Raw genomic sequence first — 72,089 nt, forward strand, 5'->3', positions numbered from 1 at the left:
ACTGACAATATGATGAGTCCATTCGTAAATCACTTTATCCGTTGCTTCTTCCACTTTAGCTATGAGATAAAATCCTGTGTTTAACAACTTAGTGTCATGCTCGGCATGGCATAAGCAGGGACATGTTTTAGGCACATAAAAACTTGGAAAATCACAAACCTGCAGCCCAAAGCCAGTATGCAGAATGTGTGTACATGTTTTGCCTTCTCACCTGATCCAAATAAATGGTATTGCATTTCAACTTCTCATGGATTTTGCAAATACATTCGATCAATAACATACAAATATACCCTTTCTGCTAAACTGTGACTAACATGAGCCAAGTGTGATATGCTAAACTGTGACTAACATGAATGACTTCCTCTTGTTTTTCCTCTTCATCCTTACTGCTCTTTTTCTTCCATTTCCCTATGCTCTGCAAACATCGATTTATGTGTTATAAACTCAAATCTGCCATAGTTATCTTTTTTGCAACTCAACTCGATTTAGAAAGAAACTCACATTCTTTTTTAAAAACAAATGTTTCTTCTGCAGATTTTAGTGTTCTAATTTCTCAATCTCTGTGCTGGTTGGTTGTGTATGTTTTAAGTGTTTTAGTCAAGTAAATTATTGAGGGTTTTCCATGTGGAAAGTGTCAAAAACTGGGTCAGGTGCATGCATGAAACAAATCCATGCAGAATGATGCCCTAAAAGCAAGTGTACACATGCAATTAATTAAGAGCCTGGTTCTGCAATATTAATAATACAGACTAATGACTTCCTCTTGTTTTTCCTCTTCATCCTTACTGCTTTTTTTCTTCCATTTCCCTATGCTCTGTAAATTATTGAGCTGCTTGTTGACAGCTCCAGTACTTTCCTCTTCTTGCTTTCCTGGAAAACGTCATTTCTGTATCTTCAGGTATGAAGGCTTGGCAATTCATTTTGGCATTTGAGGTGTGAAAGATTCTTGTCTGTCTGATTTTTTTTTTTAAAGATAGCACTAGAAATTGCTCTTAGTTAAACATGGGGCTAAGTCTCCAAGTTTCTCAGGGACCTTTCACAATATGTGCCACAAGCAATATCTATGCCGCGTGTGCGGGAAGACAATTGCGATCGCATTTTTCATTGCGCGATCTTGATCTGTAATAATAGCATTCGGCGCTTTTCCATCCATGCAATCAAGCCAAGTTTTAAATAACCAAATAAACGATTCTGTATCCTCACTTGAAATAAGGCCTGCACCCAAAAGGATTGACTGTCCATGATGGTTTACACCCACAAAAGGTGCAAATGGCATTCCATACCTATTTGTCAAGTATGTGGTATCGAATGTTACCACATCTCCAAAATAGTTGTATGCCCCTCTACTACGGGCGTCTGCCCAAAACACACTTTTCAGTCTATCATCATCATCTAATTCCATGAGGCTGAAAAAACCATCATTCTTGTTTTGCATCCTTCTAAAATACTCAAACAGCGCTTGAGCGCCACCTTTACCAAGACGCAGGTGTCGTGCCTTGTCAATATAATTACGACAATCTTTTTTTCCAAATGGTACGTTCTCATACCCACCCGCTTCAGTCACAAGAGCATGGAAACTCTTATTCATCTGTATGCCAGCCTCATCATTAGTATCCAACACCCTCCTAACAGACTCGTTAACTTCTCTGTTGCATCTGAAAAACCTGGCTTTTCTTGGACTGAGTCCATGATTGTGTGTGTTAAATACGGATGTAACACACAGCTTCCCATCCTTTAACATGACATTCATCCTTACCTTGCAGTCTGTCTTGCTTGTTGGCCGAGGCTTGGAGACGTTTGACGACCTATTTCGTGCCTTGCCACCCCGAGCACATCCCACAGTGACATATTTCACAGTCTCATCTTTCTCTCTTTTACTCATTTGTGTCATTATCGGAAAACCACATTGCTTTCCGTATTGTTTATAGTAATTCATTAACTCATCCTCCGACTCGAAGTGCATCCCTGGCTTTGGCTCCTCAGTGATATCATCCCCATCAGTGCCAGCCTCTTTGGTATCAACCGTATTACCCAAAGAGGCAGTAGATTGCGCTTCAACCTCTATCGAGTCTAATGTGGCCTCACTAATTTCTTCAACAGAGTTACTTTGCTGCACTTTATTTTCCTGTAAAATAGAAGAAAAAAGTATTATATGTAAAAATATGTTATGGATATATATACAAAACAGACAGTGCATGTGGAGAATCTAAGACATCACCTCACTGCCACATGGATATGGGTTGGTAGAAGTTGGAGGAATAAATGTTGGTAAAGCCGAACAAGAGCTAGCAGCGACACTAGCGCTGGTTTGTACACTAGAACTGACAGCTACACTAGAGCTGACACTACTTGCGGAGCTAGACATGGGAGCGGAAGTAGAGATCCATGGGTGTTGCTATAGTTTTCGGAAAAAAAAATGTAAACATAAATAGTTAGACCAATATTCAAGTCTAACATTAACTACAATAAATACTCTAAAAAATTATCACCTGGTTGCTCCATTGATATGGGTAGGCAGTTGGAGGAGGTCCCATCATTGGTATGGAGGAACTATACAAGGCAGCAGTGCTTGACGCGGGAGCGGAACTACTTAAGATAGCAGTACTTGACGCGGTAGCTGAGGTAGTGTTCCATTGGTGTTGCTGCAGTTTTCCATAAAAAAATTAAAGATAAATAATTAGACGAAATATTCAAGTTCAGAAAATTAAAGCACACTGACTGCAATAAATATTCCAAGACATTATCACCTGGTTGCTCCATGGATATGGATAGGCAGTTGGAGGAGGTCCCATCATTGGTATGGCGGCACTTGACGTGGCAGCTACAGTAGAGCTCCATGGGTCTTGCTGCAGTTCTCCCAAAGATAATTAAAAATAAATAATTAGACCAAATATAAAAGTTCATAACGTAAAACCCATAAACTACTTTACCATCCAAAGATTACCTGGTTGCTCCATGGATATGGACTGGCACTTGAAAGAGGCACAAAAGGTGGTAACCACGCATGAGGCACTGGACCGTAGTAACCTGTCATGTAATTTGGATGTAGTGGTCTTGATATGTCCTAACATATAGCAACATAATGTTAATCAACCCAAGTGGACAATGACTACAAATAAAATAAACACATGACAACTGTTGAAAGATGTTTACAATACCTGCGTTGATGTATTGGTGATAGGAGTTGTTATGCGGGATGCATCTTCTATTTCTTTCTCCATTTACCTCAACAATGAAACCAAGTGGGTCTTACTTTCAGTTCCTGTTTTACAAGTTCTATCACTATGAATGTTGTATTAATTATGGAGATCAGTACTATCAAGTTTGATTAAAAAAAGAGATATATTTAATAGCAAGACAGTGCGTATCAATAGCCCCAGTGGCTTTCTTCTTTAATATGAATATCAAATCTTACAATACCTTATTCCTGTAAATGATTAAAAAAATGAAAAAGAAAAAAGGTCGACTAGCACTACGGTATGAGTTGATCGAATATGTCAAATAAATCTGAATATTTGATATGAGTTGATCGACACCACTCATTTCTACTCACCTCAAATTCATACATGATGTCAAACTGGACTATGGAAAAAATGCATGCATAATTGCACTTCCAAGTATCAAATATCCCTATTTAGGTCATTAATTTTCAACATTAATCATTCACGTAGTGTACAAACAATGTGGCCAAAACTGCTACAGGAATTGCCTCAGACGACAAACGACAAACGACAAACGCCTACCCTTCTTCTCTTATGGACCCAAAATCACACTAAACGCAGCAACTTGTACACATGCACATTCTACAAAACTGCTTCAACAACCGACAGATAGCAAAATAAGATGAAATCTCAGCAAAACAAGATGAAATCTCAAGAAAACAAGATGAAATCTCAGCAAAACAAGATGAAATCTCAACAAAACAATAACAATAAAAATTCGAACCAAGATGAAAAAAAAAAAAAGGGTTCTTACTTTGACAATGAAATCTCAGCTTGTTCTATTCGAAATCTCCCACTTGTTCTGTTTGAAATTTATGGCTTCGAAAATGAGAAATTTTCAGTTCTGCCGCCCGCTTGACCTCTTCGAACTCTTCCTTTTGTTTCTGTTCTCCCGCCCGCTTTCTTCTGTCATGTTTTGTCTTTTTTTTTTTAATTAATTAATTAATTGTTGACGTGGCAAAAAGTGGAGTCCACGCGCAGGCCTGTAGCAGGACTCTTAAAAATAATTTTACCCGATTTCCGATGGAAAAAAGAAAAAAGAAAAAAGAAAGAAGAAAAAAAGTAAAAAGTGGCAAGTGCCGAGGGCCGCTGCTCGAAGCCTCGAAGGCGTTGCCCGCCATCTTCAATCGTCCGAGTGTATTTGCACATAAATAAAAAATATAAAAAATCTCTGGAGGGTACTTTAAAAACCCTAAACCAAGTTCTTTGTTCGTGAGTGTCACCTGGGTAACGATCTCAGCCGGGGATAGCTTAAGATGAAGGTGGTGGCATTGGTAAGCGGCGGCAAGGACAGCTGTTACGCCATGATCAAGTGTATGCAGTACAGTCACCAGGTTTATTTTCTTTCTTTCCTTTCTCGTCTGTTTGGTTCCCGAGAAAACCCCTGGAAAACAAACCAAAACATGATAAAAAGAAATTTGATGTTCGAGTCCTATATATGTTGTTACTTGTCCCATGGGGCTTGATTCCACGAAATATCGATTGGAGTTTGTAGGTTGTTAGTTATCCAAACAAAGGATTAATAATTGATTGGTTTTTGTAGGTTGTTGCATTGGCGAATTTGTTGCCGGCTGATGATTCAGTGGACGAGCTTGATAGCTACATGTACCAAACTGTTAGTCTCTCTTCATCTCTAGTTATCGTGGTGGATGACTAATTAAAAAAAAAAAAAAATAGTGTTGTGGATGCCAATGCTTTGAAAACTATGTTTAGAAGTAAGCTTTGGGCCCACGGAAAACTCTCGGAAAACTCTTGCATTACAACAGTAATACATGTATTTGTATGCCACACATGATTGTTTATCCCCTTTGCTGTGAGGGTTTTTATTTATATAATTCCTGTAATAGGTTAAAAAAAACTATTTTTTTTGCAGATGAAATGTGTATTTCTTCATTATTACTTGAATTTTATTTACCCATAAAGAAAATGTGCATAAACGTTTCTTCTTACTTTGGTTTGTTTACTGTTTTGTTGGGACTGTTGAATGCTTTCATCAGGTTGGGCACCAAATAGTTGTCACCTATGCAGAATGCATGGGACTACCATTGTTCAGACGACGAATACAAGGATCTACAAGGCAAGCCTTTTAAGTGGGAATTCTTCGGTAAAATCAATTATCTGATATCAGGGAACTTAAAAACAATCTCTTCTTATCACAAAACTAAGAAAGTGATATTAACTTGTAATTCCAAAAGTGCTAGAGTTCAATGATGGAACCACATGTAGAGTAAGGGAGGGCATCAAAGCCTGGGAGGTTTGAAAAACATCTTCACATGTGTCCTTTTTGGAAGAGAGCTTCAAAGAAGTTTATGGTGCCCCAATCCTATTTTCTATTTTCTTTTTATATATACCTAAAAATGAATTTCTATTTAAATATAAAACCTTTCCTTTTCAAGAAGCCACTCATTCAAATTCAATCAATGTCACAATGCTACTGCCTACTGGTGATTAGTTATTATACCAATTTTCCTATTTTTATTTTTCCTCCCATGTAATTACTGTGACCGACATGGGACCTTATATCGTCTTAAACCAAACATTGAAAAGAACAAAACAAGTTAAGCTTCCTCTATACTGTTTCTGTCTCTTTAAGGCTTCTTATCGCATAACATTGGGATAGTAGTGCTCCAATCTAAACACTTCATCAAGCTACAAAGGTTATTCTGTTTTGTTTATATCCTTATATGGTTTAATTTACATATATTATTTTCCTTTGGTGAAATTATAGATAGCAAAATATTTCATTTACAAAAAAGTTTGGAAATACTTACCTCACTATAAATATAATTTTACAAACGACACATTTGAATGAAACAAACAGAATTGTTTTTTTTATATTGCCTTTAGATTACTTATCTAAGCAAAATTAGGCCTTTAGATTACTTATCTAAGCAAAATAAGGCCTTTAGATTACTTATCTAAGCAAAATAATGCCTTCAGATCAGCATGAGAGGTGGTTCAAATTTAAAAAGAAAAAGGTGAGTTCAAAATTTGAAAAACCTTGAGGGGCAGCTCAGCTGGTCCGGCCTTGGGTTTGCTCCCCAATGGTCACTAGTTTGAGCCCCCTTAGGGCCACTGAAGGTTTACCTGGTCGTTAACTTCAGGGCTCCATGGGATTAGTCGAGGTGCACGCAAGCTGGCCCAGACACCCACATTTATAAAAAAAAAAATTAAAAAAAAGGTGGTTTCAAACTTAATAGCAATATTCCCATTAAATGGATGTTTATTTTTGTTTTGGAAACTTTTGTATATTTCAAGACAATCCAAAAAGGAAAGCACACCATCTGTAATGGATTGGAGGAAGATTTGATTGTCATAATTTTTGTTCCCCCCTCCCTCCCCTAAGGTTGATTGTTGGCTCTGCCCAATATTTGTTTTTTCTTTATATGTTTTATGTATTCAATTTATTGATTATAATTTGGTTCAAAGGGAAGGACAACTATTAGTTGGTTAAAGATCTAACAATTTCACTGTGAGTCCATGAATAAATAATGATTTTCTATTGCAACTTAAAAACAAGAACACTAGGGGTATGACCATGTTTATGCTACTAATATTATTTTGAGCATTAATTAATTTTCGATAATGATAGAAAGTGCAAAGCATATATTGGTATTGGTTTTGCTAAAGATAATTTTGGGAGGGATTTGGATTTCTCTTTTTTGATAAGTAAGAAGATATTTTATTGATTTTGAAATAGGCATAGCCCCAAGTATACATGTGATTACACCTAGTTAGGAACTAGAAACGGTTACAAGGAAATCATGAAAGTTGAGACCATTAAAGTTATGACAATGGCCCACATAACTAAAGTCTTCCAAAAAAAAAAAAAAAACTCTTAAAACTCTTCCAAGGAGTGCTCTCGATCTTCAAGATTTGGGTTTCTCTTAATATTGAAAACTATTAATTGGTGGCCGCCACCATTGCATAAATGCAAAATTGCATGCTATTTTAATTAATTTAATAACTTTGTTGAGGTAAGATGCAAACATTTAGATATCATAGAAGCAAATCATGTGGTTGGCTTTAAGGTGACATTTGTCGTTGTAAATTTGAAAGGATGGTATGAAATTGTCCACTTTCTATTGGAATCTTTGCAAAGAAACAATTTAACCCCTAGAGGTTGGCTCAAGTGGTAAGAGCCTTGGTCTTGGTGGTATGCTCCCTCCAGGTTTAAGGTTCGAATCATGGGGTACAAATAATTTATAGGGTCCATTGGATTGGGGGAGTTTCTCCTTGAATTACCCGAGGTGCACTTGTGGGAAACTCTTTGCCGAAGGCCTGTTTACCTCCATGATTATTCGAGACCTTATTCCGGATACCCAGTTGAATGAAGGCCAAGGCGCATTTTTCCACTAAGGATGGTTGGAGTTTTCAATTGAGAAGGAAGAGGTGCTTGTGGATCTTATAGATTTGAAGGGGATAAAGCTTCTGGGTTGAATGATTTCTCTATAGCTTTTATATTTTTATCCCAAAATTGTTGGAGAGCACAGGAAGGAAGACGTGAATTTTTTTCATAATATTTGTTTTTCTTTCGTTGTTAATCATTCCTAGAAGGATATGTGCTCAAAACATCACCTATTTTTGGCCAAACAATTGGTTAGGAATGAGTATAAGTTGCTAGTTAAGGTATTGACTATTTGGGCTTCGAATGTGTTGGGGAAATTAGTTATGAAGTTTCAAGATGCTTTTGTTGAGTGACATATCTTGGTACTCGTTAATATGTTTTTTTAATAACTAATTGAAATTTCATTAATAGCTTAAAGGTGCGCACTCAAGTACACATGGTGTATACAACAGAAAGCATTTGTTTAGGAAGGCGGAAAACAAAACTAGGAGGCCAAATTTAGTAATGAGCTGACGTCCATACACATAGCTACTCACTGATAATAAAACCAGAATTAAAAATCCAAGAGTCATTTGTTAGTTTGATATTGAGAAAGCCAGTGATCATCCAATGGGGATTATTCAATATATCTTAGGAAGTGGTTGAAATTGTTTTTATCAACGCCTTTTTTATTTGGACTATTGCTACAAACTTAATGGCCTAAATTTGCACGATTTTCATATATCTTTCTCTCATTCTAGGTGAGTGCCTCTCTTAGATACTTCTGTGTATTTGTGTTCTGCCTTTAGTGGTTGTTGATAACAATATATTACTTATCATAAAAAATAATTCTAGGAAGGTTTGGCTTGGAGATGGACAGGAACAATGAGTTTTATGTTGTATTTCTGCCATGAGATTTCTTTTTAATGGCTGTCCTGGCTTCTTTAATAGTTCTAGAGGTTTGAGACAAGGTTTTCTGTGTCTCCTTTACAATTCATCTTAGTCGTGGCTCAGCAAACTGTTTAGTAGGGCTGTTGAAGTATCTAGGTTTTGGCTGGTGGGTGGTTCTAGAATCGTGGTGTCTTGTCTCTCACCTTCCATGTGCAAGTATTTTGTGATGCTGAACATCTTCCTAAGTATCAGATCAAATCTTGTATGTTTTGAAGCAGGTTTATGTTTGAGAATTAATTTGGGTAAAAGTGAATTGTCCCAGTGGGGCCAATTGAAGGGTAGATATTTTGGCTAGTATTTTTTGCTGTAAGGTGGGTTCAATTCCTTTCAACCATCTGGGTATGCCATTTTGTTTGGTGTATAAAGAAACTTCGATTTGGAATCCTTTATAGAAAGAATTGTGAAATGTAGTTGGGTTAAATGAATTATATTTGTTAAATGGAGGAAAGCTTCTGGGAAAATGTATCTATAGGAGATATATATTCTCATTGCCACTCCAAATTTCTATAATCGAATATATTTTGACCAAGAGATTTTCCCATTTGACTTGATATAGATGAACATTAAATTTTCATTAAAGTGTGTGTGATTCTTAAATGAATGACGTACTGTTAATTATATTTATTAAATCCATATTCTAGTTTTTAATGGTTTTATGGGTCATTAGGCATCAGAAGCTTAGCTACAGAATGACCATGGGTGATGAAGTTGAAGACATGTTTGTTTTGTTAAATGAAGTGAAAAGACAGATCCCTTCTGTCACAGCAGTATGTTCTGGTGCTATTGCATCTGACTATCAAAGGCTACGAGTGGAAAGTGTTTGTTCAAGGTTAGGGCTTGTTTCTCTGGCATATTTGTGGAAACAAGATCAGTCATTGCTTCTTCAAGAAATGGTAAACAGTATATTAACAGTAGGAATGGAAACTGCTGAATTTTCTTTTTCTCAAATTCTTTTGTAACAAGGTGTGTTTCTTTTGATCTCAACTAGATAACAAATGGGATTGTAGCTATCACAGTGAAGGTGATTCCTGGTTCAACTTACTCTCTGTGTTCCTTTTGAACATAATTATGCAATTTATTTATTTATTCTTCTCAAATGGAGGTATTTTGCTTTCTGAAGGAGACGTTACTAGTTTGGATGTTCTTTGAGCACGTACTAAAAAGTTTAACTAGTAACAAGATTCAACATCTGTATTTTGTAATATAGCCTTCCCATTAGGGGTAGGATACCACACATTTTGTTTCATCTTGAAGGACAAAAATATAAGAGCTCCATGAAACCAAAGAAAAGAAAACCTTATTAATAAACTTAAATGGGGTTGGCTCAAGTGGTAAGGACCTTGGTCTTGGTGGTATGCTCCCTCTAGGTCTAAGGCTCGAACTCTTGGGTGCAAACAATTTCTATGGGCCATGTCCCATTGGTGAAAAGGCAATAATTTACCTGATCTGTATGATGTGTGTGTTACACCGGTCTGGAGTTAAAAACATTTGTTGCGTTTGCATGATGTTCGAGATTCCTCATCATCAAAATAAACTAAAGTAGCGTACTACGTGTTAAACTCTTTAAAAAGAAACCATAACATTAACTTAGTCTTCAGTAAGAAAGTAGCATGTTAAACATAAAATCAATGTTGTGCTATAAGCCAATAAAGAAGCATCTTCTAGGTAACAGACTCCAACTCTAGATTTCATTGTCTATAGAACCATCCTTGAGAGTATCCAAGTAGTTAATTTTTAAAACAAAAAGTAGGTGCATACCTAGTAAATAGATACATCATACATAGGTAAAAGCGCAATGTTGGTAAAAGCTCTCTTAAGCTCAAAAGCTGAAGTGCTTTGCTTTTGATAAGAGAAGTGCATTTACGAAAGCTCGCTTTTTGGCGCGGGCTAAGAGCATAGTAAGGTTCTTTTTTAATTTTTTTAAAAGAAGTATAAAATATCAATTCAGGACCAGAAAATGATCTAAACAAATATTCTCAAGTATTTAGTTGATATTGAAGATCATTTATGGATCTAAATAAATATTCTCATGTATTTAGCTGATATTGAAGATCATTTATGTACCATGGCACCACACTGTCATATGTGATATATATGCTTTGAACCCAATATAATTGTGCAAGTTGGCTTTCTAGATGGATTGATATTTGTCAACACCTACAATTCTTGAGCCTTTTGTTCATGGCCTTTTTCATATGGTTTGATTCAACCATATACTTTAATTTGATTATTGCTATGAAATATCATAGAAGTGTATACTTCTTGTTACTTTTAAAAAAAATATCATAAAGTGTATATTTAGCAAGGCATAAGAGAATTATATAAAAAATGTTATGCTTGAGTATATGCGAAATATATTAACATCTTGCCTTTTGAATTTTTTTTATTGTATTTTATGGATTTTTTTTTTGTTATTATACATTGTCTTTGAAAATGTGAGATTTAGATAAATCAGACGCACACTTACACACTTATTTGGTTGGAAGGTGAGGTTGGAGTAAGTGTTGAAGAAGGTAGATGAAGGGTTGGGTTTGTTTATGGGTTTGGGCCTAAATTCAATGGATAAGGAAGAAGGAAAAAGGATGGGGAAACTGCGGAATGGGCCTGTGGGTTTTAAAGTTAAGATAGCTGATGGGCGGATCGAGGCCTAGCAAGTAGGCCTAGTCTCTGGAAGGCTAAGCCTTTACGCAAAATACAGGGCTTAAAAAGCCCGAGGAAAGGGGTGGCCTAGCCCAAGGGCTCGGTGGCTTCGACAGACACTTCAACGTCATAGATAGGGTCGACAGCGGCCGATGAGTCTCTGAGAGGCTCTCTGACAGGGGTTTTTCCTACGACGACTCTTTATTTTCTCAGATTTTGAGACTCAAAACTCTGAGGAGGCCTAGAATAAACCTTCGACGGCATAGGAGGTTGTGAGTTCTTCACAGAAAGGGACAACAGTGGTAGTCGATCCCTCAGAGGGTACTCAGGTGGTGAGTTCAAATCCGGCAAAGGGGATTTTGTTGCCTTCCTTCGAGCCTGAGGTTCTGAAGGAAGATTCTCATCTTGAGGATGGGACGTTCTCTTCTCAGTCATTACTGGTTCCTACTATGTTTTGGAGGAATTGAGAGGGTTTTTGAGGGGGTGGTAGTGGTGGAGGGTGATGTGGAATTAAGTGGTAATGTCACTGGGTCCATTGAGGAGTTTGTTCCTGGGGTCCCTTGCATCCAGAGGTTTAACTTTGAGATGTAGATGGCTATTGGAGGGGAGGAGGAGGCAAAGGCAACTGAATCAGGAGAGCAGAGGGAGCTTGGTGAAGAAATGGACCTTGATCCGTTGTGTTCTATTCATCCTGAAATTGAATGGTCCAATTCGGTGATGAGAAAAGTGGATGAGGATTGTGTGGGAATCTCTTGTGTTGGATATGAGGAACAATTTAGAGCACTTCTAATAGCTATAGAGGTTGGCCAACCTTCAATGGCTAGATCCGCTCTAAAGAAGGAGAGGAAATTGAAGAGGTTATCATATTAATTATAATTCAAAGGAAGGAAGTGCCTTTAGAGATGAAGGCAAGGAGAGGGTTGTTTATAGTCATCAATGAAACCAACAATCATCTCTTGGAATGTGAGGGGGCTGAAGTATAGGAGTGTCAAATCGTGCTAACGGGTCGTGTTCGTGTTCGTGTCAAGGTATGTACATTACACTTAATGGGTCAACACGAACACGACCCGTTAAGGATTTCGTGTCAAAATTTCAAACACGAACACGACACGGTAAGATAACGGATTGATACGACACGACACGACCCGTCATGACACGTTAATGAATAAGAAATAAATTGACACGACACGACCTATTCCGTTTCAACCCGTTTATGTTAATGGGTTGAACAGACGAAACGAAACGACTTATTTGACCTGATTGATTTTATATAAATATTTAAATATAAATAATATCTATAAAAAATAAAAAATTAACTACAAGTCTAAAATTACAATCCAAACAAATATAATCCACACACATTGTAATAATATATTAAAATTACATCTCAAATATAATAAACAAAACACGCATAGTAAATATATTAATGTTACAATCCTAAATATAATAAAAACACAAATCTAAACAAATTTAGAGCTTAAAGAATGAGGTGGAGCGTCCTCCAAGTCCTTACCCTTATTGTTCTCTAACTCCATTACATCTTCGGTTAACTAGTCCAATTTAACTTCCTCTTGTGTTTCTATTAAAAAAAAGACATCAGTAAAGTTTTATATCAAATAATATTATTGTATTGAAAAATTACAATCATTTATTCAATAAAATAAAAATAATATTACCTTGCTTCTTGCCATATAACCAATCTTTAGTGCAGACTAATGCTTTAACAATATCTGCTTTTAGTGCACTCCTAAACTGATCAATGATACGCCCATCAACACTAAAAGTAGATTCAGATGCAATTGTAGAAACTGGAACACTCAAAATGTCCCGAGCCATACAAGCAAGATCAGGATAACGAAATTCATTTCCTTTCCAAAAGGGAAGAATGTCAATCTTTGCATTTCTATCTGCCCTAGGTTCATTCAAATAAAGATCCAATTGACTTTTCCTGATATGGGCAGAAAGATCATCAGGTCTAAATCAATCAAATTCCTGTACACAAAAAATAAATAAAAATATTTCAAGCCAATATGTGATATGAAACAACAATATAATATAAATCATTAAACAAAAAATATTATTTGATATTACCTGAAATAAATAATTATTATATGAAGACTGACTTTCCGCTCTACTAACAGTGCTATCAGAAGTTGTGGTAGAATATGTCATTGTGGGAGCACTAGAAGAACTATATTCCATGAGAAGAGATGACATTTTGCTGCGAACATTCATCTATACTATTGAACATTCTCCATAAAACTTTGTATAAGAAAAATCAATAAAATGAAGCTTGTATCGAGGATCTAATATAACTGCTATAGCCAACAACACATTGAGCTCGGACCAATATTTCTTAAACTTAGCTAGCATTTTACAACACATTTTTTTCATGTAGTCATCTTCACCCTCAGAGTGCCGCTTTAATGTAAAATAAATCGAAAATACTGATGAAAAGTACATATTGGCTGTAGGGTATTTAATCCCAGAAAAATTACAAGTGACTTCATAAAAAAATTCAATAAACTGTTAATCTTCTGTAATTTTTCCCACTCAGATGTTGATGGACAATGCTTAAAATTGGAATCAGTCAACTCCAAATGACTAAAGGCATGACAATAGAAAAGAGCATTTTCAAGTATAAGAAAAGTAGAATTCTATCTAGTGGGGACATCCTGTCTCAACCCTTTCTTGCTATCCAAAGACATTTGATTTGTTGAATCTAAAAATTTTACTTTCCTTGTTTGTGATCCTTTGACATACTTGATACTTTTACGAACTTTTTGGAGAGCAAAATCAATCTCTTTTAACCCATCTTGTACTACTAAATTCAAATTATGAGCACAACAACTAAGATGAAAGAAATCATAATCACAAACAAGAGCTTTCTTAATGTTCAATTCAGTTCTTAACAACTCTATCATTAGAAGAAGCATTGTCTAAAGTCAATGTAAAAATCTTGTGTTGAATTCTCCACTCACATAGCAAATTATATATTTTTTTAGCAAAGATATGCCATTATGTGGTTGTGGCATGAAAGAAAAGTTCAAAATCATTTTTTGCAGAACCCATTTCTTATCCAAAAAATGTGCTGTAATGCACATATAACCATTAATGGTTATAGAAGTCCACGAGTCAGATGTTAGACTAATTCTACCAGGAGAATCATTTAATATGTATTTAATCCTTTTTTTTTTTTCTCGTTGATACATCTTAACCAAAACAGCCCTGGCAGTATTTCTAGAAATAATTGGAACATCTGGACACAAATATTGTATTAAAGATCTCACCCCCGAATATTTAACAAACCGAAAAGGTAGTTCATGCTTCACAATACCAGCTACCAAAATTTCTCTATATTGTTTAGTATCAAATTTAAGAGTGCTTGCTGAAATATTTTCACTATTTTGTGATAATATCATCTGACCAATATTTCGTGAACTTCTCCTAGGGCATGTGTCAATGTGACGCTTCATATTTCCGGTTCCATATTTGCTCGCTGGCATGTAAGTAATTCCACACATATTGCACTTGGCTCGTGGCTTGCCATAATTGATCTCAGAATCAGGAACCATTTCAAAAAAAGTCCACACGTTTGACCGTTTCCCTTTGTTTTGCTTTAGATTCCTCATTTTGAAAACTTTTTGAATCAAACGGGTCCAAATAATCAAATCGTCATTTTCACCTGCTGCCGAACTCATCTAACAACAAACAACAAGAACAAATGTAAACAATATAATATTTGTGATGCTAATTGAGACGATGTTTGGCTGCAGAGAATTAATGCCTTTTTCCCCGAGAAATTGCTTGTGCATTCAGATTCGTTCATGAATCTTAAGTAGCCATGCTTTTGGGCAAAAGATATTAGAGAGGAGTAAAATGAAAAAAAAACTTCAATTAATGCAAGCAAAATGATGTAGGCGGATTTGGATTGTTGCTGTCATGGCAGCCTGAAACATCTTTCTTTTGAGAATAAAAAAGAGATGTGGTTTAGAAACTTCATTAGTAAAAGAGAATAGCAAGAGATTACTAGTGAAGATATCACAGTCCATCTTATTTTGCAGGAATATTCTAATTCTAATCTTGATGATTGCTGATGTGTATTCTAGCTTTGTTTTGTGACACACTTAGATATTGGATCTGACTGAATTGGTGCCTTATTCTATGTATCTAAGAAAATAATTACAAATTCCAAATCATGAATAATAGGTTAGATTACTTCAAATACCTATCCAATTCCATGGCAAGTTGGCTGGGGAATAGACTGTTCAGACAATCGTCTAATAAATTAAAGATAGGTCATTGTCTTCATTTAGTAGCACAAGCATAAAAACAATTCGATTTCTATGGAGACGCCCATAGTACACGTCTCCACCTACTATTTGATTTCATGAGATCCTCATCGGCACATTTTAATTGAGTTCAGGCATCATGAAATCAAAAGGATTGAGCTAATCTCGGCTGTTCCAGCTTTATTAATGGAGTTTCTGTTTTTATATATGTTCTAGCTTTATGTTATGGTAAAGGTAGAGTTTCTATTTCAAAAGGATCAAGCTAATCTTGACTTACAGTGGGCGACGGGGCGCTGGCGGTGGGCAGCGTGAATCCGTGGCTCTAAGTGTGCGTGGGCAACTTGGCGTCACCGTGAAGAGAACTGGAGGGGGAGTGGTGTCACCGTCAAGAGAACTGGAGGAGTGGAGGGGGGGCGACGTGGGTTCGCGACTCAGACTTAGGAGGGGGAAATGAAATTTTTCTGAAAAGAGAAACTGGAGGGGGAGGGGGGCGGCGTGGGGTTAGAGTTAGGGTTTTTTGAGTTTTAGGTCTTAAGGGTATAAACATAAATTTCATTTTCTTAACAGATCATATCGGGTTCACCCATTAGTGACCCGTTAAGCAATCGTGTCTTAACGGGTCAACCCGTTAACACTAAACCCTAATCCGCTTTTATCGTGTCGTGTTTGTGTTGGATTAACGGGTCGTGTCACATATTGTCACCCCTAGGCTGAACGACTATAGAAAAAGTTTTCGGGTAAAGAATATGATTTGAAAGTGGAGTGCTGATGTTATTTGTTTCCAGGAAACCAAGCTGAAGTTGGTGAATCAAATAATTGTGAACAGTTTATGGAGCTGTCAATGTGTGGGATGGATTGAATTAGTTTCGAAAGGGGCTTCGGGTGGTATTATTGTTATGTGTGATATGAGGTAGATCATTATGTGGGAGAGTATATGGTTGCTTGCCATTTCAAAAGTGTGGATGATGGATTTGAATGGGCTTTTGCGAGGATTTATGGTCCTAACATGGATAATAGCTTTTGGGTCATTAGGGGCTCTCTTGTATGGGTTAGGTGTTTTCTTGTATACGTCCAATGTACTTGGTTACTCCTATTGATTTCTATATATAATATTTTTACTTATAAAAAAAAGAATATGGATAATAGTAGGAGTTTTTTATGGAATGAAATGGCGGGTGTTTGCTGCTGTTGGGATGTTCCTTGGTGTTTTGGAGGGGATTTCAACATTACACGATTTCCTAACGAGTGAGTGGGGGATAATTATTTCTCATGCCATGAATGTTTTTTCAGATCTAATTTTTTAGCGTGGTTTGATCGATCTACAAATGGTTGGTGGGGATTTTACCTGGGCAAATGGAAGGGGATGAAGGCTGGGTAGATTTTGGGTTCGTTTTCCTGATTTGAGGCAAAAAAGGTTACCTAGAATGTGTTCTGACCATTATCCTATTATGCTAGAGAGTGGGGGCACTTTTAGGTGCTTTTTGGATAATGAGTTGAGATAAGATGAGTTGAAATGAAAGTTGAATAAAATATTGTTAGAATATCATTTTTAATATTATTATTATTTTGAGATCTGAAAAAGTTGTATTTTTTATTATATTTGGTGTGAGAATTTAGGAAAGTTGTAATAATGAGATGAGATGAGATGAAACACTTCTTGTATCCAAATGGGGCCATAGAGAGTTAAGGTATTTTAAATTTAAAAATATGTGGTTGGAGGATGAGGCTTTTGTGGATGGGGTGAGGTCGTGGTGGTCTTCGTATTCTTTTTCTGGTACTCCAAGCTTTGTTTTGACTGGTAAACTTAAAGCATTAAAAACAGATTTGAAGAAGTGGAATGTTGAGGAGTTTGGGAACACTGAAAATAAAAGGAAACTTTTGATGCAGCAGTTGTAGAGTTTGGAGGAAAAGGAGCTTTTGGGGGACATATCCGGCGAGGAATTGGAGAGAAAAAAAGGTGGTGGTGGATGAATTAGAGAAGATCACTTTAATAGAAGAAAGCTCTTGGAGACAGAAATCCCAGGTCCTTTGGCTGAAGGAAGGTGATAAGTGAACAAATTTTTTTCATCGTACGGCAAACTTTCATTGAAGAAAAAATGCTATTGAGGTTCTTCATGATGGTGATAACATCATTTCAGATCAAGAGGTCATTAAGGATCACATTGTCAATTTCTATGAGAAGTTGTTTACTGAAGAATACTCATGGGGGCGAAAGCTTGATGGACTATTTTTGATGACTCCATTGATCAGGCAAGTGCAGAATGGTTGGAGAAAGTTTTTGATGAGGATGAAGTTCTTGATGTGGTTAGAGGAATGGCAAGGGATAAGGCTCCGGGTCCGGATGGTTTCTCAATGGTTTTGTTTCAATCTTGTTGGGATATAGTGCGGGATGATATTATGAAGGGTTTTCTTGAATTTTATACATTTATGAAATTTGAGAAGAGTTTCAATGCTACATTTATAGCACTTATTCCCAATAAGGTAGGGGCTGTGGAGATGCGGGATTTTCGGCCTATTAGTTTGGTTAATGGGCTATACAAGATAATCTCTAAGGTGTTAGCTAATCGTTTGAGTGTGGTGTTGGGTAATATTATATTGAAATCTCAAAAGGCTTTCGTAAAAGGGAGGCAAATTTTTGACTTGGTTTTAGTTGCTAATGTGCATGTGGACAGCAGAATTAAATAAAATGAATCTGGAATTTTGATTAAATTGGACATGGAAAAAGCATATGGACATGTTAGTTTGGATTTTCTCTTGTATTTGCTTGGGAGATATGGTTTTGGAGAGAAATGGTGTATGTGGATCAAACATTGCATTTCGACGTCGAGATTTTTCCATTTTGGTGAATGGCACTCCGGTTGGGTTTTTTAATAGTTCACGTGGTTTGAGACAAGGAGATTTGCTATCTCCTTTTCTTTTTGTCCTTGTCATGGATGTGTTGAGTAGAATGTTGGAAGCGGCGGTAGAAAGAAGGCACTTGTCGGGTTTTGAGGTGGGAAATGAAGAACGGGATAGCATTAAACTATCTCATCTTCTTTTTGCCGATGACACTTTGATTTTCAGTGAGCCCAACCAAGAACATATTTGTTCTTTGAGAGCATTGTTGTTATTTTTTGAAGCTGTCTCAGGTCTTAGAATTAACTTAAACAAGTCTGAAATTGTACTTGTGGGTGCCGTAGGCAATATTTCAGATTTGGCTAATATTTTGGAGTGTAAGATTTCTTCACTGCCGCTGAAGTATCTTGTTCTTCCCTTGGTTGCTCCTCACAAATCTGTTTTGATATGGGATGGGTGATCAAGAAGATTAACAGAAGGTTGGTTGGATGGAAAAAGTTATATTTGTCTAAAGAGGGAAGAATTACTTTGATAAAGAGTACGTTGTCTGATATTCCTACGTATTTTCTTTCACTTTCCCTTTGCCAACTAGGGTTGCTAGAAGAATTGAGAAAATTTATTGTAATTTCTTATGGGGAGGAATAGGAAAGGAAAAGAAGTTTCATTTGGTTAGTTGGAACAAGGTTTGTCAACCGGTTTCTTGTGGAGGATTGGGGGTGAGAAATTTGAGCTTGCTTAATAAAGCACTCCTTGGGAAATGGCTTTGAAGATATCATGAAGAGAGAGATGCTTTATGGAAGAATGTTGTTGCTGTTAAATATGGGAGTGGGTGGGGGATTGGTGTTCTCAGGAAGTTAGAGGAGGATATGGGTTGAGTTTGTGGAAGTTTATTTGGAAAGTTGGGGAGAGTTTTCTAAACATATTAAATTTAAGGTGGGCGAAGGGAAGATGATTCTCTTTTGGCACGACATTTAGTGTGGGGAATCAACTCTAAATCAGATTTTCCATCTCTTTATAGGATTGCAAGGGATCAAAATGTTGCTGTGGCAGATTATCTTCAATGTACGGATAATAATATTCTATAGAATGCTGACTTTATTAGAGATGCAAATGACTGGGAAATGAATGTTGTTTCAGATTTTTTGGGAAGAATTTATAATTCAAAAGTGATGCAGGGAAGAGAGGACAAGCTATCGTGGGACCATGCTGGAAATTTCAGTTTTTCAGTCAGTTCTTTTTATAAGGTGCTTAATTGTCATTCTGGCTGTGTATTTGTCTGGAAAAGCATTTGGAGGGTGAAGGTACCTACTAAGGTGGCGATCTTCAATTGGGTGGTTGCTCTAGGGAAAGTTTTGACTATGGATAACATTAGAAAATGTGGATTGTGTATAGCCGATTGGTGTGTCATGTGCAAGAAGGATGGTGAATCTGTAAATCATCTTTTTTTACATTGTGAGGTGGCAAAGTCTTTGTGGAATGAGGTTATTGGTTGGAGAGGTTTATATTGGGTGATGCCTAAGGAAGTTGTGGATCTTTTTGCATGTTGGCGTTGTTTTGAGGCAAGGAAAGGTGTTGCTGCCAGATGGAGAATGATTCCTTTGTGTTTAATGTGGTGTTTATGGCTAGAAAGGATGAGAGATGTTTTGAAGACAAAGCGTTCTTTTGTAGATCTTTGAAATTTTTTTTTTTTACTTTGAGTTTGTGGGCTAATATCTTTGTAAGGAATGATAAAAATGTACTGAATCTGTTTTTGTTTTAGTTTTCCTACTTTCTAGAGTGTAGTAGGTATTTCATTTGTATACTTCCTGTGTACTTGGGCTATGCCTATTCTTGGTAATAAAATTCTTATTAATTATAAAAAAAAAAAAAGACGCACACTTGTGCTTTGCACTTTGTGCCTAGGCTCTAGACGGTGTTTGTGCTCAAGTGCATCTAGTGCTTTCACCAACACTGTTTGTGACCTATGAGTAGAGTTAGGCTTAAATTTGGACATCACTCAGTAAACAATTTTGCACTCAAGGAACCAATCCTTATAAACCATACATGATGGCTGCTACCCCTTTCTTTTTCCTTTGGTACCATTGTGCATCATATAATACGACTAAATATTTTAAAAAGTTTTCCGGCATTCATGTGTCATCTTTCTTTCCTTTCTCACAACTTTTCATAACATAGGCATATTCATGTCACAAACATATCCATTGCATGCAACATAAACATTTCAATGAACTTGGGAATGGAACGTATGATCTAAGGTACATAAAAAGGGGCTTCCGAAGAAAAATGCATGTTACGATACACAAGTCCGGGGTTTAACTTGGTAAAAGACATGTCTCCAGGATTCCTTGTCATAAAAAAATATTTAAAATTGTTGAAACAGTAATGGAATGATCATATCTACTTATCGACTTGGCTTCAAGAACTCAACAAACTTCTCATCACAACTTGGCAATATTTTATTGTATTATCCCTTCCAACACTAAGTATAGTCCTTTGTATACTTCCAGTGTACTTGTGTTATGCCTATTCGTGATAATAAAATTCTTATTAATTATAAAAAAAAACACGAAGTATAGATCTGTTTTCTGTCTTTAAAACACTTAAAGAAGCTTGTTCATGTTTTAATGGATTCTAGCCTCTCTCACATTTATGATGTAGTGATTGTGTTTCTTGCTATGCTTTGAACTACTATAGTGATGCTATCAACTACTCTGTATAATATAAATATGGTCTAGCTTTTCTCAATTGGTAATGTGAATGTATGTTAGATTTCTTTATGTAGTATTAGATTCAGAATTAGTAAAAATCCTATTGTTGTTATCTATTAAATTTACATTTACCATAAAAAAGAATTAGTAACAATCATTTGTCATCATATGCTATTTTCTTACTGCATATTAAGAGAAACACCTTTTTATATTCATATGGTTGGCTTGTAGATCAGAGTTCAACACACTTTCAATTTCATAGGTTGCAGCGATGGGGTTGGACCCTAGAAAGCATTTGGGCAAAGATATAGGTTTCTTGAAGTCTTATCTACATAGATTGAAAGAGTATGTTGAGTCCTTTTTTTCAGTTTCTTTTTCAACTTTTTTTATTGGTAAAGCTTTTATTAAATTTTATGAGCAGAAGTATAAATGCTTTGTTCATTCTGATGTTACTACACAGGTTGTATGGGATTAATGTATGCGGCGAAGGGGGGGAATATGAGACATTGACACTTGACTGCCCCCTCTTTCTTGTAAGTTGACTCCCTGACACATTTTAGTTTAATAATTTTGATTTAGTTCTGCCCATGTTACTTTTGACACCTCCCCTTTTCCCACTGTTCATCACAAGGCATACAGTAAGTCATGAATAAGTTGTGGTTCTGCAATCATATGTAATTTTATTACATTACTCTTCTTCATTCATTGGAATTTATGACTCTTACGGGCTCATGATCTCAGATTTTCTAAGGGATCTGTTGTTACTGCTAGTTTTGATATTTTCTTCTTTTAATATTGTTAGTCAAGGTTTATTTATAAAAAAAAAAAAAAATATTGTTAGTCAAGGTTCTAGAAGACTTTGTTTATGTGGGTCATTGCTTTAGATTTAAATGGTCTCAGCTTCCATGATTTTCTTGTAACATTTTCTAGTTCTTAATTTGGTGTACTCACATGTATACTTCCGGTGTAACTGGGCTATGCCTATCTTTATATCAATCAAATTTCTTCTTACTTATAAAAAAAAATATTGTTAGTCAAGGTTTAGGTCACTTATAATATTTTATGTTTTTCTTTATATGTTATTGTTATTGGCCCTATTTATCACAAACGTATATCATTATGAATTTACAGAAAGCCCGAATTGTACTCGATGAATTTGATGTTATAATGGACTCTTCTGAGGCCATAGCCCCAGTCGGAATTCTTCATCCCTTGGCCTTTCATCTAGAAAATAAGGAAGAGTCCAATTCTATAAGTGACATTGACAAAACTTCTGAGATTTGTCCGGAGAAAGTGGGTTTTGTATATGAAGTGCAAGGTGATTTTCTTCAAAGCAGTGAAGCCATATGCCAATCTGCTGCAGAAGTCACCAAGTTAGATGGAGTTGCAGAACATAGACTTCGGATTTCAAGAACAAAAAGTTATAGTACATTTTCCATTTGTTGCTGGTTGCAAGATACGTGCCATACTTCAGCAGGTAGACAATAGAGGAATGGTGATTTTGCAGTAATTCTCTGTAATTGTTTTCCTTCCTTTTAAAAAATTGCATCCTTTGCTTTTATTTCAATTTATACTATTACTATGTTAACTATTTTGTGTTAATTTTGATTTGTAGGTTTGCAAGAAGATTTGGAGGTTGTTTTAAAGAAGATTGAACTAGAGCTTGTGGGATGTGGTTTTAATTGGGAGAATGTCCTCTATGTTCATCTATATATTGCTGACATGAACAAGTTTACCATAGCAAATGAGACATATGTGAGATATATAACACAGGAGAAGTGCCCTTTTGGTGTTCCATCCCGAAGTACCATTGAACTACCATTGTCACAAGTGGGTTTAGGAAGTGCTTACATTGAAGTTTTGGTTGCAAATGACCAGAGTAAAAGAGTTTTGCATGTTCAAAGTATTTCCTGCTGGGCGCCTAGTTGCATTGGACCATATAGCCAGGTAAATTATCAAGCAGTATTATTTTTCTCCAATTAATTATTATCAGATAAACAATTGCAATCATCTCAAGTATGCCAGGTTTTGTTTGCCAGTGAGTTCCTTCAAAATTCTTTTTGGGAATATTTTCTTTTTGTAAGGGATTGATGCAGGCGACAAGGAGATAGTTTTATTTTAGTCTGATTATTTAATTTTAGGGTCAGAAATATTTTTGTAATTTTTTAAAGTCTCCAATGAGTTTTGGACCACTAGATCTTATTTTGGATTTCTTTTGTTTTTCTATTTATGTAAGATTTTTTCTGGTGTTTGATGCAACGGGTTTATTTATTTATTTTTTAAATAAGTAAATTGATTCAATTAGAAATGCGGGTGGGCGCAACCCACACAGGGTGTACAAGAGAAGCACCTGAATAGGAAAGCGGGAAAACAAGACAAAATCATTGTAGTTCGAGAATCTAGGACTATTCTGAGTCGACATTCAAACATAAAGAGTTGTGATAAATGGTTTTGGCCAGGTTAAACAGACTGGGTTCTAACATTATGTTACGTATCCAACCAAAAAAGCAAAAGCTAGTAGATGGAAAAGCCAAACTAGTACATCAGTTTATATTGTCTCAAAATCATCCAGCTGGGTTTCCCCAACAGTGTGTTAAAAGTTAAAAACAATTATTTATTTGATGCCAAGAGGTAGATTTTTAGGAGGCGACAGCAAGGTTGATTTTGGCTATACTTGATTTTGATGGTTTGGTGCTAGTATTTGAACAAAAGTCGGTAAATCCTGGAATATGTATTAAAATAATGTTATGTGTTTCTTGTTACCACCTTGACATGATACTTGTTAGAGGGTATTATTGTAATAAGTATAACTCATGAGGGTATACTCGTCAATTATATGTTTTTCTATATAGTGGAATAGTAATGAATAAAATGTAGGGTTTTTGAACAAATGGTTTTCCCTCCATGGTATCAGAGCGTGCCTAGTACATTTGATTTCACCTGTGTCTGCATACATTAAAAAAAAAGGGAAGAAAATCGACTTGGTGATGTTTGTTTGACGGCAGTAAAGCTGTCAGTTGTCAGTTGGTAGGGGCCGGTTGTGGTCACCGACCTTTTCTGTGGTGGTCAATGGTGCGGTGGTGCTGCTGGACGTGAGTGGAACAGATTTTTCCAGCACAACACTTGGTTTTACGTTGTTTTCGGGGTTTTCTGACATCTCATCCGGTAGTGGCTGTTGGATTTGAGCTCACTGTCATCATCTGTACCTTCCGGTGACTTTCCTGTCATTGGAGGCCGCTGGTAGGGCCACTTGTCGAAGCTGAGGAAGTATTTGGTTGCAGAGCTTAGCTATTTGGCCTTGGGGTGAGGATGTCCTTAACCCAGATTAAGTTTTTGCTCCTATCTTGAATTGCACCTGCTTGGTAACGAGAATAAGGTAATCCACAACCCATGTATTCTCGTTACAATAAGCTAATCCAATTTTCAACCCATTTTCAAGCCGGAATTGGTACAAACACTCTTCGGACCTGATATCGACCTCATACTGGTTCCAACCCGATGCATACCGGTTTGGGGCCGATTCCAGCTGATACATACCAGTTCCAACAGATACAGACCGATTTGGAGCCAATACATAGACTGGTTCAGAGCTGATGCATCCCGATTTGGAGTCGATACATACCGATACAAGCCGAAATCCAGCTATTTTCACTGATATTTGCTGTTAATCAAATAGTACAAGCTGAAATTTGGACATTCAGGTCTGTTTCTCGTGTAGTTTCGGCATATTTTGCACGACTTCAGCGCGGTTTATATTTTTCAAATTGGGTTCTTCGGTTTTTCATCCATATTTCACATCTTGTATTGGTTTCTTTGGTTTGGATTGTGTGGTATTTTTCAGCCTCCATGTCTACTAGATTTGAGTCATTGTTTCTTACATCAAGCTTTAATGTGCCTATGACTTAGGTAAAATTGAATGGGAAGAATTTTTTAAGGGCAAGGGTCTTCGTAGCCACTTGGTTGATGCAAAATCTGACTCAACTAGTCATACATTTGCTCAATGGGGACAAGAATGTGCTCAAATCATGTCATTGATGTTGTCTAGCATTTAGCCTAATATTTGGTCTGGTTTGATGCATCTTGACACTGCGCGAGAAGTGTGGGGGCATCTCTCAAGCAAATGTATTAAGGTTTTGGGAATATGACCTGCATTTATGAGTTGTGTAAGCAGTTCTTTGGGTTGGAACAAGGTACTTTGGGTCTTGAAGAGTATTATTCTCAGGTGATGAGTATATGCGAAGAGCTCAAAATGTATCAACCTATTACTTTTGATGTTTCACTTATGCAACAACAACGTGAAGACTTCAATGTTGTTTGGTTCCTTGTTGGCTTGAAGCCAGAATATGAGTATGTTCGTTCCCAAATCTTGGCTAGTCCACAGATTCCCTCATTTTTAGATGTGTTCTCTCGGTTTCAACGTGCCACATTGTCTAGACATGGGTCTCAATTGTCTTCTGATTAAAGTAGTGAGAGATCTGCTTTGGGGTTATCTCTTATGGGAATCACAATGTTGGTCCTATCAGGCGTGAAGGTTGTGGTGGTAGAAGTGCACATAGGGGATGTGACACTAAGGGTGGTCACACTCAAGGTCGTGAATCTGCCATTTGTCAAGATACTACCTCACCATCAGCTAGCTCCTACCCGCCTCTAGATTCCGATATTGTCACCATATCAAGAGATGAGTATGCTCAACTTTTGTCTCGCACACAGGCTCCGTCATCTTCCACATCTACTCTTGCTCGATTAGGTACAACATCCGCATGTCTTCTCTCATTTACTCAAGTTTCATGGATCATCGATTTGGGCACTAACAAACATATGACTGGTTTGTCTTATTCCTTATCTATTTTAGATATTGTGAAATCTCCAAAGATGTTACTCTTGCTAATGGTTCTCTCTCTAAATTACAGACGTTGCATCAACTAAGCTCACTGACTCTATATCTTTATCATCTGTTTTATATGTTCCTGGCTTTCCCTTTAGTTTGTTGTCCATTGGTAAGATGACTCAAAATCTCCAATGTTCAGTGAGTTTTTAGCCCTCTTTATGTATCTTTCAGGATCTCAAGACAAAGAAGAAGATTGACACAGGGCATGAAGCTAGTGGCCAGTATTATCTTGATTTCAAGCATTCGCCCACTCAAGGTCTCACATCCTCATCATCATCCGCTTTTGAATGACATTGTCACCTTGATCACCCTTCCATTCCCCTTTTGAAACGTCAGATTAGAAATCTTGGAAATGTATCTTTATCTTCCTTGTGAAGCATGCTTAGCAAACATCATCATGTGTCTTTTGTACCTCGAGTTGATAATTGAGCTTCGAGTCATTTGAAGCGATTCACTTTGATGTATGGGGACCAATTAATATTGAATCAAACAAATTTCAGTATTTTGTTACATTTGTGGATGATTATTCTAGTATGACATGGTTGTTTCTGATGAAGACACGATTTGAACTTTTTTCTATATTTCAAATCTTTTGGAAATAAATTAAAACCCAATTTGGACTGAAAATTCAAGATTTGCGTTTTGAAAATGCTAAAGAATATCAATCTAATTCCTTTGCTACTTAAGTAATAAAGAAATTGTTCATCAAACCTCATGTTCTTATACTCCTTAACAAAACGATGTAGCTGAACGCAAAAATCGTCATTTGTTAGATGTAACCCGAGCACTTTTACTTCACATGCATGTTCCTAAACTTTTTTGGAGTGATGACGTCCTTACTGCTTGTTATCTTATTAACTGCATGCCTTCATCAGTCCTCGATGGTGCCTCTCTTTTATCCATTTTGTTCCCTCGATCTCCTTCATTTTCCCTTCTTCCAAAAATCTGTTGGTATGTTTGTTAGAGCGGTGCTGCTACTACTGAAAATTCGGTACCGAATAGTGTAATGTTTTTTCTTTAAATATATTTTTTAATCACTTTTAATTTTTTTTTTAAAAATAAAATTTACAAAATTATTAAAAAATATTTCCTTAATTATTAAGTAAAAGAAAAACAAAAAATAAAAAAAAATAAAAACACAATTCGGTGGAAAATTTCGGTGGGAGTAGTGTTTCTTTGTTTGTTATGTTCAAAACCTTGGCCCAGGTTTTGATAAGCTTGATCCACATTCTACTAAATGTATTTTTGTTGGTTATTCCTAGACTCAAAAGGATATTGCTGCTACTGTCCCTTTCTGAGATGCTACTTATCTAGTGGTGATGTCACATTCTTTGAGTTCATACCCTATTTCTCAGACATATTTTTGATTGGTGAGTGTGATCTTCTATCATTACCTACTTTACACTTCACTCCTCAACCTCACCCACTCTTCCTTGGCACCTTCCACTGTTCCTTTAGAGGTTTATTCACGTTGCCAGCGGCCACTGGCTCCCATGCCTCCACCAACCTCGTCTTCGTCTTCAAATTCTAAGTTCCCTAGTACTTAAGATCTCAGCCTATTGCTCTCTAAGAAGGTACTCGGTCCTTGTGTTACTCAACATCCAGTTAGCCAGTTTGTCTCTTGCCATGCGTAATCTCCTTCATTCTCATGTTTTATTTCTCAACTTTCAAAGATCTTTGTTTCTAAAACAGTCCAAGATGCTTAATCTAATCTGAGGTGGGAGGACAACTATGAAGGATGAAATTGATGCTCTTCATCATAATGGGACATGAGATCTTGTTTCACTACCACCTTTGTTGGCTATAAATGGGTGTATATGGTCAAATTCCATCATGATGGTTCTATGAAATGTTTGAAAGCACGCTTGGTCACTAAGAGTTACACTCAAGCTTATGACATTGATTATGAGGACCTCCTCTCCGGTTGCCAAAATCTCTTTTGTTCGTGTGTTTATCTCTCTTGCCCCTAATTTAGATGGACCCTATTTCAGTCGGATGCTAAAAATGAATTTCTACATGGTGACTTGCATGAAGGAGTCTATATGGAGCAACCACCTAGGTTTGTTGCTCAGGGGGAGTGTTGAGGTTCTGTAGTTAAAAAGGCACTATATGGTTTGAAGCAATCCCTTCCAGCATGTTTTGGAAGGGTTTTTGATGCTGTGTTGGCATTTGGCCTGCATAGATATCAAACTGACCATTCAAGTGATGCAAGTCATATTTTGTTGGTTGTATATGTGGATGACGATATAATTATTGGGAGTGACTCAACTGGGATTGGTAGGTTGAAACCATCAAGTAATGTGTGTTGATGTGACTTTGTCTCAAGAATAGTCAAGGCTTCACGAAACGTCCATCACATTAAGTACCATCTAGTCCCACCCACCGAGAAAGCACCTACACTCGCCTTCGAGATCGTTACTATCTTGTTTGAGGTCATTGATTTTTCTTAATCAAACCAAGGGAAACCACTCCAGGAGTTCTACTAGGATAATTTTTTTTTTGATAAGATTTCTACTTGGATAATTTCCATACCAACTTAAGGTCATGAATCATGATGCCTTCTTAAAGAATTTTCTTTGTAAAAATTAGCACTTTGTCTTATGAAACAATGCTACATGAGAGTAATTATAGATATGCATGTGCTTCTATTATAGCATATCATGACTAAATAATTAAAATAGACTTTCATGTAATCACAGTTAATATACAATTATATTTCATAAAATCAATGAGTACAATTGAAGAGTAACTTACAGACTGTTCTTGGTTTACATTCGGCATTCACATTTATGTGCAATCCTTAATTAGAAAAATAGAGCAATTTATGCTAATTACAAGTTCTAATTTCTAATGTGCATTTTACTTGACTATACTATGCTATTTTGATTCCCAACCTACTCAATAAGCATATATCTATCACTTAGAACTTCTCATTACCTAGAACAGAATTTAATCCTCAGTTATACCCTTTTACATGCTACATACAACTCAGATTTTTTTTTTGATAAGCACTAATAAGCACTAACCTGAGAGCATTAGCTTAATGTATTTCTTATAATGTGCATTAAACACCTAAAGTTTTGAAGTGGTCTAAGACTTTCATTAAGCTCTAAGCATAGATCATATCCTAGTAATTACTAAACAATATTTCTCTAATATCAGAAAGTTGTACATGTGAAACACTAATTAAACTTAAAAGCTCAAACCGAACATGATCTTAGCTTCTTTGTTAAGTATAAGCTTTCATCAACCTTAATCTCATGTACTACTTGCATAACCATCATCATTAAAAAAAATCAATAAACACTAGTTATGCATTAAACACACTAATGAAGCTTAGCCGAGACTTACATTTTCATAGATAGACTATACTTCCTACAAGTTTATCTAAGAAACCCATTCTGAAATTTACTAACTATTCTATGAACCAAAATCAGAAAGTTAGAGAGAAAACCTCACTTACTAGTGCAAAACTTTTGTGTTGAGAATGAATCCTTCAACTCCAACTTGGCTTTACTCTCAATTGGTTCACTATCTATGGTTGGTTTTGGAGTTTGGCTTGAGTGAAGTAAGAGAAAGCTTGAAGAAGCTTTTGTGAGAGGTGAAGATGTCGACCAAAATAAGGGTTCTGGTTGTAGTTAAATCCCATCAGTTTTTGTTTCCCAATTTCTGATGAAAAGTGTACAAAAGTTGATGACAAGTGTGCATGTGGTGGCAATAAAGCAATTTGTTGTAAAAAATGTGGAGTTTAGGTGGCGTGTAATGTGATGGCGACCCCTTGGTTTTGTGTGGGACCCTCTAGCACATGGTTTGGACAGAAATGGCTTGATGGTTTTTGGATTGATGACTTGGCACACATGCATGCTATGTGTCACAAGTCCATTGGTCCACTTGGCTCCATGTGATCTCTAAAAATTTTATTCTACCAAAAATTCTAACTAAGACAATGGTGTCTTCTAAGTAGGTCAATTATGCTCTTAAATTCTAAAAGTTCTTTGAAGATGCTAGTCCTTATGAAGTTTTTTGGTCAGTACACAATTTTTGCACGATCAATTTTAGACAGAAGATTTGGGCAAACTTAAGATATTTTCTTGGGATTGAAGTCGGCGTGTCTAAAAAGGGTATTAGCCTACTCAGAGAAAATTTGTATTTAGACCTTTTGGAAGAAACTATTGTGTTGGGTGCACTACCTATTGACACTCTTATGGATCCGAATTGTATGCTCTTGAAAGATGAAGCGGAGTTGTTTGAAAATCCAGGTAGGTATCGACGACGACTTGGGAAATTGAATTATCTTACTATCACTAAACTTGACATCTCTTATGCAGTGAGTGTAGTGAGTCAATTTTTAGAAACACCAGGGGTCTCACATTAGGATGTTGTAATCCATATCCTTCATTATCTTAAGCAAACCCTTGGCCTTGGATTGTTATAGAAGCCAAATGGACACCTTAGAGTTGAAGCTTTCTCAGATGTTGATTGGGCAGGGTCTCCTTTAGATAGAAAATTTGCTACTAGATATTGTATCTTTGTGGGAGGTGACTTGGTCACATGGAAGAGTAAGAAACAAACAGTACTACCTTGTTCTAGTGTAGAAGCTGAATATAGGGCGATGGCTCACACTACTAGTGAGTTGACATGGTTGCTACACTTAAAGCGATTGGATTTCCAGCTCTTGTTCCTCTTCAGTTATTTTGTGATAATCTAGCTACGGTGCATATTGCCTCTAATTATGTGTTCCATGAGAGGACTAAAGCACATAGAGATTGATTATCACTTCATTGAGATACAATATTAAGTGGTGACATTTCTACACCTTTTGTGAAATCTGTTGATTAACTTGTAGATGTGTTTACTAAGTCCTTGTGTCATAGTCGGTAAAAGTTTATTTGTTTCAAGCTGTGTTTATATGATATATATGCGCCAACTTGAAGGGGGGGGGGGGGTTAGAGCGCATTATTGTAATAAGTATGACTCATGAGGGTATGTTTAGTATATATAGTGGAACAATAATGAATAAACTGTAGGGTTCTTGAACAAATGGTTTTCCCTCTTGCTTGTGTTCTCTCTATACTTTACAACAATAGTCATACAGCACACGTTCTTCACTTATTTTCAGGCAACTTGGCATAGGGAGATACTTCAAATGGCTGGGCAGTTGGGGCTTGACCCTCCGACAATGACTCTCAGCAATGGAGGCCCCTCCGCTGAGCTGGAACAAGCACTAGAAAATAGTGAAGCAGTAGCTAAATGCTTTAACTGTTCAATATCTACTTCTGCTATTCTCTTTGTTGTCTACTGTTCAGCATATGTTCCATCACCAGAGAGATGCAAAATTCAAGACAAGCTGGAAACTTTCCTTGAGCAAATGAGGCTCTTTCAGTCAGACAGAGAAAACATTTCTAAAGCTCTTGATCCTATTTTTCTGTATCTCCTTGTGCCAGATCTTCCAAAAAGGTAATTATTCTATACGGCTCTAACATTTTGATAGAAAGCATACGCATGCATATGGGTTATGGGTATGATACTACCAAATAGCATTCATATGACAATTATCAAAGAGTAGGACATTCTATGGTAGGGTTAAGCTAATAAACATTTACACCTATATTTTCATTCACAATTATATTTCCTGTTCCATACTGAAAAGGATATTATTGTAGTAATTAAGGTGTATCCATTACTTATAACCAAATTAATCCCTATGTTCCAATTGCTATAAATACTATGAAAATTTGGATGGATTTGTGGAGTATTGGGAATAATTCTAGAAGTTTTGTTTCCAATATTAGATAGAGTTAGTTTCTAGAAATGTCCACATCATACAAGTGTTTGATGTTTATCTTCCGTAGGAAATTTAAGGGAATCCATACACCCCCTACCTTGGTTGATGCTATTTTCCTCTATGGCCTTCAGGTGGTGCAATCAGTGCATGCACATCTAAAATTGAAACTTCAGCTAGAACTCAAATTCTTTAGAGGACCTTGAGTCAACGAAAGCTTCACAAAGATAGATTTGGATCAAATTTTCATGAATACTTGATCAGTAATGCTTTACAGTTAAGTATAATTGGTATCTATTACCATTGCATCATGATACTTGCTGTCTTTGAGTTTTCTTTTATTCTATTTTTTCTTCCATAATTCAACTTTTTATTTGTAACTACTCAATACTCTTTGGATAATTAGGATTTAAGACAAGGGAGCTGCTAGAGCTACCGAGGAAATTCACCCAAGAGTTCTACCGACTGTGTAAAACTTTTTTTTTCCAACATTTTTTTAAACCCCTTAACATTTTTTTGAAAAAAAAAAATACAAACTCTTTAAAAAGACACTTCCTTAACCATTAACTAAAAAAAATAAAAAGCAATTTGGTACAGAATTTCGGTGGGAGTAGTGTTTTCCTTAAGACAATAATTGAAGGGATATTTACACTTGCTCCCTTAAAAGTAATTAATTTTTCAATGACTTATAAATTTCAAGTTCGATACTTGGCACCCTTGAGCGCAGCTCTCTCTGTTGTTTGGATGGCTGCACTGGGGAAGATCCTTATTTTGGATAACTTAAGGAATAGACTTTCTGGTGATAGAATAGTACTGTTTTCTCTTGGTACAAAAACTTAGGCTCTAAAAGCTGGTTTAAGGGTCTGGAATAAGGAGGTGTTTGGAGATATTGGGATGAAGAAATAACTTCTCTGTGAAGAACTAAGAGATTTATAGATAATTGAAGAGTCTCGCCAATGAATGAGGTAGAGAGGTCAGGAAAGATTGAGCTCGTTAGTGAATTGGAAAAACAACCTTTATGAAGGAGATAAGTTGGAGGCAAAAGTCAAAGGCTTTGTGGTTTAGTGAGGGGGTAGATGTACAAAGTATTTCCATCAGGTGGAAAACTACATAATAGAAATAATTTCATTAACTTCTTGTTGATGGTAATATTTCTGCTGACCCATTGGTGGTGAGGGATCATGTAGTGCAGAACGTTACTCATGGCGGCCAAAGTTGGATGGACTTTACTTTGCATCAATTGGAGAAGATGATGCGTTGTAGTAGGAGTAATGAAGTTTGGGAAGTGGTGAAAGCTCTAAATGGCTAAATGGGCCTAGATGGATATTCTATAATTTCTATTGCCTTTTTCTAATCTTGTTGGGATATGGTGAAAGAAGATATTATGTAGGTCCTTCATGAGTTCTATGCAAAAAAGCAAGTTTGAGAAAAGCCTTAATGCCACCTTCTTATCTCTTATCTAGGGGTGGGCGGCTGGTCACCCGGACTCCCCCCAGCCCACCCTGGCCTTCCTCACTAGGGGACGGGCAGGCAACCTGCTTGCACAGGGTACTGGTGCAGGTGGGTTCATTTAATTTTCCCAATTGACCCCTCTTTTTTCTCTCCCTCCTCTTCTCTTCTTCTCATACCTCCTCATGAGTCTTTCTTATTCTTATTCTTTCTATTCTTCTTATTTTTTTCCTCCCATTCTTCTCCTATTCTTCTCCTCCTCCACCCACAACGAAGTTGTGGTCTACAACGCACGACCATAGCTTGGCCATGGGTCTCTGCGACCCACAACCATGGCCACGGCCATGCGTCTTTGCACAGAGAACCACGGTCATGGTTGTGGATTAGTGAGTTTCAGACCCATGACCGTTGCTATGAGTCTGTGAGTTTTGGACCCACGGTCGTGGGTCCTTGTGTTTCGCACAGATCTACAAATTTGTGCATAGATCTCAGTTTTTTGTTGATATTGTGCAATTGTTGGATGGATTTGCGATTTTTTGTGATTTTTAGTTGTTGGTGGTGGCCGAGTGGTGGTGGTGTCAATATGCCCTCCTAGCTAAGGGAAGTGGATGGTCAAGGATGTGGGTGGGGATGAGGTGCGGGGAGCCAAAAGAGATTGAGTTAAAAGATTTTTACCCATTAGTCTTGTGGATGGTATTTATAAGATTATTGTTGAAGCCCTAGCCAATAGAGTAAAATGAGTGCTATCAAAGATCATCCTCAACTCTCAAAATGCCTTTGTCAAAGGTTATGATTGCAAGTAAATGTTTGGATAGCAGGCTGAGATCTGGCAGGCCAGGGGTGATTTGTAATTTGGATATTTAAAGGCAAACAATCATGTAAATTGGGGTTTTTACTTTACTTCTTGAAAAGATGTGGGCTCGAGGAGAGATGTTGTGAGTGAATAAAACATTTTATCTCCTCAGTTAGGTTCTCAACACTAGTGAAAGGTGTCCCATGGGTTTTTCCAGCAGTTCCTGTCACATACGTCAAGGAGATCCTCTGTAGTTCTACTCTTTGTTATTATTGTCATGGAGGCTTTGAGTAGGATTATCTCTGGTATGGAGTGTAGGGGCTTATTGTCAGGTTTTTTTGTGGGCTCGATGAATGGATTTAGGCTCAACATATCTAATTTGCTATTTACTGACAACACTCTATTTTGTAAGGCCAATCGTGACCACCTACACATTTACAGCTATGCTTTCAAGCAATATCTAGGTTGAAGCTAAACTTGGCAAAGTCATAATTAATTGCTCCTCGTTGGTGATGTAGGGAATGTATCTAGTTTGGCGGACATCTTTGGGTGTAGAATCTCAACTTTCCCATGACATATCTTGGGTTTCCCTTGGGAGCTCCCTTCAAAACCAAAGCTATATGGGATTGCATTATTGAAAATGTGGAGAGGCGGCTAGCGGGTTTTAAGCAATTATATTTTTCTATGGTTGGAAGAATTACTTTGATTAAAAGCACATGCCAACTTGCCCACCTATTATGTCTCTTTTTCCACTTCTTGCGGGAGTGGCCACCAAATTTTTTGTGGGGAAGGATCGGGGAAGATATCAAGGTCCATCTTGTGAAATGGGCTAAGGTGCACACATCAGTTGAAGATGGTGGGCCAAGGGCGAGACTATTAATGCTCTTTTTACTGGCTCTTATGGGTGGAGGAGGGGGAAGTGGTTTTGGCGGGCTGCCTATGAAGGAGAGCCTATGGAAGGTTTTAATAGACATGAAATATGGGAGTATGGGGGGGAGGTTGGTCTTTTTTGCAGTAAATGGGTCTTCTAGGGTGGGTGATGCATTTAAAGATGGAGCAGTTGCTAACATGATGGAATGAACAGTTTTAGCCACTATTAGTATATTTCATTGTGCTTTGTGAAACTCCCAACTTCCACTTGGGATGGAACGGAAAGTTAGAGCATCGGGACATGCAACACATGGTTACATACCATTGTTCATGATAGATAATATGCAATGCAACCTAGTATGCAATTAGCAATATGCAATAATAACAGCGGAAAAATGGTGACTTCTAAAATTTTTTGTGCTAGAACAAACTAAACATCCCAACATTCAAATTAAACATAGATAGAGCCTTACTTAATAGAGGTCCAAATAGTAAGACAAGCTCAACAGAAACTCGGGTGAATAGAATCTCCTTATTACAGTTAACTTCATAGGGGTTTCATAAAAGGCAATTCAAATCATTTATCTAATACGCTCCATGGTGGACAGTCACATCTCTAAGAACATTACTATTAACTCCATCTTGTGGTCGGGGTCGGGCTCGTTCTCAATCATCTGAAGCCAAAGGGTGAAGCTCATCACCATCTTGATCAATATTCGGTCCTAACACAACTTCTACCATTCCCCCCCGTGAGACTACCATAGTGAGATTCCTTGAAATCTCAGTAAGTTAAACAACCAACGTACATAGAGATATGCATGACTAATGATAAATATGAGATGCATGCATGATATGCAGAAAAAAATGTATTTGTTTTCCATCCAGATTCCTCATCTTCCAGAAAACTTTAATGCACATTTTTTTACGGAGAACATTTTATATTTCATCTTTTCCAAACATATCATATTATATTAGAGCCATCATTAACATATGGTAACGTCACGGTTCCCCCATTTTGCACCATGAGACCGTAGCACAACTTAGGTTAAGATGACTTCTTTAGGGCTGCACAGATATAACATTCAATGCATTGATCATAAACATTTCTAACATATGCACCCACCAACGTTAGATGCCATATACGATTTCGCTCTGGAATTCTTTAAAAAGAACTCATTTGAAGCCTGTTGACTGTTCTTCGTCAACCTAGGGGTTACCACTTCATTTTTAATCACTCCAGATTGAATAAAAGAGTTCCACTAGGATATTCCCTTATCCTAGTATTGGCTCGTGACAAAATATTTTCAAGGTATGATCATGACAAAAAATATTTTTCATGACGTGTGCTCATTTTGTAACATGTGGTATGCTTCATGCAAAAATGACATGTTTTTATGTAACATGCTAAATCTTGCAAATTTTACATCTCATGTATGCAAATAGCCGAATGCTCAATGATTTATCATATAACATTTCATGATCAAAATAACATTTATAACATGAATGTGGTGTTTTGTCAAATTGGATTGAATGCCTCCTTTGTGAGGATTTCCTTTCATTATATAGGCACAAGTGTGTGTGATACAAGGCTAGAATCAAACCAAATTTACAGCAATCAAATCTGTCTACAAAAGGAAACTATGACTATTTACATAATTTGTCTAAATAAGGAACATGATCTGTCTAAATAAAGAAGTATATATATACATGTTAGGAAAGCAAAATAAGGAATGTCTTGTTGTCAATTAGGAAAGCTAAATAAGGAAGGTCTTGCTGTCATCCTCCCTCAAATTGATGTTGGTCGGTCAAGAAGTATCAATTTGCCCACAAGAAACTGATGGCGTTGTCATGTCATGGCCTTTGTAAACACATCAGTGATTCGGAGGTCAGTAGAAACATGAGGAAGAGAAATGATACGAGTGTCCAAGACTTCCTGAATGGAATGACAGTCCACCTCGATGTGTTTTGTATGTTCATGAAAAATAGGATTTGCGGCAATTTGAATGACACTAGTGTTGTCAGCATGGAGAGGAGTAGGATTGGACTGAACACAACCAAGCTCAGCAAGAAGACCACGAAGCCATAGAATCTTAGAACAAGTAGCGGACATCGCACTGTATTCGGATTCGGTGGAAGATTTGGAAACACGATCCTGTTTCTTACTCTTCCTAGATATTAAAGAGTCACCAAGAAACATGCACCAACCCTTAATAGATTGTCGTGTATTAGGACATCCTGCCCAATCAACATCACTGTAAGCCACAAGGCGAAGAGAAGTCCCAGTAGGGAAGAAGAACAGGCCACGACTAGGAGATCCTCGAAGATATCGAATAATACGACAAACAACAGCTAAATGTAGATGACGTGGAGCCTGCATGAATTGACTAACCTGCTGGATAGCAAATGAAATATCAAGTCGAGTAATAGTCAAATAGTTCAGGCTACCCACAATCTGTCGATACATAGTAGGGTCGGAAAGGAGATCACCCTCCTTTCGACGATACTTTGTGTTTACTTCCAGAGGAGTATCCACAGAAGAAGTATCTTGAAGGCCAGCCAAAGTAATCAAATCCTGAGTGTATTTATGCTGATTCAAAAAAATTCCAGATGGATTAGTATGAACTTCCGGCCCCAAGAAGTACGCAAGAGGACCAAGATCCTTCATATGAAATGAGGCTTGAAGATGTTGCTATAGTCGGGTGATCAAGGTGGAATCCGTCCCAGTAATAACAATATCATCAACATAAAAAAGAAAACTGAAGCAAGGTGGATCGGAATTTATCAAATCATGCTTGGGGAGCTTGTTTCAGCTCATATAAGGAGCGTCTCAACTTACAGCCATCCAAGGAAGAAGAGGATGGCAAACCGGGTGGAATGGTCATGTATATCTCTTCTTTGAGATTACCATGAATAAATGCATTTTTGACATCCATTTGATAAAGAGGCCAACCTTGGTATGCAACAACAGAAAGGACAGTCCTCACCGTAGTTGTCTTGGCAACCGGAGCAAAAGTCTCCTCATAGTCCACCTCATACTCTTGCCTATTGCCAAGTGCAACCAACCGTGACTTATATTGATCCAGAGTCACGTCAGAATGCAGCTTCATAGAATAAACCCATTTGCAACCAATGACTTTAACCTTAGGAGGACAAGGGACAACATCCCATGTATGATTATCTTGAAGAGCCCGAAGCTCTTCGGCCATTGCCTCACACCAAAAGTTATGTTTAGCCGGCTTGGAATAACCTGACGGAATGGGAATGGAAGACAAAGTAACATGAAGAGAGGTATGTGAGAAACCATACCGATCCGGTGGACGAGACACTCTGGTCGAACGTCAAGGAACTGTGGGGTTGTCCGAATCACCAGTAGAAGATACAGTCTGAGCAGGCTCATATGACGGATCAGGCTCAGGAAGCGGCAAAGTGGGTCGTCGTTGTTCATATACAAGTCCAGGTTTGAATTGGTCAGGAGAAGGATTCAAGTCATCAAAATGCGGCAAAACATGCATAATAGGCGAAGACTCAACATGAGAAGAAAAGAACGATTGATTTTCAAAGAAGACAACATGACGGGAAATGCGAAATTTGTGAGTGCATGGATCATAGCAAACATACCCTTTGTGTGAAACACTATAACCCATAAAAACGCACTTAATAGATTGAGCAGATAACTTATGACGTTCATGGGATGACAAATGAACAAAACAAACACAACCAAAAGTATGCATATCAAGATAACGAGGATCCTGATGATAAAGACGAAAGTAAGGAGTTTCAAAATTCAAGACATTGGACGACAATCTATTAATTAAATAAACTGCTGTAGATAATGCTTCAACCCAAAATTTAGGTGGAATAGATGAGTGGAGCAATAAAGTACGAACAACATCCAACAAATGTCTATTTTTACGTTCAATGACACCATTTTGTTGAGGTGTATAAGGACAAAACCGCTGAGAAACAATGCCTTTTTGTTGGAGAAAATCATGAAACTCACGAGACATATATTTGCCACCGGAATCAGACCTTAGAATTTTGATTATGGAAGAAAATTGAGTCTCAGCATAGGCGATGAATTTCCTTTGTCTCTGCAGCCTTACACCCTAATAAACCTGTTTTCCCAAGCAAGTCAAGTATATATTTCCTTTGTGAAACAAAAATATCTCTCTTAGACCTTGCAAATTCCATACCAAGAAAATACTTCAAGCCGCCCAAGTCTTTGATCTCAAAGTCATTAGCAAGCACCTTCTTTAATCTTTCAATTTCACTGCTGTCATTTCCTGTCAAAATAATGTCATCAACATAGACAATTAAAACAACTTCTTTCCCTTCACCTAAGTGCTTGTAGAATATATTGTGATTAGCTTGACCTTGAATGTAACCATGACTCTTACGTATAAAAAAAAAAGAATGTAACCATGACTCTTTAGAGCCCTCCCAAAGCGTTCAAACCAAGCTCTAGGGGATTGCTTAGTCCATACAATGACTTTTTCAATTTGCACACTTTTTCTCTATCTAGGTTTACCTTCAAAACCTGGTGGTAACTCTATAAAAAATTCCTCCTCTAGATCTCCATTTAAGAATGCATTCTTTACATCTAACTGGTGTAAGGACCAATTAAAATGTACAGCCAAAGACAGTAACACTCGGATTAGGTTTATCTTTGCCACGGGAGCAAAATTTTCTTGGTAGTCAATTCCATAGGTTTGTGTGAATCCCTTGGCTACAAGTCTCGCCTTGTATCTTTCTACATTGCCATCAGCCATAAACACCCACTTACATCCTACACACTTCTTCTCCTTAGGTAAATCAACAATCTCCCAAGTCCCATTCTTTCGGAGTGCATTCATCTCTTCAAGAACTGCTAATTTCCTATCTGGATGATCTAGTTCTTCAAGAATGTTCCCTGGAACAAATAGGTGAGAAATATTGGATGTAAAGACTGTCAAAATAGGTTAGAGTTCTGTTTGAATGGCCGAATCAATTGGCCTTTGAGTGATCTGTATATTATATAGAAACTTTACAAGAGAACTATACATGGGAAGAAACTAATTATCGAGTGATTCTAGCGTAAACTTTACAAGAGAACTATACATGGGAAGAAACTAATTATCGAGTGATTCTAGCGTTCTTAGCCTTATAAGGAAACTATATATTCTGTACAAGCCTAAGTAACGGAAGTAAAGATGAGATAAGGAAAGAAGAATAGAAGGAAACTATATTGATGATGGACAGCAAAGCTTTCCATTGACAGCCCCCCTCAAATTGATGCGGGTTGATCAACAAGCATCAATTTGCCACTTAAGAAACAGTGTCGATGGCGAGTGAGAGCTTTGGTGAAGATATCAACAATTTGTAGTTCAGTGGGAACATGTGGGAGAGTGATAACACGAGCTTCAAATGCTTCACGGATAGAGTGACAGTCGACTTCAATATGTTTCTTGCGCTCATGATAGACAGGATTGGCTGTGATTTGAATAGCACTCGTATTATCAGCATGTAGTGGTGTAGGATCGGTCTCAGAAAAATCTAGCTCAGCAAGCAAACCTCGAAGCCAAATAATTTCGGAACAAGCAAGAGACATTGCCCGATACTCAGATTCTGTAGATGATTTAGAGACTCTGTCTTGCTTCTTACTCTTCCAGGAGATCAATGCATTACCTAAAAACACACACCAACCAGTAATAGATCGACGTGTATCAGCATAGCCGGCCCAATTAGCATCGCTATAAGCAATAAGGCGATGAGAATTGCCTGCAGGAAAGAATAAGCCACGGGCAGAGGTGCCCTGAACATAGCGTATGATCCTACGGACAGCAGCCAAATGAAGATGACGAGGGGTTTGAAGAAACTGGCTGACTTGTTGTACTGCAAAGGAAATGTCCGGTCTAGTAATGGTGAGATAGACAAGACTACCTACCAACTTCCGGTATAAACTGGGATCCTCAAGTAAATCACCCTCCTCTTTGCGAAGCTTAACATTCAATTCCATGAGAGTATCAACAGAAGTGGCCTCCTGTAGGCTAGCTGTAGCCACCAGGTCACTAGCATACTTATGTTGATTGAGTGAAATACCAGATGAACTACGATACACCTCGAGACCAAGAAAATATGTGAGAGACCCAAGGTCTTTCATATGAAATGACTCAGAGAGATGAGTCTTGAGCTGACCAAGTAAAATAGAATCGGAACCAGTAATCACAATATCGTCAACATAAACCAAAAGAACAACAATACCCACATCTGATTTCCGAAGAAACAATGAAGTGTCATACTTGCTCTGCTTGAATGAGAATTGTAATAAAGCGGTTCGAAATTTATCAAACCAGGCCCTTGGAGCTTGTTTGAGACCATAAAGGGAGCGACGAAGCTTACACACATGCGAAGTCGAAGGAGAAATCAGTCCTGGTGGTGGTTTCATATAAATACACTCTTTAAGATCCCGTGAAGAAAAGCATTCTTGACATCCATCTGATGTAGTGGCCAATCATTAAAAGCAGCAAGAGCTAGAATCGTACGAACAGTAGTCATCTTAGCCACAGGAGCAAAGGTCTCTTCATAATTGAGACCATATTCCTGATTATTCCCAAGAGCAACAAGTCGAGCTTTGTAACGATCCAAACTTCCATCAGATCGAACCTTGACTGAGTAAACCCATTTGCAACCCAGAGGAGCAATTGTTGGAGGGCATGGCTCAATGTCCCAGGTATGATTGGCCTCTAGAGCTGCAATTTCTTCCTGCATAGCTTGTTGCCAACAGTCATGCTTGGCAGCTTGTGAGTAGCATGTGGGAATATCAAAATTGGATAATGCAATAGTAAGAGCTGAAATAGAAGACCCAGAAGGAAAACCATACCTATCCGGAGGTACAGACACTCGAGGAGAGCGTCGTACCAAGGGCTCTGGAGGTGCTGCAACTGACTGGTTCTGGAGCATGTTAGGATCAGATATCGGGTGAGCCACGGGAAGAGACTGTGGGCGGGAGCGTCTCGTATACACAATACCTGGTTTAAAGCGAGAGCGGACTGGAGGAAGATTTGAGAATTGTTGCTCAAAGGAGGGGAGGACCACAGTGGAAGAAGAGGGCACAGATGACATAGGAAAGAAATGTTGATTTTCAAAGAAAATAACATTCCTAGAAATGCGTGTGCGATGTAAAGTAGGATCATAGCAAACAAATCCCTTTTGACACATTATATCCCAAGAATGCACATCTAACAGATTGAGCAGATAATTTATGTCGCTCATGAGGAGGTAAATGAACAAAGCATACACAACCAAATGTACGAAGATTATCATAACTAGGTTGCTTACCAAACAAGCGGAAATAGGGAGACTCCATGTGTAAGACTTGGGAAGGTAAACGATTAATCAAATGAGTAGCAGTTTTCAGAGCCTCACTAATTGACCAACAGAAATAAGATTCGGGGAAAGTTGAGGTGCAAGAAACACATCAGTAAATGTCGAAGAAGCATCTCCGACAGTAGCTATGGGCAAAGAACTACCATTGGCAGTTTGAATAGCAGATTGACCAGCATAGGGTCGAACATGACACAGAGCAGTGGGCGTATTTGTCATGTGATTAGAAGCTCCCGAGTCTACGTACCAGAGTTTAGTAGAATTTTTACCTTGAAACCCCATCGCAGAAAATGCTGAAATTAGCATCTGTTGCACCATTTCAGGAGTGCAATAAGTTGCTGCAGGAGATGCAAGATCAGAGGAAACACCTGAGGAAGAGTCATGTGCTGCAGAAGTCGCTGTGGGAGAAACAGACACAGAAGTCTGAAATGCGTGAGCCTGACGATTTTGGGGGCGGATACGACATTCTTTGATAATATGACCCTTTTTCTTACAATAAGAACAATATTTTTTAGGACAATTGGCAGCAATATGCCCATAGGCCTTGCAGCAGAAACACTGCAAATTTTTAGAAGTCATAGGTGATCCATGTCCTTGGGCAGCATAAGCCACAGTTGCCGTACCGGAACTACCATGAGATTGCTCCAGAATAGCTTGAGTACTAAGACGTTGTTCCTCGCGAAGTAACTCACCAAAACAAATATCCAGAGAAGGAACCGGAGATCTGTTCAGTAGAGAAGAGCGAACAGATTCATATTCCAGGCGTAGCTTCATAAGAAACTGATCACGCCGGCTAGTCGCATGAAGCTTCTGAATAGTCGAAAGTGCGGCAACAGGAACATCCGCTATAACCAAATCAGTATATTCATTCCAAAGAGTCAAGAATGCCGAGTAGTAGTCTTGGATGGAAAGACTACCATGTTGAAACATGGCAATCGCATGTTCCAACTGAAAGCGACGAGCATCATTGTCTTGATGATAAACTTTCTTCAAGTAAATCCACATGGATTGAGCGGAGCGATGAGCCCGCAAGTTAGTGACAATATGTGGCTCCACTGAACCAAGAAGCCAAGACATGATCCGAGCATCAAGCACATCCCAAGAAGGCGAAGACATGACATCTTTGGATGTTTCAGTATTGGATGTTTGTGCAACATCCGTGCCATCAATATGGCTCCAAAGGTCTTTTCCCTCGAGGAAAAGTTCAAACTGAAAAGCCCAAGTAGAATAATTTTTGCCTGTAAATTTGACACACATAGGTGTAGAGTCCATTGCAAATAAATGGAACCAAAGATGAAGCAAAAAAAAATCCAGAAAAAATAAATGAGCCAATAGAGGACTTCTGCCGACAGATGATAGAAGCTAAAAATAATACCCAGACCAAACAAATGCCGAAACCACCCAATCCAAATAACTGAAACCGAAAACGCCGAAAGAAATAAAGATACCCAGACCTTAAAAACAGAAGCTGCCGAAAATCACTACTCCAGAAGCAGATCGCGTCGATGGAGGGAGAAGAAGCCGAAATGATCAAAACCGAGACAGACCCTGCCGACAATGACTCCACCAGAAACAGAAATCAAATGAGTAGCAGTTTTCAGAGCCTCGACCCAGAACGTGGATGGAACAGAGGATTCTAACAAGAGAGTACGTACCATGTCAAGAAGAGTGCGATTTTTGCGTTCGGCTACTCCATTCTGTTGGGGAGTAGCGGGACATGAACGTTGATGAATAATACCTTTAGAAGCCAAGAAAGCCTGAAACTCATTAGACAAATATTCTCCACCAGAATCTGTGCGTAATGTCTTAATAGTCGCAGAAAATTGATTGTCAACATATGCTAAAAACGCAGTGAAAGTACGAAAAACCTCAGATTTGGAACGAAGGAAATAAACCCAAGTAAATCTGCTATGATTATCAGAAAGTCTATGATAGGACAGAAATTTAGCAATAGGAAGTGTGGTACAAGTTCTAATTCTTTTCCTAATGGCTATCGGTTCATCAAAGTTTGCAGGTTTATAACTAGGAAATATAAGAGAAGAAAGATTACCAGGAATTGTAGGCTGGAATTTCAGATGACCATGTTTTGGAGATGATGATTGACCTTGCTCTGGAATTGTAGGCCGATGATCTTTATTATTGTAATGATACCTTCTTCTAGTATAAACACGAAGCTCGGATGGAGTAGGTTCATCCTGTAGCTTTTCTCCCACTGTTTGTTATTCACTTATACTTTGTACAGGAAGATTAGAATTTCCTGTGTGTTCTTTATTTAAAATTTCAGTTTCCTGAGTATTTAATGGATGAGATATGTCAAGAAAAAAGTATTAAGGGCTGGAATTTGCCAAAAATGATCTTCACTCTCTTTCTCCCCCTGAAGATAAGTTGGGTTAAAATAAGATTGTTTTTCAACAAAAACAACATCCATACTCATATGAATTTTGTTTGTTTTTGGATTCAAACATTTGTATCCTTTTTTATTTGGAGCATAACCAAGAAAAACACATTTTTCAGCCCGAGGGTCAAGCTTAGACCAAAGGTGAGATGGTATATGAACAAAAACCATGCATCCAAAAACTTTTAGGGGTAGATCTGAGACTACCCTATTATCAGGAAATGAATTTTTTAGGCAAGATAAAGGTGTTGCAAATTTTAAAACACGGGTAGGCATTCTATCAAATGAGATAATATGCAGTTAAAATGGCATCTTCCCACAAATATTTTGGAATATGCATCGAAAACATTATAGCCCGTGCAACCTCAAGTAAATGACGGTTTTTTCTTTCCGCGATACTATTTTGTTGCGGCGTATCCCAACAAGTTGATTGATGTTGAATACCATTTTCTTTCAAAAAAATTCTCAAGTATTGGTTAAAGTATTATGTACCATTATCTGTATGAAGAATACTTATTTTGGTTTGAAATTGATTTTCGATCATATGATAAAAATCCTCAAATAATTTTGCAACATCAGATTTTTCACTCATTGGGTATATTCAGCAAAGGCGAGAGTGGTCATCTATAAATGTTACAAACCATTTCTTTCCAGATACGGTAGTAACCTTCAAAGGACCCCAAACATCACTATGAATTAAATAAAAAGGTTTCGATGCACGATATGTTTTCAAATTATAGGAAACTCGAAGACATTTTGATAAAACACAAGTTTCACAATGAAAGGAATTACAATCCAAATCCTTAAGCAACCTAGGAAACAAATATTTTAAATAAGGAAAATTAGGATGTCCTAGTCTAAGATGCCAAAGCATTATTTGATCATTTACAGGAATAGAACTAGAGCTACAGCTCAGGCCATGAGCTTGTTTATTGTTGAATATAGTATCATCAAAATAATAAAGGCCATTGATCATCTAGCACTGCCAATTTTCATTCCTGAGCTCTGGTCCTGAAATTCACAATGAGAATAAAAAAATATGACTCGACAGTTAGAATCACGGGATAATTTACTGACAAACACAGGATTTCAAGTAAACTTAGGAACATGAAGAACAGATTTTAAATTGATTCTTTCGGAAATTCTAATGGAACCTATGCCTACTATTGGTGAAAAACTTCCATCAGCAATGCTTACTTGTTTATTACTCAAACAAGGACAATAAGAATGAAATAATTGAGGGAGACTAGTCATATGGTCAGATGCACCTGAATCGATGATCCATGGTACAGGAGTTGAACAAGTCGAATAAGCACTAGGAATATTACCTGTTTGGGCCAAGGAACCAGTAGAAGTACCAGATATTGGATTAGTTTTAGCTGTTGAAAGAGATGATCCACCTGATCTGAATTAAGAAAGTTGGTCTTTGCTTCATTTGCTTTTGGGTTGGTGTGACTGCCACTAGATTTGCTGCTCTTCCAGTTTGCTGGTTTTCCATGGAATTTCCAGCAAGTTTCTCGTGTGTGGTGTGGCTTATTACAATAATCACACCATACTTGAGGTTTTTCCTCATACTTCCTTTGAGTAGAGTATGGCCCCTGTGCAGAGGCATTAGCTGCAGCAACCGTATTCAAATTATTGGAATTAGTAGCAGTCAAAGCCGAGTTCTCCACTGCTCCATCAGTTCCCTTCCGTTTCAGCATGACATTCCGATGACAATCTTCACGTTGTACTTCAGAAAATACCTCTCCAATTGGAGGCAAAGGCTGTCTTCTCAGAATTCTCACTCTTAACTTCATCAAACTTGTCATTGAGTCCAGCCAAGAATTTAAATATTCTTGCATTTTCTGCCATCTTTGTTTTGTGGTTGCAGTCATCAGGGCTCTTCCATTCATACTCATTGAACAGATCCAAGCCCCTTAAGGACATTAAAGTATTTCGTAACACTATCTTCCCCATAGCAGTTGGAGTAGCACATGTAGTTGGCACTAATCTCTTCATCCATGGAGTTCACGAGCCATGACATAATCATGGAATTTTCAGCATCCCATGTAGAATATGATGCATCTGTTTTGGCAGGCATCTTGATTTCACTAGTAAGGTATCCAATTTTCCCCTCCCTCGAATATACATTCGCACTAATTGTGACCACTGCAAGTAATTGGCTTCATTGAGACGAATATTTGTGATCTGGACAGAATGAGGCTCGGTATGGGTAGGTTTGTGATCAATGTTTATCTTAATCAAGGAAGAGGGTTTGGATGTATCGGACATGATGAAAGAAAAGGATTATGGAAGTGAACAAAGTAGAGAAACGGTAATAAGGCCTAGAGTTTAAAGGCTATGGCTGCCGGCAGGATTAGAGTTTGATAAAAAAAAAAAAAAAAAACCCTAGAATGAGATACCCAGGTTCGTCTCTGATACCATCTAGAGAAACTGAAGTTTACTTTTCTCATTCATACTGAAAATAGATTTACAAGGGTTTATTTATAGTTTAATAGATTTTCTTTTTCGTCAAATATTAACTTTGCTAAAAGCAGCTTAGCTAGTTTATATGCATGTGATGCTCCAATTGCAAGTTTGTAATAATGGGGATACCATTTGTCCCCCTAAAAGAGGCCCACAGGGTCTATTTTGGGAATCAGACAGGCACCTTAACCTAACTGAATCGGCTTTTTAAGCTGCACTGCAACACCCTCCTCAGGTTGGGTCCTTTTTTCTTTCCTAAATAAGATAAGATTAACTAAAATTAAAAGAAAGTTATATACTTGTAATTTTTTTTGTAATTCTTTACACAATTCTGCTTTAAATAAGAGATATTTTTATAAAATTAACTTATAAAAATAACATCGTTTTACAAAAATATCATCAATTTAAAATATGATTGTATAAAAGATTGTAAAAATGATTATATGTGTATCATTACTCAAAATTAAAACTGTATTAAGCAAAGAATTAAAATTCCAACAAATACTCCATTCATGGAATAATTCTAACAAATGCTAAAAAAATAACTAATTGATAACTAATTGATAAGGAAAGAAATAGATAAGGAAAGAAATAACTCCTTAAAGGAAAAGATAAATCTCCTAAAAAACTCTCCTCAGATATTCACAAATTTACAACAAACTCCCTAAAATACATTCTGATTGAGTCGTCCAACACTTACTACAGGCTTACTTTTTAAAAGCATCATTACCATACTTAAAACATAAACATCCATCAATCATTCATCCATTAACATTACATCTGTCATCATATATCTGTCATAATTGTTATATCCGACATCGTCATCACACACAATTACCCGTGTGCTAGGTTAAGCAATCTCGACGATCATGATCCTACCTGTACACCTAGAGTGAGATCCTGTTAAACCGTTGGAAGAGATTGTTCTCATTAGGTGCACTGCTAATGAGCTACTCGTGGTGTTGTCATCCACTCTTAATCTCTGGAACCATAATCTGTCATCCTTTATCATTCATCAGTCATTCTGTCATGCAATAACTTTTCCATTTCTTTTCTTTCATTCATTTAACAACAACAAATAATAATAATAATAATAATAATAATAATAATAATAATAACAACATTCATATCATTCATGCAATTAAACTCATTCATTTACATTTACGTACTTTAGAAGGGTTCACAACTAGGGCAATGAATGAATAGGCTTTACATATAATAATACTTAAACATGATATAAGGAATGAGCTTTTTTATTTATAAAACATGTTCATGGTTGCATTTCAAAAAACACAATACAAATCCATTCCCATGGAGAGTATTTGGAAGACAAAGCACCCCTAAAGGGAACTTTTTGTATGGATGGCTTCCTAGTGGAAGATCCTCACTCTAGACAACTTAAGGAAATGCCGAATCATAGTCATAGATTGCTGTTGTATGTGCAAAAAAGAGCGGAGAGTTCGTCGACCATCTACTACTCCATTGTGAGATTGCCATGACATTGTGGAATGAAGTCTTTGCTCGGATGAGATTAGCTTGGGTGATGCTGAGAAGGGTAATTTGGCCTCCTCGCTTGTTGGGGAGGCATTCGGGGCAACTCTCAGATTGCATCAATGTGGAAGATGATTCCAATATGTTTATGATGGTGTATTTGGTGGCAAAGAAATGAAAGTTCTGAAGATCAAGAGCAGCCAATGGATGAGCTTAGAAATTTATTTTTCAATTCTTTACTCCATTGGTCGATTATAATTGATTTTCATGGCACGACATTTCATGACTTCCTTGTATCACTAAACTAGCACGCTTAGGCATTGCGTTTGTATATGTCCCGCATACTTGGGCTCTTGTCTGTTCTTATGATCAATAAAATCTTGTTTACTGATTAAAGAAAATTATATATGCCCCCATCTCCAAGCAGGGGTGTACTTTCATTCCTATCCCCAACCCCACCCCCTATATGTTTGCCTGCATTAGATTAGGAAATCAAAGCCGAAAACCAAAACTCAAAACCCAAAAGGACAAAGAGGACAAAGAGAAGTAGAAACAAAGATCATCGGACTGAAGAAGAAGAAGGAGAAGAAGAGAAGCAAAGACAACCAAAGATGACAAAGAAAAGTAGAAGAGGAAGAGGAAGAAAAGAAGAAGAAGAAGAAGAAGAGACGACCAAAGAGGACAAAGAGAAATAGAAACAAAGATCATCGGACTGAAAAGGAGGAGAAGCAGTAGAGGAAGAGAAGGAAAAAAAGAAGCAGCAGTGGCTGGAGAATCAGAGGGGAGAAAGAAATGAATGTAGGGTTATGGTTAGGGTTTTTTGCTTTTATATGGAATATTTTAATACTAATTGATTATGGGTAGTTTGGGGGGTGGATGATTATAGGTGGGTAAAAATCAAACCATGCCACGCTCATTTCTTTGAAATAAATTAACATCATGCTCGTCTGTTCTGGTCAACGGGTGGATTTTCCCTCCTAGACCCATACGATGCGGGTGGATAGGCTGGGTGGGTTGGGTTGTGGAGACCTGGTTCTCAGCCCTAATAGCAAGACCTTGTGGAAAATGATCTCACCTGTCAAGTGTGGTGCATAAGTACATAATATTTGAAGATAGGACAAGGACCATGGTTGATGTCAAAGCTTTCCTTTTCAATTCACTTCACTATTGGATGGTAGTTCACCTGTATCTCTATAGTTTAACTTTCATGTAAAATGTAAAATCAGCATCTTGCTTTTCATGTTTTTACAAATTAAGACCACAGTTTTTAACTTTTGCAACAAAAATACTTGGGTTTAAGCAACTAGCAATTAAGTTCTTTTCGTTTAACATCTGTTAACTTTTTTAATGGTACAGTAGTCCATGTGGCATATATGACACGTGTCGGCCAATAAAAATCTGTCAGGTCACTTCACTTACACATCAAATTGATGCATGACTTTCTTGATCTCTTTTTCTCTCTTAATTAGGTATATTTGATGCATTCTCCATGTATACTTCAATAATGCCTTTGTTTCTTAATCATTAATTAAAGTTGTCTTATCTATAAGAAGGAATTTCATTTCCTATCACTTTGCACCCTAAGTCAGTTTCCATTGAATAGATGGAACATTTAACATAAGAAGCGCAAATCCCATTGTTCAACTTGAAATGACAAAAGTACCTTTTTGTGTGTAAAGAACAAAAAACTGATAATAACTCCACGTTTGGGCAGCTCAGTCAATTATGGTCCAGAACTGTCTCTTTTTTCTGTGTGCTTCCCATGTTCAGTGTTTGGTAAATTTCAACTGACATGGGGTGCAAGGTGAAACAAAATGAAAGTTTTAGGGTGCTGAGTACTGAACATTGGAATGAGTGTTAGTTTGGAGGTGGTAAGTGTAACTTCCTTATGAATAAACGAGTTTATATGACTAATTTATTCTACTAATTATCCGGCAACATGAAAATTATTTCAGTATTGATTACCTTATAGCCATTTTGTCTATTTGGCTGAAGCCTACTCTTGCTGTTTAATGCATTTTCCCTCCTGATAAGGTTCCCCTTGTGCCAAATAATGGAGTCCCTATTTTGAATGTTTACCAGTGGATGTGCATTTGCCCTTGTGACTTGTAACCTTCATCAATCGTAGCGAATAATTGCTTTAAAGCACACCTTTTTGGTCGCCTATGATACTGGAACCAATCAGTTAAATGGGTTTGTGCTGCAAGTGTTTTGTCTACACAGATGTGGGCTTACAGCAAACCTGCTAATTCATCAGTATGGCCTGGTCGGTCACTTTTGCAGGCCAGGATTGATAAGTGGAAGCCATAAAGAGATGTTTCTCTTTGCATATCAGATTAGGAGGAAGGGTAGCTTGTCATGCTGGCATGTAGATATGCATTCAAGATTATGATATATATATATATATATATATATGGAGGAGGCATATTTCTTTGCTTTCTTGTTTTGTGCTGAACGCCTGTAGTAGGGCTGTCCTGAATATTGCAGACGGCATTCGAATCAGTTCAATTCCACTCACCTCTTTCTATTGTTACTCTTGCAGGGCACTTGTAGAATTAAAACCCATTCTTTATGCTCCGGAGGATATGGATATGGCAATTGGAACCATGCAAGACCTTTCTAGTGTAAGGATGCCTAGTTATTGGGGTTTTCAGCATGCAGATTGGCATGATTCTTGCTTCCAGAAATGTGTTGTTCATGGAAAGATTTGTGCAGTTATTTTGTGCTTCACAAGTGAACTTGTTGAGAAGATATGCTCCGATTCTCTAGGTGGTGGTAAGGACAATGGAGATTATCCACTTTCAGTCCAAGGGAGGCAAATGGAAAGTGTATCAAGATTTTGCATTTATCTTCTTGATAAACTTTATATGCAGACCAATTTCTCTTGGGAAGACACAAAGGTCAGTTTTGTTCTGAAACACGAATCTTTCCTGTTTAGGTTGATCCTTTTTTTTTTCTCTTTTTTATTCTTTGGTTATTTTGGCATTCAGACCCTGATTACCTTTGAGTTATGATAAATACAGTTGTAGTTCATGAAACTCTTCTTGATTAAGGCCTCAATCTTTTGTTCAGGCTTTTCCTTTCTTTGTCAAAAATGATTACAGAATGTCAGAATCCCTAAGATCCCCGTAACTGCTTTACTTAAATTGATGTTTTGATAAGTGCCTTACATAAATTACAGGTGTCAGTCAAGTTATTCTTATTACTCCAAATTCATGCATTCCTATGTATACATTTTCTTTAACTTGTTTTTGCAATTTTTCACTTTATATTTCTGACATTTGGACCTTGGATTTATTGTACACTTGTTCTTAATTGATAAAAACAATGCTCTCGTATGCTGTGTTACCCCCATTTTTCCCAGGTTAAATATAGCATCACTAGATTTTTTTCCTTTTAAAAATTGAATTAGTTCACTTTGCCGATCTTTATATGTTTTGGCCACGTCTGTTCCCACTCCGGAGAGGACCGTTTAGATCTTTCAATCTTATGCCGTGAGGGATGTGATCCAAATCTCATTATGTATTCGAGTACTGCTTTTCAGATATAGATATTGAAAAGTCTGTCTTGGTATAGAATTCCCATGCAATACAGGGGCCTGTATTTATCTTAACCTGATCTTCAGTCATGCCATATTTAGTAAAATGAAATCCATGGGAGATGTGCAAGCAATGGGTTTAATATCCAAGTAAGAAAATTATACCTCTGTTATCTATCTCTTTTCTCTTAATTAAAAAGCGTCTGGTTACCTTAATTAAGGCATATGTATGGTTAGCAACCTCCTAGAATCAGGATATTGAACTCTTGGTGTATGGATTATTTGGAAAATAAATCTGGAGTTACAAATTTTTTCAAATGTAAAAGATGTGGAGAGTGTATTATCTTAAATAAATTTATTGAAAGTTGCAATATCCAAGTAAATATAGTAATGAGCTTATACAACAACAAAAAGTAAAATATGAAGATAAAATTTTATATGCCTTTTTTTAACAATTTTTCTTGAACTAAATAATCATACATGTATTCTAGTTACGTGATACCATTTCACACAGGTTTTAGTGATATCACAATTGCATGCTTTAGGGGTTCAACTAAATAATCATGCATGTCTTCTAGTTACGTGATACCGTAATACACTACTGTTATTAGTGGTATAACAATTGTATGTTTTAGGGGTTCCTTCAAACATCATTTGAAAGTATTGGTGTTTATCAGTGTTGAGTATGTGGGCGCTGATTTTGACATTTCCATGTTAAAGCTTGAACAATATGCCAAAGCCAAGTAAACGGAAATCTCTAGTCCCCTGAAACTCGGGTTTGGTTGTAAAATGATGGGATGGGTTAGACTAGGTTCGTATTCCAAAGTTTTCCCAGAAAGCGTAAAAGATTAAAGTTCACCATTCTAATTTGAAGTGTTGCATACAAACAATTATAAGGTAATATGTTACTTCTCGATCGGGCCTGAAGAGGTGTTTTAGCCAATTGCACTAGTGATAGTAGAGGTAAGCTGATCATTTTTAAGCTTTGGTTCTGGATTACTTAAGTGGCTTTGGTGCTATTGGATGGTTAATTTCTAATCCCTCGTATTCCCCTCAATTCAAGCAGAGAAAAACAATAGGCCCATCAACTTTGTGGGATTCTATCATGAAATGGCTGTCCTGTAGCATGCATCATCCTTGGTTACATGTAGTTCTAGGTTTTATTTTTTAGTTGATGGTCATCGGAGGCTTTTTGTTTTCCATGGGTATATCTGCTTTATTCATGGTTACTGTGTTATTAGTTGTAATATTGTTGTTAAAGTAGATCTTGTTGACCTGGTGTATTTTCTTTTGCAGAATTTGAGGTTCTACTTCCCAACAAGCCTTGGCCTCCCTGTGGAGGTACTGTCCCTCATGTTAAACAATGCATTCAATGAGTTAGCTGAAATGGATCAGAGAGTTATAATTGGGGAAGAGCCCATCTTTAATCTTGTTCCTGTCTTGGGTGCTGGGAGTTCTGCCACATCCATGGATAATATATTAACCTGTGAACTATTTGCGAGCAAATCGTGAGTGTGCTTGTTTCTCATCAAAGCATTTGTTTTTAATTGCCAATTCATGAGCAATCTGAAAATAGATATGGGGGGACAAAGAGGGGCAAGGGAAGTTGAAAAATTGTGCAAGACATTGGTTAAGTGTTGTGTCAGAATCCATCCTCCTTGATGCAAGTTCATGTTGTGTTGAATGCTATTAAGTTATGATTCACAGTGAAGATACACTTGACAACCCAAACTATGAAAACTAATGCTTTGCACTCTCCAATTATCACCAATTGACAAGTATTTTATGGTCCTGTCTTATGGAGCGCTGTATATTATGGCTTTTTGGTAGTATTGAAGTGTAGAACATGATGGGACTGCTCAAGTATGTATGTTTCTTTGCCCTTCACAACCTTATAGATCGACAATAAACTATCGGAAATGCAGATTAGCGCCCATAACTTTGTTTTAGCTGTCAACTAAGGTGTCCGTAGTAGTACTTTTTATTGTCGAGTCTTTTTGGTATGACAACTATGCTGTGAAGTTTCATTATTTATTCTTTCCAGAGGCAACAGCACAAATCGTAGATTCCGGGAAAAATTAAACTGAAAACCAAAGAACCGATTCCGATATAGCTAATGGCACTGCATTTAGAAAGCGCGGTAGGGAAGAATTAAGTTACATATCTATTAGGAATGAATTTATGAAATTTTAGAATAAGTGAAAAGAGCCTATAAGTTATACTTTTAATGGTCTTAATTACTTTGGTACTCTATATCCAAAACTCATGGTCGCTTCTCTTGGGGTGAGCACCGACGACTATGTCGGAGTTTGGATCTGAACTCTAACTTCGATTCCGATTTGGAGCAGGGTTGAATTTGGACTTTTTTGAGCTTTTTTTAGTTTTATATTTAGCCCATTAAAAAAAAAATTTGTGGGCTTTCAAATTTTAGTTTTTTCAAAATTTTTAATCTAAAATTAAATCATTCACTGCTAATTCACTTCTATACTAATTATTTAACTTATTTTTATACTAGATTTATACGATAGTGTCTAACTATATTTTATCATATTGTAGTAGTAAATATTATTTCTAGTGTCTAATTACATGTTATTATACTATAGTAGTTTGTGTTATTAATTTATTATATTAGACTTATTTTTATACTAGTGTCTAACTTATTTCTATACTAGATTTATATTATAGTGCCTAATTACATGTTATTATACTATAATATACATGTTATTATATTATACTAGTGTCTAACTTATTTCTACACTAGACTTATTTCTAGTATCTAATTACATGTTATTATACTTTAGTATATTAATATTATGTGTTATTAATTTATTATACTAGACTTATTAGTTATTTCTATACTAGTATCTACTTTATTTCTGTACAAGACGTATACTATAGTGTCTAATTACATGTTATTATACTTTAGTAAATTAGTATTTTGTATTATTAATTTATTATAGTAGGCTTATTTCAATATTAGTATCCAACTTACTTTTATACTTGATTATGTATGGTAGTAATACTATAAAATCTACTGCCTATTTTGGATTAAATTGAGCCACCTTATCATTTTATTTTATTTTGCATTTTACTTAATTGAACTATCACTACCATTCACATGCTAAAGACACTCTTAACATAATTATATAATATTTTTCATTTAATAAAACTTAAATATTTTTACACTTCACCGAGATGTATATTTAGACCTTGTTTGGAAATATAAATATTCTCAGGTATTTTCAAATATTCTCGAGTATTTCTTTTTCAAGCATCACTTAAATACAACACTTTTCGATTTTAAAATTTGCAAAATTTTCATTCATTACACTACATAATCATTATAACTTTTCCTAACTTACAAACAAAGCATAACAAATTTACAATACAAATTTTTTAAATTTTAAAATAAAAATTATATTAAAAAATAATATTTAAATAAAATTTTAATTTTATAAAATTTTTATTTAACTTTTTTTTTCTCTTATTTTTTAAAACTCAATAATAATATTCCAAGTTGGACGATTCATAGCTAAAACTTGAGTCCAAAACTGAAGTGACAAGTTTAGGGCATTCATTGCTTAGCCCAACTAAAAGGGGCCATCTTATAAAGCAATTCCTTCACTTTTTTATTCTTTGATCTACATAAACGAGGAGCACTACAAAGACAAAAGATTACTCTTGACATAAAAAGAGTTGCATGGATTATGGACAGATGCGTGTATAAGGTGAGTGGTTGTGCACTCATTGTCAGCCTCCAAGCCGGCCAATATGAAGACTAAGGAGACGTTTAGATTTGCAGATCATCTCAGCTCATCTCAACTTATCTCACTACTATTCAACAACTTTAACTCACAAATCTCACTACTATTCACAACTCATTTCATTACTATTCACAATTAATCTCAATTCATCTTAACTCATCTCAAATTATTTTCGAATCCAAACGTCTCTTAAAATATCACATCATCATTAACAAATCCTTCTCTCAGATTTTATTTTTAAGAGATTTTATTTTTATGCAGAAGTCACATCCTATGATTGGCTTTGGGCATTTAATGCAGTTAATGTTAGTTACGTGTAGTTTTCATAGGACCATTGTCTTGTAACCACCGCAAAATCCAATTTCCTCACCTACTTGTATTTAGTTTCTTTTTTTAAGCTTATCAAATTTTGGAAACAGCCTAAAGTTCAAGATCCGATAATCAAAAAACTTCTTACTTCCTTCCTAAGTATTTATAGACCGACAGCATCTGTTAATGCAAAAACCGTACCACAGAACTGGAGAAGAGTCACTTCCGATCTATAAAAATGGTTCAGTCTCGATGAAGCGGTCAAAAGTTCATGATGGTGGTTTGAGACGTCGATTCGGTGACCATACCTATATTCATAATAGTAAATAGCAAAACAATTCTGAAAATGTAAATAGAGATGGTCAGATTTATATAGTTCGGCACATGACTTATTTTTACAGATCGTTAGAAGACAAATCTAATATAATATGAATATTTTACAATCTCATAATTTCTCATTTCTCACTATACAATAGAGATTGGATATCTCTTTAGCGACCTCTTTAGCATGGAGAAAAATAGCCTTTTTCTAGAGCTCTCATTATGAGGTTGAAAATGATCTCTATGTTCTTGTCGTCCTCCTCCTTTTCATCGGATCTGATCCTTTTTATTATGACCATTGAGAGTGATGAGGAATGACAACTTTATGTCTCTCCTCTTACGTGTCTTACTTACTTTCCTCTATTTTCTCATTTTTCTTTGGCACCCTACTTTATCTTTGTCTTATCCACTTCCTTCATTTTCCTACTTGCCTCCTTAAGGTGGTCTTTTGATGGGCTAAACCAAGTATATCTAGGTCTGCTATTTTTATACCCTTCAACATGATTTTTATATTAAATTTATCATCTCTAATTACAGATTCATTTAATTAACTTTAAGATATACAAATCCATCTATGCGATAAGAGATGTCAAATTCATGAATTGCTAATGTCAGTTTAATTTTATTTTTTATTTTTTGTGTTAACGTCTTTCCGTAGCATCTATGGAGAATGAATCCATAAGATGGATTATTATATACAAGAAATGAAAAGAATATTAGCGATAATTAATTATTTGGGTTAGAAAAAAGGGACATGAATCGGTCTCCTTCTCAATTCTGTTTCCTTTGCAATTTTCTTTTGTGATGGGTAGCATCAATGATGTACGACCACTCCACATACATACTTTGAATCTCGTATTATATATTTGACCAAACGTAAACACCTCTCCGACCTTAGATTCTTCCGACATTCCTTAAGAAAACTTTCATTAAGAAAACTTTGTGTGTCAAGGCCAACAGCACTCGATTTGTATATTAAATGAATAATTCATGAACACAAAGTTACAATCAGTATTAAATGATATAATTTGTATAAAATTTGCCTTGTTTTATATAGTGAGATGAGATGGTTTTAAATGAAAGTTGAAAGTTGAATAAAATATTGTTAGAATATTATTTTTTAATATTAATATTATTTTAGAATTTGAAAAAGTTATATTATTTATTATATTTTGTGTGAAAATTTTAAAAAATTATAATGATGAGATGAGATGAAATAAAACTATTTCTGTATCCAAATGAGACCTAAGTCTTAACTATGTAAACGGGCAAAGTTGAGAGAGAAAGAGAAGTTTATAAAGTGGATCACAAATCCACAATTTCAGGCATTTATAAACCAAATTCCACTCGTGTTCTGTCTTGCAGTTTCACATAAGATTTAACATGATCGACTATATATGTACCACAAAGAAAAATAATGTATATTTCTTCTAGATTTTCTCGTGCATAATGTAAGTACTATTTGGAAAAATAAAAGTATTCTTTTTTCAGAATCTCAAGTGTCTTAACTAATTAGCCATTCATGCATTAATAATAATTTCTTCTCCCCCTTGTTTTTTGAAAAAAAAACTAACAATTAACTATCCTTTTTTTTTTTCTCTAAAAATAAAACCTTTGTATTTCATTATCGAGCTTCAAACAATACAAAGTTTGTCTTTTTCCAGACAATTTACAATGAAATCAGGAACTTCTTCTATCCAGACATTTTTTCCTTCAAATCTTAAAGCTTCCTTAACTAAAGTATGAGCCACTATATTCTTATCTCTATATGCAAACTGTAAATTTCAAATTGATCTTTTTTTTTAATACAATTATGATATCTTCAACTAAAGAACCATAAAAAGACAAATCACCTCATCACTTTTGACTACCATTACAACAGCCTTAGCATCCCCTTCGAAAATTGCTTTCTGTATATTAAGAACACTACACAACTCCAGGGCCTTCTAGAGTGCATAACATTCTGCTACTATTGGATTATGCACATTATGCCTTTGATCACAGACATCAACCAAAGCTTCTCCCTCCTCGTCTTTGATCATGATCCCCACTCCCATTCTTTCCCTCTTGGTATCTAGGGAAGCATCCCAGTTAACCTTTACAAAACTAGCCTTTGGTTTTTCCCATGTCTGCCTGTTAATAACAACATTGGTAACTGACCATCCTTTCTCTGTATTCTCTGAAAATGCTGGAACTCTTCAAGAACTTCCTTTACTGTTTTTAATAAACTGCTTGGGCAAGTGAGTCTCTTTTCAAACACAAGTTCATTCCTTCTTAGCCAAACTTTTTTAAATAGCACTGCCATCTCCTCAAGCTGGTTCTTGTTCAATCTTTCCATAAGCTTCTCCCATAAATGCATGAAGTCAGCTTCTGTACTACTCCATTTCTGGAAAATACTTTGAACATCTGCCCAGATATCATTAGATGTTGAGCATTCCCAAAGAACATGCATAACTAGCTCCTCTTCTGAAGGACAGATTGGGCAACTTTGATCTTCAATAATTTTTCTCTTGAACATGTTATTTTTTGCAGGCAGCAAGTCATTTCCAGCCTTCCACATGAAAAGCTTTACCACACCTGGCACTTCAAGTTCCCAAATATTTCTCTATCTTTTATCTTCCTTCTCCTCCTCTGAACATACACCTCTGCTGTTTTTTAATCTTTCAAGTTGCAGATAATAAGCACTACTTATAGTGAACACATCTTTCTTTGATGGACCCCAAATAATCCTATCTTGTGCATTATCTCTACTCAAAGGTATACTTAGAATCTGTTCAGCCTCTTCACTTGAAAAAATAGCTCTAATCCTTTCCTCATCCCATTTCCCTTTATGCTTTACAATAAGCTCTTCCACCTTGGAATCTTCCCTCAAGATAAAGACAAGTAAGGATGTTGGAGTTGGCAGCCATTTGGAACCCCAGATTTAAATCTTGTTTCCATCTTCCACTCTCCACCTTAAACCCTCTTTCCATAGCTCTCTAGCTGACCATATACTCTTCCATACTAATGATGGTTGTGAGCTAAGCTTTACCTCCATTAGACTAGAATGCCTAAAGTACTTTTCTTTGAAAACCACAGCTGCTAAGGATTTAGGATTCTTGATAAACCCCCACCCTTGTTTTGCTAAGAGTGCTAGGTTAAAGCTCTCCAAGTCCCTAAACCCCAATCCTCCATTCCCTTTTTGCATTCCCATCTTCTCCCATTTTCTCCACTGTATTCTCCCTTCTTTCTGCTGCTTGCCCCACCAAAATTTTGAAAACATACCATTTATGTCATTACATAGTTTTTTGGGAAGCTTGAATACACTCATGGTGTATGTAGGAATACCCTGTAAAACTGCCTTTATCAACACTTCTTTGCCAGCTTATGATAAAAAATTGTTCTTCCAACTGGTGATCTTCTGCCACACTCTATCTTTTAAAACTATGAAAGTCTTATACTTGGATCTTCATAAAATAGCAGGAAGACCTAAGTATTTCTCATAGCTTCCACATGCAATTGAATCTCCACCTTCCATGATCCTCCTCTTGTCCTCAACCTTAGTATTGCAATTGAAAAATACAGAGGTCTTTTCCTTATTAAGAAACTGACCTGAATCCCTTTCATACTTTTTCAGCAGCTCTTGAAGCCTGTTCCACTCTTCTATCTTAGCTCTTCCGTACAATATGCAATCATTTGCAAAAAGAAGATGATTGATACTTGTTCCCCCTCAAATCACTTGCACACATTTTGTAATTTTTTGCTTCTCATAGGTATTTAACAAGGAACTAAGCCCTTCATCACAAAGAATGAAAAGACTGGGTGACAATGGGTCACCCTGTCTTAATCCCCTTGAAGTGCAGAATTTATAGCCTACCTTCCCCTTTATCAACACTGAATAGGTCATAGATTTGACATAATTCATAATAAGATTCAACCACTTCTCACAGAAACCCATCCTTATCATCACCAAATACACCCACTCAACACAATCATAGGCCGTAGACATGTCAAGTTTTATGGCCATACTCCCCATCTTCCCCTTCTTTCTTGTTTTCATAGTGTAACATTTCATAAGCAACCATGATATTGTCACTGATCATTCTCCCTGGTAGAAAGACATTTTGGGTAGGGGCAATAATTCTAGAGAGCAATTTTTTGAATCTGTCTGTGATGTTTTATGAGATTATTTTGTAAATAACATTACATAGACTGATAGGTCTGTAGTCACTAACCATTTTGGGGTCTTTTATTTTAGGAATCAAAGCTAGATAAGTGTAATTGAGAGAAGGATGCATAGAATTACCATTAAGAATAGATAAGACAACTTGGCAAACTTCATCTAAAACAACACTCCAGTGGTTCTAATAAAAACACACTCCAAACCCATCTAGTCCTGGTGGTTTTAAAGATTCCATTTGCTTCACAACCTCTTCCACCTCCACTCTAGTGAAGCTCCTTGAGATTCTTTCATTTATATATGTTGTGACCTTTGTTTCAAGTCCCATTACACACTCCTCAATATCTTCTCTACTTGGGTTTGTTGTCTGAAACAGACTTTTCAAAATTGTTTGAGAAAAAAATGTGTCTTGAGATTGTGGTTGGGAGTGTAACTCCACATGGGGACTTAATATACTTCCCAAGATTCAATAAAATCAATTGCCCCATAGGAACATGTCTCCTAACTATTAATTTCATAGATCCACGTGCAAGGACGATAATGCTTGGCTGAATACGCTAAGTTAACAACTTGTAGGGATGAACCATTCTAAATGCCAAATTCATAATGCTAAGATACAAGATATATCCTCGCTCGAAAGTGGAAGTTTGCTCAGGCAAAAAAGCTCGAGGAGGTTTTTGTCTTATCTCAATTTTTCTGCCCTAATATATTTGTTGACAAAGAACCTTTTTTTCCGTCCTATTGTATTTTTCCTTCCTACCTTCATTTTCAGTTTTAAGGTGTTTTTTCCCTTTTTCTTTTTCTTCTTCTTATTTTTCTTTTTGGTCCTACTCTCAAAGTGCAGCAATGAGTGAGCTTCATTGCTCGCCCAAGTTTTAGAGCACATGTGGGCTAAGTGTTCGCATGTTGGTTGCTTGCGGGTTAGTCTTAGTGCTTGATGTACTTATCTTGCTACGCTCGTGGTTCAAGCTAAGCATCATTGCTCGCCCTGTGAGCATACCTTGTTACTTGGAAAGAGCTTTGTTGCCACCCTTGATATGATGGGCACATATCCCGCCATTGTGGTTGCTTAGGGGGGGGGGGATTGTAGTACTCTAGAAGTAAGTGCTTGACACATTTGTTGCTCAGGATGAGCTTCATTATTTGACCAGGAGTGTACCTTGTTGCTTGAAAGGTAAGTCTTTGCAAGCTTGTTGCTTGAGACAAGCTTCATTGCTCACCTGTAAGTGTGGATAGTGCGGCGAGCAAATTGCTCTCCATTCCCTTTCCTTTCTTGCCCTCCATACTTGTTCCTTGGGGCGAGTTTCATTACTCGCCCAAGATATTCTTAGACTAAGGCAACGTATTGAATTGAGACCTAATAGTACTATTGATAAATTTAAAACTAGGTTGATTGTAAAATGTTTTACACAAAGATAGGGTATTGATTATTTTGATATGTATTCTCTTGTTACTAGAATAACCACAATTTAGATTTTAATTGCTCTAGTTGCGATCCATAAACTTGAGGTCTACCAAATGGATGTAAAGATTGGTTTTGTTAATGGCAATATAGAAGAAGAAATATACATGAACCAATCAAAGGGTTTTGTAGTTCGAGGATATGAAAGAAAAGTTTGTAGACTTATTAAATCTCTCTATGGTTTAAAACAAGTCCCTAAACAATGACACCAAAAGTTTGATGAAATAATTTTATCGTATGATTCAAGATAAATGGATGTGATAAGTGTTTACACACGAAAATAGTTGATGGTGCATGTGTAATGTTATGTCTTTATGTTGATGATATTCTCATCTTTGTTACCAATATAGATATTGTTCTTAATGCTAAAAAATTTTTCTCTAAGAATTTTGACATGAAAGACATGAGAGAGGCACATGTGATTCTCTCTAAGAATTATGAATAGTAGTGAGTTGAGATGGTGGAGTAAATTTTATAGGTCCCACTTAAGATGTATTTAGATGTTAAAATGAGTTAGATATATTTATGAAAATTTGAAAAAGGTTGTGGGTCCCTCGTAAAGAGGTGTTGAGTTGAAAAAGATTGTGTGTCTCACATGTAAAGAGGTGTTGAGTTTAAAAAGATTGTGGGTCCCACATGTAAAGAAGTTTTGAGTTTAGATGAGTTTAGTGGTTTGACAGTTGAGTGTTTGAATATTAGACTCAGCTTAAAACTAGATTGAACTGAGTTGATCTCAGTACAGTCTAATAACCAAACGGAGCCTAACGAGAACCGACGTTATTGTATCTTAGGAATAGACTGTCAAGAAGACTAGTGCATGTTTAAATTTGGAGGCGGCACAATCTACTCTAAGGAAAACGTCCATCACAATGTGCATCAACACCAGGTACTCTCTTTCTAATTTATTCTTATTAGTTTACATATTCTTTAGTTTAATATATAATTTATTATCCCAAAATATTTCCAACAAAATATAGTATATTTTCAACCCTAATAGGAAAAGAAACATTTATTTTTTTTTAAAAAAAAATGAATGTTTTAACGATTTTATAAAAAGAAACCTACAAATTGATGTGACTTGATGTGGTATGTTAGATTGTAAAATTATTTTTTTTATAAAATAGATATAATGTATCACATGAAGGCACATTAATTTGTAGACTATTTTTGTGTGATCTCTTTGTAGCTGTAGTACTTCTCAAAAACTTTCTGGTGTCAAATTAGCAATTTTCAATTATTATAGAAAAACACATAAACAAATAATTATTTTTAAAAAACTGGGTGTCAAGCTACCAATTATCCCAAGTGGGAGAGCCTTATAAAAACCATCCTTATTCCTAAATGGAATGGATTACCAATTAGGTGTTAAATTACAGATTATCCTAAAACTAAAATTAATGAATTTAGTCATTTAAACCATATTTTCTCATGTAATTATCTCAAAACTAAAACTTTAGGAGAAATGTGAATATAAATTTAAATAATATTATGTTACAGGAGCAAGATTATCACTACTCATGGTATAACCTATTAATTCCTAACATAGTTCAATTTGGCAACCAATGATTCGCTTTTCCAACACTACCATTTTAGTCAACAAAATAGAATATTTCTACGAGAGACTAGACTATTGCACATATATAGATTGATCGTTTAAAATCTAAATTGGCGAGCTATTGTTGTCAACAATATTGACTGTCACGTCCACTATATGCAATCAGTTAAAAATATAAAAAGAAAAATAATTTATACAGTTTTAAAGTATGAACAGTCTCTTTTAATAAAAAAGAAAAATGTTAAATATAGTTAAGAAAAATTTACAAAAAACTTACTTTTCAGCATATTAATTATTGATATGTTGAAAATCGTAAAATTTAAACTTAAAAAAAAAAAAAAACTAAAAAACTCGGTCTTATAAGTAAAAGTATACTTATAAGTATACGTAGCACTACTCAATAAAAAGACTGGAGTACACCAGAGATCCACAGAAAAAATCCATTTCTCATAACGTGCTCCTATTTTTTTTAAAAAAATACTTACACGATGCTTGTATATTTTAAAATTATATTTAACATTATTCATTCTATTTATTTATTTTTATTCGAGTTCGTCCTATCTACCCAATATTAAGCGTGTAGAGAACGTTGGGTATGATGATAAATGTTAGGAAATATTTATTATTAAAGAGATAATATTTTTGCAATATAATATTAGGTAGAAAGTAAATTATCTTTTTGTTAGAAGAGTAATACTAGAGAGAAGTCATTATAATAATGTACACTTTGCATTCACTGCATGGTTACTTTTAATTGATTGTTCTTAATACTCACTTGGAGAGATGTGTGGTTTAGATGATGTCATATCATGTGTACAAAATGAATGCTCTCAATAATAACTTTTATCTATATTTATTCTCGTTAGAATACTACGGCTCTCCAACAAACTATATATATACATACCCATTCTTCAAGCAACAAGCTCATTAATGCTTGCATAATTCTGTTCTCCCAACAGCTGCATGCACTTTCTTCAAGCAACAAATTAATATACATATACTTGAAATTCTATATATATATATATATATATATATATATATATATATATGAGATACTTAAGCCAGATGTTAAGTGACATTTGTAGACGGGCATATAAGTAAAATAACCAAACTGTTATTTATCACATCTTGTCATGAACAGGTTCATTGACTTGAAATTCTCACTCCTTTATTCTTTGGATCTACGCATAGAAAAGTTTGATATGATAAAGAGTACAGATATAAGGAAAGATGATGAAAGAAACGCCAAGTCTCATTTGAAAAATATCTATCTTGGATGAGTTGATAATATCTTACTTTTCAAAATGTCACTCAACTGCAAATATCACTCAAGCGTAAATATTTTTTATTTTAAATTTTTGACTTTTTTATTTTATTATTATCTAATATTTATAATTTTTTCAAACTTTCATGTAAAACATAAAAAATAATTTAAATTTTTCAAAATTTAAAATAAAATTAATATTAAAAAATTATATTTAAACAAATCTTTAAATTTATAATACTTTTATTCAGTTTTTTCTCCCACCTTTTATAATACAGATTTTAAAATTGTAATAATTATAGTCATTTTAAGTCTTTTCTCTATTTTCTCCAAAAAAACAGAGGTAGAGTGAATGGTAATCTATTTTATTAACGTTTTGGGATAGGACGAGTGGAGTAAGAGATAGATGATCTAGAGGATAACAAATGGTTACGTAGTGAGAATATCTGAGAAGTGTTGAAAATATTTGTGAAGTAGTAAAAAAGTAATAATAGAATATTAAATAATAGTAAAAAATAGGTGAAAAGTAATGGATAATAGTAAAAATAGGTGAAAAGTAATAATAAAATAAAAAATAGTAGTGAGAGTGTTTGAAAGTACTTGAGGTACTCTTGGTTGCCAAGGACTTTCAAATGTTAAATTGTAGATGTTAAGTGATGAGGAAACAAATATTTTGGAAGTAGGAGAAGATGGACTGAAAGAACATAAAGGAAAGGAGAACGTCGGTTAGTGGGAAAATTGCGCATGGATCGAGTTATTGGGAAATAAGTGATTGCAGCAAAAATGGTTAAGGTCTAGAGGATCAGTAAACCAGAAATGTTTCAGGATTGTGGTCACAATGTATTTACGATAACTTTTGCTACACATGTAGATAAATAGAGAGTCTTGGAGGGTAAACCATGTCTATTTGACAACTGCTTATTGGTGCTCAAAGCGTTTGATGAGTTTTCTCAACCAAGCAAAATTAACTTCAAAAGCGAAGAGTTTTGGATTTAGCTCCACAATCTACCGTTGACATGCATGAAAAAAGAGTGTTGTGAACATATTGGAAGTTCTATAGGTAAAGTAAGTGAAGTGGGCGTATTGGAGGATGGAATTGGATGGGGTGAGTTTTTGAGAATAAAAGTGGAATTGATGTTAAACACGGCTTTAACTAGAGGACGCACTCTTCATGTGAATGGTGAGAAGGTTTGGATTCTGATAAAATATGAAAAACTCTCGAGGTTGTGTTTTGACTGTGGTTGTTTGGTACATGAAACTGGTGGATATCTGGTTGAGAAGTCAACTCTGTCCAACATTTTGGAACATGGCTAAGAGCAGATAGAACTATTATGAGAAGAAGCCAAGGATGAGCTGAAGCATTTGTGAAAAAAGTGTTCAAAGAGGGGCACAAGATGTACAATGATGAAGTTAGTAGTTGGAGGGGCAACAATGCAGGTGGAGAGGGGTCGAAGAAGGTAAGCGAGACCAAAGGGGCAGTGGAAAGCAGGAAAAATGGTTGGTTAGGCGATAATCCAAGGACATTTCTAGATTTGAGTTTCGATAAGGATAAGGAGATAAATTTTGAATTTGTAGAAACTGGAAAGTCGTTGCATGAGAAGGAAGAGAGATTTGTGGCACGAAAGGAGGGGAGGGTTGAGTTTGAAAACAGGGAAGAAGAGGAGGGAAATATTTTAGGCTTGGGCCAGGATATAGAACAGGCCGTTGTGGTGCAATCAGAAGTAATAAAACACAAACAAGCCCAACCTATTTCAAAAAGGTGGAGGCAGCTACTGATACCAGTTATGCTACGAGAGACAGAAACATAATAAAAAAAATAAAGGTAAGTGGAAGATACGGGCCAGGGACAAAGGCATGCGTTCATTACCAGGGAGTTTGATGTCATCCAAGAAAAGGAGTCTCATAGATAAGGGTGATGAGATTGAGTATGTGGAGAATAGAAAGAAACTTAGGAGTGAAGCTAACATGGAGTGACAGGATGCAAATGATCAATTGGCGGAGGCTACTGGGAAGCTCCGCCAAGAGCCATGAAAACACTTAGTTGGAATTGCCGGGGGCTTGGGAACCCTCGAGTAATTCAAGACCTTCATTGGATTGTGAAGGATAAGCGACTCGACTTAGTTTTCCTAATGGAAACTAAGTCTAGCTCAAGGAAGTGGGACTGTTTAAAGAAGAAATTTAAGTGTGATGGATGCTTGGTGGTGGATCCAGTGGGAAGAGGTGGTGGACTTGCACTGTTGTGGAGGCTAGAGGTAGTGGTGACAATACAATCCTACTCTAGAAATCATATCAGTGCTAGAATAAAGGAGGCTGAGGGAAGTGAAGAGTGACAATTCATAGGATTCTATGGTCAGCTCGATGTTAGTATAAGACAAGAAACGTGGGACTTATAACCTACCTTGAAACCTTATGATTATATGGCTTGGATGGTCTATGGTGATTTTAATGAAATTTTAACACATGATGAAAAAGTAGGGGCATACCTCGAAGTGAGACACAAATGGAGAGGTTCAAGCAGGCTTTAGAGAATGGTGAATTATTTGATTTAGGATGGAGAGACTCGAAGTATACGTGCAGTAACAAGCATGCATATGATACTTTTACCAAGAAAAGATTGGATAGAGGAGTTGCAAATAGGGACTGGCTCAATATGTTCAAGAATGTGAAGGTGGAAGTTCTAGTGACAAGAAGTTCAGATCACAAGCCCTTAAATATTGTCCCATTGGCAGGAGAACTACATGAGTAAAGGATATAACTGTTTATTCAAATATAAGATAACTTGGGGCTTAGATGAAGGCTGCAAGAAAATTATATATGAGGAGTGGATGAAAGATGAGGTGCCTGAAGTAACTTTAATGGATTTACAGGTGTACTTACAACAATGTAGATCAACATCAATATCATGGAGTAAGAATGAGTGTACTGATACAGAGAAGACCATAAAAGAAAATTTTGGGCTATTAAAACAGTTACAAGATACAAGATGAGGAAGGTCAACATAATGTTGAGGCCATCATTAAATTACAAAAGGAGTTGGGCATTCCTCTGCATGGGCTAAGAGGTATTGGTATCAGCATGGGGATAGAAATACACATTTCTTTCATGCATGTGCCACCCAAAGAAGAAAGCAAAATTTAATTAAAAGAATAAAAGATGCTGAAGGGATCTTAAGGTGTGAGGAAGGTGAGATTTCACAGGATTTTAAGAATCATTTCGAGGTAATATACACTACAACAGTACCAAGTTTAGCAGAAATAGATGGCTGCCTTCAGTGCATTGATCAAATGATGACAGATGAGATGAACTCAGTTCTTGAGGCTCCTTTCACTGCTATGGAGATATCTGAAGCACTGCAATAAATGAGCCCATTCAAATCACTAGGACTAGATGGTTTTGGTGCTGGGTTCTATCAGGAGCACTGGACTACTGTGGGGCCTAAGGTATGTAAGGTTCTTCTTGATTTTCTAAATGGGGGAAGTATGCCTTGTATGTTAAACCACACAAATACTGCTCTAATGCCTAAAATCAGTGCCCATGTGTCTATAAATGACTAGGGCCTATCTCATTGTGTAATGTAGTCTATAAACTAATTGCAAAAGCTTTAGCAAATAGGCTCAAGAAAGTGTTACCTCACATTATTTATAGCAGTAAAGTGCTTTTGTACCAAGGAGATCTATAACGGATAATGTAATGGTGACTTAAGAACTTTTACATTCAATGAAGTCAAGGAAAAAAAGGAAATACTAGAAATATGGCATTAAAGTTGGATATGTCAAAGGCGTATGATAGAATAGAATGACAGTTTCTACAAGTTATGATGAGAAGGATGTGGTTTATAGAAAAGTGGATTCAATTAGTATGACTTGTGTGGAATCAATCTCATACTTAGTAGTGGTGAATGGAAAGTCAGGAGACATCTTCAAACCAACAAGAGGATTGAGGCAAGGGGACCCATTGTCACATTACCTTTTCATTTTGTGTGCTGAAGGACTGAGTTCTTCTCTATTATATAAAGCTGAACAAAATGGAAAGAGGTGTGGCTGCCGTTAGAGGTGGTACAAAGGTCACACATTTGTTGTTTGCATATGACTGTGTGATCTTTAATAAAGCCAGTATGGAGGACTGGATGACAATCCAAGAGATTTTGCAGGTTTATGAAAGGGTATCTGGGCAGGTACTCAATAGACATAAAACTTCTATTTTGTTTAGCTCTAACACTAGAGATCTTGTCAAACAAGAAATGCTGCAAGAAGCTGGATTAGTTATTTGTGGGGATTATGGCAAGTACTTAGGTCTACCAACCATGATTGGCAAATTAAAGCACTAGTCTTTCAGGGGTATAAAAGAGAGGATATGGAAGAAGATCAATAGCTGGGAAAACAATTTTCTATCCACAGCTGGGAAGGAGGTGTTGATAAAAGCTATGTTACAATCTATTCCCACTTACACAATGAATGTTTTCCTGCTTCCAAAAAGACTGTACCAGGAGATAAATATTCTACTATCCAAATTTTGGTGGAACTACAAGAGAGAAGGGAAGGGTATACATTGGAAGAGATGAGAAAAGATGGGAAAAAAAATGGTGGAATGAGATTTCTTCACATTGAGATTTTTAATAGGACTATGTTGGCTAGGCAATGCTGGAGGTTGCAGCAGAACACAAACACACTATTAGCTAAAGTGTTTAAGGAAAAGTATTAAAGGAATCTCAATTTGTGGAAGCTAAGTTTGGAGGTAATCACTCTCTTATGTGGAGGAGCTTGATGTCAGCACATGATAATTTGATAAAAGGTATTGTATGGAGGGTTGGTACTAGTAAGAGTATATCTATATGGAAGTAGAAGTGGATACCTCAGACCTTTTCTTCAATAGTGAGGTCACCTGTTAAAATATTGAATGGAGATATGAAAGTGAGTACTTTGGTGAATAAGGAGCTTAGATGTTGGAATGAACAACTGATACATGACATCTTTGATAGAAAGGAAGCTATCTAGATTTGTATCATCCCATTGAGTAGAAGAGGGGAGGAAGATAAGGCAATATGGGGACATACAAAAGATCGAAAGTTTACTGTCAAAAGTGCTTATCACTTATGGAAAAGTATAGAAGATGGAAAGCATGGGGAACGTTCATCTAGACAGACACATAAATATGTATGGGAGAAGATTTGGGGTTTGAATATCCCTAGCTTAGCAAAGTAATTCTTGTGGAGGGCCTTAAATGTAATCTTGCCTACAAAAGAAAATTTACAGAAAAAGAAGGTAGTTGATGAGGCAACATGTCCAATATGTTGTAGGGAGGGCAGGGAGGAGGAGACGGTTCAACATGTGTTGTGGTTATGTCCAGGTGCAAGGGATGTGTGGGCAGAAAAACAAAGTGTTGTTTAAAAGTGGAGCAATGAGTCATTGAATTTTTTTCAATTATAGGAAAGATTGCAGTAAAGGTTCGAGTAGAATAAATTAGAGGAAATTGTTGTGATTTTTAAAGGCATTTGGTTTAGAAGAAACATATCTCTGTTTGAGGAAAGATTGGATAGCCCTGAATAAAGTTATACAAAGTGCCTTATCTAACCTTAAAATGTTTCAGGAATGTAAAGGGGGAACGAGGAGCAGTAGGTTAGAACTGGTTAGAGGAGGGATGAAGTTAGATGGTTACCACCAATTGAAGGCTATACAAAGATCAACTTTGATGCTGCTATGAATAAGAAAAATTAGAAAATGGGAGAAGGAGTAATAGCAAGAGACCACAAGAGAGATTATAATTGCTTTGTGTGCTGCAAAGGATTTCACTAGAGAACCTGACTTAGCATAAGCTTATGCATTATGGAGGGCCATCGAGTTATGTAGTGAGCTAAATATTAAGAAAGTCATCTTTGAAAGTATGCGCGAAAACTAATAAAGGAGATAAAGAGTACGGAGGTTACATATGCATGGATGAGACAATTGAAGGAAGATATAAGACACAGTTTGACCCAAAGACTACTGGGGAATAGTGTAGCTCATGAGATAGCTAAGATGGCACTACATGTGGATGGAGAGACTTGCTGGATTGAAGAGGGTCTAATGGAGACAAGTTCTATTATAGAGAAAGAGATGCCTTGTACCTGATTTTCATATGATAATGAAATGAGAAGAAGTATTTTGATGTTTCAAAAAAAAATATTTTAACTCAAATAATTTCATTCTTATTCATAAATAATTTTACTCTTATTTATAAAATTTACATTTCATCTCATTACCCAAACATACCCTTGACTAACCTAAAAACTGACCAATGAACTAGACGGAGGAATTATCCTTCGGATAAAGGAATATACACATGCAACTAAGGTATAAGCCAACAGGATAACACGTGTGGCTTTGGTGGCTCCTAATTGGTCAGTGGTTCATTAACCTCTCACTTTTGGATTGCAACTTGGCTGACTGTCGGTGGTGTGTATTTATATATATATATATATATATATATATATGCCTCGTAGCCTAAATAATAATAATAATAAGATTTACTATCAAACTTTTGGGAGAAATATATATTACATTTAGGAGTTGGTTTGTTTTCACAATTATTTTTATTTTATTTTATTTAATTATTATAATTATTTTAAATTTTTATATAAAATATAATAGATAATTTAATTTTTTTAAATTTTAAAATAAAAATAATATTAAAAAAATATATTTTAATAATATTTTATTTAATTTTTAATTTTTATTTCAACTCAACTTATCTTATTTACATAAAATAAAGGGAGGCAGTTTTACTTTACCCCTCGAGAGTAAGAACGCCACTTTGTTCAATTTAATTAACACAAGAGTTTTATAAAGCTTTGGTCGTAATAATAAATATCCATTGTCATGATTAATACGAAACTACTTTATTAAGAGAAATTCAACTTTTCGTTTGCTATATTTAATCACATATTTAAAGGTACTGAAACCCTTATCTTTTCCAGTACTGTCCCGCAGTTGAAAAAGAAAGATAAAAAAAAAAGAAAGACGAAGAAAGTTCCCCACTACCAAGCTAGATTTAATGGAATAAAGTATTTGGTATAATTTAGATAAAACGGTACCAAAAGGCTAATGATACATTTTAAAATTGTTTTTACAATTCGACTTTTATTAATAAAATAATATTATTTTTACTACCATTTTATTACTCTACATAATAAATTAAGAGTAATGTTAGAAAGAAGTTACTATAACAATGCATACTTTACACTTACTGCGTAGCTGCTTCTAATTAAT

General features: G+C 36.2%; 1 protein-coding gene across 3 annotated transcripts; it reads left to right on the forward strand.

The window, feature by feature from the left end:
• Nucleotides 1–4,268: 4,268 nt before the first annotated feature.
• On the forward strand, nt 4,269–53,803 carry LOC108991516 (diphthine--ammonia ligase). 3 transcript variants are annotated; one of them, XM_035695694.1, is made up of 12 exons: nt 4,269–4,555; nt 4,765–4,836; nt 5,219–5,298; nt 9,167–9,392; nt 9,488–9,520; nt 21,237–21,319; nt 21,435–21,507; nt 22,106–22,451; nt 22,590–22,921; nt 30,982–31,319; nt 51,016–51,373; nt 53,308–53,803. In XM_035695694.1, exons 1-12 carry the CDS (start codon nt 4,478–4,480, stop codon nt 53,521–53,523), a joined length of 2,235 nt encoding a protein of 744 aa, XP_035551587.1. In that variant the 5' UTR covers nt 4,269–4,477; the 3' UTR covers nt 53,524–53,803. The 3 variants fall into 3 exon arrangements, with proteins under 3 accessions (XP_035551587.1, XP_035551588.1, XP_035551589.1); XM_035695695.1 differs by lacking the exon at nt 5,219–5,298; XM_035695696.1 differs by lacking the exons at nt 5,219–5,298; nt 9,167–9,392; nt 9,488–9,520.
• Nucleotides 53,804–72,089: the final 18,286 nt, after the last annotated feature.

The sequence above is a fragment of the Juglans regia genome, chromosome 11 (assembly GCF_001411555.2).
Source record: "Juglans regia cultivar Chandler chromosome 11, Walnut 2.0, whole genome shotgun sequence".
In the NCBI taxonomy this organism is placed as follows: domain Eukaryota; kingdom Viridiplantae; phylum Streptophyta; class Magnoliopsida; order Fagales; family Juglandaceae; genus Juglans; species Juglans regia.

Excerpts from the sequence above, each read along its gene's own strand:
- LOC108991516 (XM_035695694.1), top strand. The coding sequence starts at position 4,478 with ATGAAGGTGGTGGCATTGGTAAGCGGCGGCAAGGACAGCTGTTACGCC. Across the intron at positions 5,299-9,166 it reads CGAATACAAGGATCTACAAG|GCATCAGAAGCTTAGCTACA; the intron begins GCAAGCCTTTTA and ends ATGGGTCATTAG. Across the intron at positions 51,374-53,307 it reads TCTCTTGGGAAGACACAAAG|AATTTGAGGTTCTACTTCCC; the intron begins GTCAGTTTTGTT and ends TTTCTTTTGCAG.